General features: G+C 41.6%; 3 protein-coding genes across 4 annotated transcripts in view; 2 read left to right on the top strand and 1 right to left on the bottom strand.

Moving 5' to 3' along the window:
* Nucleotides 1-2,041: 2,041 nt before the first annotated feature.
* ca8 (carbonic anhydrase VIII) lies at nucleotides 2,042-22,731 on the bottom strand. Of its 2 annotated transcripts, XR_013936290.1 has the most exons (9): nucleotides 22,600-22,731; nucleotides 16,778-16,969; nucleotides 16,405-16,529; nucleotides 13,945-14,040; nucleotides 12,430-12,492; nucleotides 12,268-12,316; nucleotides 11,643-11,755; nucleotides 6,348-6,544; nucleotides 2,042-3,616 (listed from the first exon to the last, which is right to left on the bottom strand). XR_013936290.1 is itself a non-coding variant. In XM_080487331.1 (8 exons), the coding sequence occupies exons 1-8, from the start codon at nucleotides 22,673-22,675 to the stop codon at nucleotides 6,410-6,412; spliced, it is 849 nt and encodes a 282-aa protein (XP_080343457.1). In that variant the 5' UTR covers nucleotides 22,676-22,731; the 3' UTR covers nucleotides 6,290-6,409. The 2 variants fall into 2 exon arrangements, 1 of the variants encoding a protein (XP_080343457.1); XM_080487331.1 differs by lacking the exon at nucleotides 2,042-3,616 and having other exon boundaries at nucleotides 6,290-6,544.
* Nucleotides 22,732-29,546: 6,815 nt separating this feature from the next.
* On the top strand, nucleotides 29,547-54,029 carry rab2a (RAB2A, member RAS oncogene family). Its single transcript, XM_080485305.1, has 8 exons — nucleotides 29,547-29,758; nucleotides 36,739-36,810; nucleotides 38,261-38,328; nucleotides 41,098-41,180; nucleotides 42,864-42,956; nucleotides 43,787-43,898; nucleotides 48,864-48,932; nucleotides 52,869-54,029. Exons 1-8 carry the CDS (start codon nucleotides 29,713-29,715, stop codon nucleotides 52,962-52,964), a joined length of 639 nt encoding a protein of 212 aa, XP_080341431.1. The 5' UTR covers nucleotides 29,547-29,712; the 3' UTR covers nucleotides 52,965-54,029.
* Nucleotides 54,030-62,754: 8,725 nt separating this feature from the next.
* chd7 (chromodomain helicase DNA binding protein 7) overlaps nucleotides 62,755-72,089 on the top strand; it is a 78,960-nt gene continuing 69,625 nt past the window's right edge. Inside the window, exon 1 of the mRNA XM_080477641.1 lies at nucleotides 62,755-63,212. The gene's annotated coding sequence lies outside the window, so the exon portion shown is untranslated. The remainder of the gene's footprint in view (nucleotides 63,213-72,089) is intronic.

A 72,089-nucleotide genomic window follows, 5' to 3' on the forward strand; every position in this document is an offset into this window, starting at 1 on the left:
GTTTCCATTCAGCATCAAGGCTCTAATCTTAGAATACCAGAATAATGACAAGTAAAAGCATCTCATGTCTCCATTCCCCTCAGACATAAATAAAACAAAATCAATTCAAACGTATGCATAATAAAAATAAGTAATGTTTTGTATACGTGGAATTTGAGTAATGATGTTGAATTTAAAAAGAGAGACGAGGATGAGACTCTGAAGGGCAGACTGGAGCAAAACCAGATCTTTTGGTTTTCTCTAAATGCTCCTCACCTCTGACCTGGAAATACAAAAATGGACAAAATGATGGGAGAAAGAGTAAAAGACTTATTCCTGCTCAGTGTTTCATTTGTGTAGTCACTGCGCCCCCTGGTGGGTGGTAGAAGAACTGTCACCACTCACGATGAGAAGACCTTTTTTCCAGGGAAATCTCCCACACAGCTTTATTTTAGGGTTGTTTCATTTATCATCATTATCATTGTTGCATTGTTATTGTTGTTTTCCAAACAAAGAACAACATTAATGACACATGTTATGAATAGAAATTTGTATAGGCTTCATCAGTGCATTCAGGCGTTTTTGTATAAAACATTCTAATATGTATTTTCGTGTGTATTTTTGTACCTGATGCCCTTGTTATACACACTTTGAACAGCAGGCGGCAGCATTGTTAAACATCCAACATCCAACAGGAGCGCTCATATAGGCTTGAGTTCTGACCAGCTGTTTAAAAATACACACACATAATGAGACACACTTATATTAAAGAGGTTTGTATCACACATTGCTATATATGTATATAAATCCCTCTGTAGTTTTCTAACTTGTTTAGCTACTTTTCATTGTACTTATACATTACAATATACATTATTTTTTCTGACGATGCAGCCACACCAAACCAGTTTGTCAGTGGAAAAAGTGAAACTTTATTTACAAAATGGTCTTAGTGGCAAGGGTAAACAAATCAGAGGGTAAATGCATAAATCAAATAAGGACTTATTACTTATTTCCATAGTACATTGACACATCAAGGAGAAGCACACAGAAAAAAAACCCACCCACAGAATCTACATTTCATAGTTCTGTTCTGCTGATCAAATATCAATGTCAACTCATTCTGATGTTGTAACTTTCTTCTCCAGTCGAGCTTCTTGGAAGCAGGAGTCACATCAGCACACGTCCCCCTTGCCAGGCTTCACAGGTGGAGTCACACGGTGTCGGTGGTGCCAAGCCCAACACACTGGACTCTCTCTGACCTCTGATATCTGTTTCATCTAAACAGATACCGGCTACGTTTTCAGGTTTTGTTTCAAGTTTTTTGGCAAAAATGTTGTGAGAGTTTGTTTTCTGTTCAGATGCCCTTTGGGCCCATTCTTTTCAGTAACAGTCACTTCACCTCTCAATATCTGCTTTCTACTGCTTTCTCCACAGTGTAAATGGAAACAACCTATTTGGTTTTGGGGTTTTTCTGAGTTTCATGTTTTTGGTTGGAAAGAAAAATCAAAAAGGAGGCTGGATGCAATGACAGTGAGTCAAAATTGTTCTGATAAACTTTCAGTACTATTCTTTCGATGCTGACAGGACATGGCTGCATAATTCTCCAGAGTCATTACCCAATAGGGGTAGAGAATTCATCCACAATGAGCTAATACCTCTCGATTAAACAGATAAATTGATGTGCTGCTTATGAAACTACCACGCTCACTTTGAGTCAAACATTCAGTGGTCGGCTACGTCTACATAGTGGAATTTCCACGTCTTATATTAGGCAGAAAGCAAGACATTTGATGACAACACATGACTGCAGTAACAATCTGAGTGCTTAAAAGATTAAATAAATCAAATATCAGCTTTTATCATCTTGATACCTGAACAATCACATTTTAATAAATCTCACTGAATCTGGTTTCAACTATTTGAACAGAGTTTGATTTACTTGGACAAACCTCACTAAGGTGCACTAATATGTTAATTTTCAAACTCTACTCAATAAAAACTGATTTAAAAAAAAACAAAGGTCAAATAGCAAATAATGATGGATAACACCAGTACAGCAGCTCTGGGGTGTTTTAGTCAGTCAGCGTTGTAGTTTATTGTTGGTTTACAGTAACAGTCATCACAGTCACAGGTTGTCACACACAGAACTGTTAAAAATTGAACACATTCAAACTTACAAATAAAACCAGTGCTTGAAACTGTGCTGCTTTCTACAATGATGTAAAAGGCGTGGAGGGGGCAGAGTGGCTGTTCGTGGTTCGGTGGTGACGGTATTAAAGCTGCAGACTGCGGGAAAACATCGAGCATGAGATTCTATAGTGGGGAAAAAAGCATCCAGACTCATACTGTCTGGACGATAACTGTGAACATTAATTCAAATGATGATACAGATGAGAAAAAGATGCATCTTTAGTTCCTGCAGCTGCTCAGTTTGATTATTTGTAAATATTTGAGTGAGTTTAGTTTTCAGGCCGTTAACTATCTGCAGTACAGCCCAGGTTTTGACATTGTTCATGAGTACCTGGGCAGTGGAATAGATCCTGCTTCCCTCGGGGAAAAATAAAGGCGTCAAAAAGTTTCCCACCTGGAAACGTGGGAGTTCCAAGAAACAGGTCAAATATCTTTCAACACGGCAGCAGTTTACTGCACAAATATATCCTGTTCATTTCATTAGTGCTCATTCTCATAGACATGAATTTTGCACTCGTGACTTCGGGGAAACGGATATCGTATAAAGCGTCATTGCTAAATGTTAACACCCGAAAATAGAGTGCAGGCTGAAACACAGATGTGTACAAATGTGTGAAAAACACATTTTTCCATTACCTACGAGTGTGATGGGGAACTGGGGAATTTTTTTTTTTCTGTTCTTGTACAGCAGTAACGTCTGCTGGAGGCGGCCGCATGGCAGTAAACTGGAAAATGTCAGCATCCAAACTGATTATTATCCCAGTTCCCAGCTGTAGCAACTCAGAATTATCCTGTGTGTGTGCGTGTGTTAAATTATTATTATATATTTGCACGTCCTAGTGAATATACTTTCTACACATTTTTCCATATGATTGACTGGAAACATTCGAGATATTAGAGAGAAGTCCTTCTCAACACGTTGCTGGATTGATGTTATTGTGATTTTGTGCGTAATGTTTATGTGGATTTCTTTCGCCGGCGTCTTTGAACAATTGATTTTGAAATACTGAGTTGAAGAGAACGTTAGTGAAATGTTAGTGAGTGGTTGTGATGATTATCGGGAGAAGTCTTTTTTTTCAGTGTGTGTGTGTATGTGTGTGTGTGTGTGTGTGTGTGTGTGTGTGTGTGTGTGTATACATAAATTTACAGTCTAAATCTCATGATTTCAAAGCCTCAGGTGTACAAATATGTTGTGAAAACAGAATGTGTGTTTGAAGTTTTTCAGTGTTGTGGTTGTGGTTCACACTTCCTTTTGTTCTGACAGCAGAGATCAGCAACAGTGAGGCCTTGTACACACACACAAACACACACACACACACGCACACACGCACACACGCACACACAGGCGGTGAAGGTGTGCGATCAATAGCTTCTTTGTCGTCCACCTTCAGTCTGCCACCATCAACAGCTCCTCTCTCCATGTTCACTCTTTTCTCTTTCTTCTCTCCTGTGAAGAAAAAGAAATATGGATCCGATCAGGAGACAAGACAAAGTGAAACCAGATGTGCCCCCAGGACTGCCTGAATAAAAAAAACTGAAAGGTTGAGAGTATAGAGTTCTGCGCTTGATTCTGAATTCACAGTTTCACATCTCTAATACCAGCATCAGAATAAATAAAAAAATAATAATAATAAAATGTTACAAAACTGCTCAGGTTTCTGAGAAAAAAGGTTTTGGTGCTGCTTGATAAGATGAGATGAGGTTTTCCTCTCCAAACATATCTTTAATAGTAATGCTGACAACTTCACAATAACTGACACTTAAAGTTAAACAGAGAGAGAGAGAGAGAGAGAGAGAGAGAGAGAGAGAGAGAGAGAAACAACCACAGCAGTTGATATTATGTTGGCATGTGAGCAGAGAGTCCACCCTGGTTACAGGTTACCAGTCCATCACAGGCCAAACACAGAGAAAACCTCACACCAGCTCCAGCTCACCGGTGTTTGGACTGTGGGAGGAAACGTGGTGAGAAAAAATTCAAACCGGGGATCCTGTCGCTGTGATGCAAGAGCGTTTACTGCTACATCAGCTGGAGGGACTCGAGTGGATCTAAACCTCCATCACAGTGCTGATACAGAAAAAACAACCCGCGGAAGTCACCTCCCGAGCTTTTCTTTAGAATGTGGGTAGACAAAGGTACACACCTCCACACACAAAGTCCAGACAGAAAACCTCAGAACCTGGGGTTTAAGACTGATTTGATCTACGTCCATCTCAGTGGACCGTGAGACGTGTGGTGTACGCATGCAGTCTGGTCTAAAAGTTTAAAGTGTCCCGAGAAGAACATTACTACTATTGTCCATTCACAAAGAAGTCACCTTCAAAGGTCAAAGACAAGAGCACAGGTGAAGAGTGTTTTCATTCATGGGCTTTCCTTTCCTCTAGAGTTAACACTCCTGGCTTTGTCTGTTACACTGTTTTCTTCTTTTTACATCCAGCATGATTAAAATGTGCCGACGTGTGTTAATTATTGTATTCATTTAAGCAATAGTCGTTTATTGGTACATGATGAAACCTGGGCTCAGAATGTCAGCTGGTGCTGCTTCCTAGTTTGTGATTAAATTCCTGTACACCACCGTATCAATAGGATCTTCATTAAAAAAAAAAAATAAATAAATAAAAATAATGTTATTACAAGAGCTTTGGACGACATGGAACTTCTACTCTGCCTTTCTCTACCTCGTACCTCGCTCACAAGTCTTCTTCTCTCGGGTGTCCGTTTACACTCCGCACAATAGACCTCTGTTGTTTCTCCCCTCATCCCTCCCTCTCTGTCATCCCACTGGCATTCTCACCTCCCCTCAACACAGCACTCCTCCACCTCCATCTTTCAGCGGCCTTCTTTCATCGCTCTGTGCCTCCACTCTCATCTCGCTGGCCTTTAAACACAAACTAAGTGGGGAGTCAGTTCACAGGGTTATTAAAACGATGTCAGGAGAGACTTGAGCAACAACTACAAAAAAGAAACCTCTGTTCAGACGAGGTTCAGATGAAGTGTTCACAGTTTGGACGTTCACTGCTTGGTGTCCTCTTAAACGTTGGATTTATAGAAATGATTCATTTCAACGACAAATGATTCAGCTGACTGACTGCTTTAGCCATTACTGTTACATCCAGTTACACTCAACGTTTGAAGACACGCTGATGACAAATCCTTTATTACGGTGAAAAGTCTGACTAATCTTTTCTTCTTCTAATCACTTCCAAAACTCCTTCTTTGTTCTTGACTGCTGCGGAGCTAAATCTGGGATCCCTTCACACGCTTGTGCTGTATATAGGCTACTCTCTGAATAGCAGCTGAACTGGGTTAGTTCTTCCCGGGCCTGATCCGCTCCACTGTGGTTTCAGAGGACCCAAATACCACAGGGAAAGAGTGCCGACTTCCATTTAAAGCCGGTCCCCTGTGAGGAAAACTGCTGAAGTGACTAAAAATTCAGAGCACACGTGCTTGGAGCGAGTGCCAGCCAGTTTGTTTCACCTCTGTTTATACTTACCAGTGCTGCACAAATAGTATTCGGTTATTAAAAAAAAAAAAAAAAAAAAAAAAAAAAAAAGAGCTTCGAATGAATAATGTGCCAAGTCACAATCACAGACCGTAGGAGAGCCAGAGTCACCTCATCCTGCACTTTCCTCCAGCTTCACAGAGCACTTCAGTGATCTTCGGGCCATGGCTTTGGTGTTGTGGTGGCAGATTTAAAGTCTCACAACTGACAGCGAGCAGCTGTCTGCCGCACCCACTGTGCACCATGCAACTGTAGCCACGTCAGCTTTAAAAAGACCTTGAAAGTTTGCCTTGAGGGATTCTAGTGGGCGTGGGCTCCCACATTTTACTCCCTCAGTCATATCCTGTTAAAGGAGTGGGCAGAATTCAAAAGATGATAAAGAATGATGCTGCGGTGTGTAGCCAATGGTTTTACTGTGTCTATCATTCAGGACAAAAGTTCTGTGTATTTAAAATCTGTGTGGAACTGAGAATATGTGTGCGATTTTTGTTTCGTTTTGTTTTGAGTTCATCAGCAATATACTCCATGGTACCAAAATTGTTCTGTGTGTACGGGAAGGGTTTCAAAACTCCATCAAAAATATACAGAATATGTGTAGTTCATTGGTTTTCAGTCCTTTTTTTTCTAATAATCATCTTTCCACATAGGCAGGTTTTCATCCACCATTACCAGCCTTACCTCCTCTCATCGTAACTGTAGGTCCCAAAGTCTTTTTCTGACCGTGGACATGGAGGTGAGAGTCACTGGAACGCGGCGCGAACCGTCCGGTCACTGAGCGGCTGGGTGGGACGGAAGTTGTCCCCCAGTATGCCATCATTCCCTTCTGGCAGCTCTGCCCCTTTGACGTGGGACCGTAGCCTCCGAAACTCTTCGATCTGCAGAAATGGAAGAAGAAAGAGTCAACAGGAGACAGAACTCAGGTCTCAGGACTCCAAACAGTATGAGACTATTTTAGTTATTGATAATAGTAATGACAGGAAGAGCTGAGCTGGTCAAAGATTAATTTTACCAGGCAAGTGGCCATATTTGGGAATGTTTTTTTCTCTTTTTTTCTTTCACATTGATGATAATCCAACAAATTGAACGGTTTAAATATGTGTTGCTTCTGGTATGTTTTCTTTTCTTGCTTTAGAAAAGACACTTCACACGATCCATGCATTTAAACAAAAGAAAATATAATAAAAAAGACCATGAAAAGCTTTGAACAAATAAATCTTGACTAAAAACTGTTTAAAAAATAATACATTGTGTAACAAAGAAGGTATTTAATTGCTTTTCAACCAATTCGCTCCTCTGTGAATGGCATGTTAGAGTGATTTTTCGGACTTTAAAGTTTTGAAATGTAATTGGAAAACACCCTGGAGTGGGGTATTTTAATGAGTACCCAAACTGGCTTGTTGAGTGTGGAGTCTGCTGAGTTGTGACGATTTAATTTCTTTGAGGGTGTTACACAAATAGATTCTTTGTCCGAACTATCGATGTGCAACGTAATAGTAATACTTAGTAGTCTAGGAATAGTAATACCTAAAGTTAGTGCAAATTCTGCTGACTGCAAGCAAAAACGCTGTCACAAGGACAAGGTTTAAACCCTCTCCACCTACTGTTGATGAAGGGATAGACATCATAATACATGTGATGAAAAGACTGTTATTTCATTTGTACAGAATTTGAACAAAACAGACTGAGTAGGTAAAAACCTACGAAGCCATTTTACTTGATTTGAATGTCAAGACCTGTTTAAATATTGACTTTATCCTTTAGTCAGCTCTGTATCTTATTCATATTTTATGTAAAAACTTTTTTTTTTTCCTTTTTGCCTTTCCAGCGATCATCCCATGGTTGTTGTACACAGTTCACATTGATGTTCTTGATTCATGGAAGAGTTCAGTTGTAACCCACAGATGTACTGCAAACCACATCTCCATTAATGTTTTGCAATGAGCGCTCAAATGTACATGACATTGCAAAAAAGAGAGTATTGTATTTAAAACGATGCTTCTCCTAGATAAAGTTATAAAAGAAGAATAGAACTAGATAATAGTTATAACATAGTTAAAGAATCACATCAGAAGACAGATTACTGTGATATAAGTATCCAGAATCTTTTAAGACTTGAAACATTTGCATTACTCTGACAGTTTACGTAATAAAGTTTTAGTTGCAGAGAAAGAAAAACATGCCAGCAGAACTGGGCCCCATGTGGATTCCTTTGTTATTTTACAAGGTAAAGCCATACATTGACATAGTAACCAATCATGATTTTATTTCACAAGCACAATTAGTGACCTTCGAAATCATGGCAGATGGAAGAAGAAGAAAAAACAGCCGGTATTTACTCATCGCTGAACACGAGGTTATGAAAGATGTGGTTTGTTACGCAAAACAGCCTCAAGGATCCAAAACGAGACTTCCTGCTTGTGTATAAAATGCAGCCACTCCAGATGTTATCGCTTCTTCACACAGGTAGTGTACAGAGTCTGGCCACGCCGGCCAAAACAAACACAACAGTTCCTGTGCCGTCTTCTGCGTGATGCAGGATTTATAGCGCACTGTCAAAGTGCAGAGCCGGTCGGCATAGCAACCGTTGTTTGGCGTTTGCGTGCACATATTCGCTGTGCACACACATTTTCAATCTTGCACAGTCAATAACAGCCGGATGTTTGGAGTGTGTATTCAAGGTGAGCAGGACCTGCTGTTTTAACATACTTGCGCTGCTGCAGACAAAACCCCTGCAGTTCTCAGGGGTGGCTGGTGACATGCATGTTTTTGGATTGTGGAAGACAGGGTGATTAAATCCATTCACCTATTTTTTGTCTTGAAGTTGGTTTCCCACTGGAAGTCCGAGCGCTCTCTGACATGCTATGAGTGGGAAGCAGATTTTGACACTTGGAGCCTTCATACATTTTGCCTACCTTTGTCTTGATATACTTTATGATGGATACTGTGAAACTGCATGCCACTTGACCAAGTGTTTTTAATCAGTTTTGAAAAAGCTACTGTTTGCACATAATCGTACAAACAGTGTCCAACGCTAAAATAAGTGTTATATAAATGTTGATGAGATATTGTGGAGATTTATGGACTTCTACTTTTTGTCTTCTACTGTTAGATTCTTTACAGACTATCTACAGACCAATTGTGATGGAATGTATAGAATGATGCAGTTGAAGGTTACGCAATCTTCTGTCCATACTTTATTGTTCTGCTTCAGGGAAATTCAACTTCGTCTCGCATTTCAATCGGGTTTGAGATTTTAGAATTTGATGGGTCCGAGAAGATTTCATGATTTTTTTAGTGGATTGTGGTTTTCTTGAGTTTGAGGTTTAGCTGTTCAAAGGAAACGGTTCCAAACATCTTCTAACCTTTGAGACAGTGTCTATTACTTAAAGCGACAGTGAAAGTGATGTAAAGTGATCTAAAATAAATCATTTTACTGTGATGTAAACAACACACACACACACACACACACACACACACACACACACACACACACACACACACACACACACACACACACACACACACACACACTCACACACACACCAGTGGCGATTCAGCTGCCCTGTAAGGCACTCGACCTTGAGGTTCAGCATCTTTCCCAAGGACACGTTGACACATGAACAAGCACCACCGGCCACCTGGGCCACAGATTATTTGTCCGGGACTGAGTGTCCCAGCAAGTCCAGCACAAGGACGGATCATATAAGTCCAGGAGAAGTGCAAGTACCTCAAATATGTTCTGCCACAGGATCTGTAAGTGGCTTTATAACTGCTGGGGTCAAAGTGCATGCAATTACAGTGAGAAAGAGACTGCACACATGGGGCCTACATACAAAGTATGAGAGAAATGCACTAATTGCTTCAGTTTAACCCCTTCAATACTAGATTTGCTGACGTGTTTCTGCCACTTCAAGCCTTAAACTTCAGGGGGGTGTGGGTGACCATTATCATCGAAAGTCATGATAAAGTCTTCTGGTGCCCACAAAACATGAGTTCTGGCACTAAGTCCTGAGCCGGGTGTGTTTTTAATGGTCTTAAAGATGTTTGAGTGAAACTCCCTCTCAAGTGAATATAAAATATCATCACACCATTTTTCTTTTTCATTTTTCTGAGCGATGGTCAGAGAAACGTTTCTCCTTTGACTTCTACAATCTAATTGAACATATCCATCATTAAATCGTTATGAATCTTCAAACCAAATTTGAAAAAAATTTAAATAAATCCCTGAAGAAGTTAAATAAACTTTATGGCATTTATTGTGAATCTATCCTACTGTCACGCACTTTGCCAGATGAAATCAACAAACCTTTCAACAAACCGCCCTTTGCTTTATATCTTCCCTGTTTTGTCCTTTTGTAAGTCACTCCACCTTTTCCGGACGTTGCTCGCGGCAGCAGGACAAGCAGGAGTCATTCTTGGAGTTAACGTTTCAAAGGGTCAGCAGGTCAGACGGCAGCGAGCATGAAAGACTCCCATAAATGTCAAGCGGATGCCAACGTCAACTTTTACAACCGGCTGCTGGGGGAGAGCTGTGATTCAGGTGAGCACTGAATAAAAGTTTATATCTATAAAAGGCAGTGCATCAGACGTATTGATTGTAAGTGGGTGTAAATATCTTCTTGTAAGCGAAGCAGTCCTGCGTGATATAGAAGCTTTCTGACTGTATACATGACCAGGATGGGCTGCACAGCTTCAACGTGGACACAACGGTGTTGAAGTACGAGAAAGAAATTTGTGTTGTCGCCATGATTAGTAACTCACATCAGTTTTTTTGGTCTCTATTATTAAATTGAAGAGTCATAAGCTCTCTTGCACAAGAAAAACCATAAAGAAATAAGGTTGCGGCCATCGACTTTGGTCAAAATGGAAATGAATGACACTTCCAAAACTTCATGAAAGTGTAACTGACGTGTTAATGAACGTCAACATTTGTGAACTGAAAATCCCCTTCTCAGAGTTTCACCAGGCATTATTATTGCTTTCATTTCACGTAATATTGACTTTTCCTTCAACTCGACATGAAACACATTCCTCAAAGGTTTGCTTTTGTCAGGTAACTGTAAACTGTGATCACTCTAATCCAGAGAATCCTTTAAGCGACACGGAGGCCTTTAAACGATGCTGTTTAATCCTCGTCTGCATATTCTAAATGTTGCCCCACTTCAGTGCACCTGAACATAATGAATACTTCATCACAAAACTCTGCGTTAAGCCTGGTAATCACAATCAGATGTGTTGGAGAAGAGGGACGTTAGAAAACAGAAATGTGGCCCGTCAGGACCAAGATGCAGCAAGATACACCATCAATGACACGTCGCTGTGTTTGGTTGGATTAAGTTGGATTTGGTATTAAGTGTTAGGGAAACAATGTCTTTGTCTGAATGTTAGGCACTCAGAGAAATATATATGAGCATGCATGAGGAGACAAGTTGTTGACTTTATTTTCCTACTTTAAGCTCAATTAATTTACATAACCACTGATTGAGAGATCTGATTGACTAAATTGTGTGTGTTTTTATAACCGCAAAACATGTGATGAGCCTCTTGCTTTTTTTTTTTTTTTTGTGTGGTATCATTAGGTCCTGCCTCAACCAGCTGTGCTTCACTACTGCCCCCCCCCCCCCCCCCCCAAAAAAAACCCCCACTGTGCATGGAGCATCACATGGTGACTTTACATGGCAAACATGTCGAAATATTCTCTCCGATCTGATCATAATTTCAATTGGAAAGGGGCTGAACTGATTATACAGAAATGTTTAAATTGTCAAGTTCATTTTAAGGCTGAGGTAAATAAATGAAATATTATTTGACATTTTGAGTAATCCCAGAACATTTCATTCAAATTCGATCGTCATATCGTTAACAAGAGAAGAAAAGTTCATCTCAATGTTTGATAGCAGGTCAAATTAAAAAGGTCTTCATGAAAGAAGTCATCCACGAGGCTCGTTATAATAAATCAGGATTATTTCTTACCTGTAGCTGCGAGATAGTGAGAGGGTAGCGGTACAGAATCCAGGTCACATTTTCACTACAAGGCGGCGTGGTCAGAGATCCTTCATACACCCAGTAGTCTCTCAGTAAAGGGTCTGATGGCACAATTATCACCAAAAGAAATATCAAACCCCAAATATATCTCCATATAGTGAGACAGTGTTATTGTTTTATCATCATGGAAAAGGACACTTTCAATAAAATTTCACTTTGTTTGTGCTGTTTTTGATGGTGCGTGTGTGTGTGTGTGTGTGTGTGTGTGTGTGTGTGTGTGTGTGTGTGTGTGTGTGTGTGTGTGTGTGTGTGTGTGTGTGTGTGTGTGTGTGTGTATGTGTGCGTGTGTGCATGTGTATGTGTGTGTGTGTGTGTGTGCAGCCTTCTCGCATCTTTTCATAAATGCTTAAAGACAACACTGCTCTCTGGTGGTACTGATCATTAAGATAAAGGGAGGAGGTGGGGTGGAGAGATGGCTCAGGGAAGAAGGGGAAGATTCCCCGTCTCAGCCTAAAAGACGTTGTTGCTCTCTTTATCTGTGACTGGTGTGTAGTCATGACCATGCGCAAAGTGAAACGTTATTCTTTTACTAACCAGGCTGTTTTCTACCTACCAGGTAACAGAGTGTTGGGGTTGAAACAGGGGATTATCTTGTTCTTCCCCTGATAGAAATGCAGCAAGACAAAGACAATTAATCTCTTCAAGTATTCAGTTAATTCATCCATCATTTGAAACTCATGCCATCTGTTCTGAGCTTGAATGTTTTGGCTCTCACCTTGTATTGTAGGTCTTGTAGAACTTCAGTGATGGCCTTCAGACCCAAATGCTCTTTACCAACCTGAGGAAAACAGCAAAGGTGCTTTAGGTTTTCGAGAGGGATTTGTATGTGTTTCAGGCTTAAAACAAAATACCCCAATCACAAAGATTTATCCTTGATCTTGTACTTAGTGTTTATGGTGACCTGCCATTACAGTTACACCGTCTTTGTTTCACACGAACAGCATCATAAGATAATGTAATCTACAGTTATGTTCCTGTCTGTGTTACAGGATGTAAACAGGAAACAGAAACAAGACATGCTTCTGAAAACAGGACATATGACACAGACAGTGTTACCAAATCAGAAAGGTTTGGGGTCAAAATAAGAAAAAAAATTGGGCAAAAAACCCCTGTTTCATTGCTGGGCGTGTTTTCTTCAGCTGGTATGACTCAGATCTCATCAGAGCCAGGACATTTCTCTGAGGTGTGATTAAAAGAACAACATAAAAGTATAGCATTCAATAAGTTTACCAGTAGAAAATCTGACAATTATCTTTTTTAAGGTCATCAGGGGAATTTCACAGGAATGTATCAAAGCGTATTTTCCTGTATGTCTCATAATGAATACTCAAGTTGGTTCAAGATAATCAGGAATTAACCTGTTCATCCGTTTAGAAAAACAACTTGCACAATGAGAGGAAGGAAAACCTCACAAAGATTGATAAAGTGCTGAAACAGTGTTAAACATGTGGGCCATGAAGGAGACAGTACAGACATAGCCTATCAAAATATTACTCAACTCAAATTAACAATAAGGCTGTATGATAAACTGGTTTGATGTAACATTACTGAATGTTAGAATATATTGAATAGGTTTGATTTGTTGTCAGCTTGTAGTCAATTCTCGATAAAGACCAAATGATAAAATGCTGAAATATTAAAAAAAATGTTTTACTTGTGGTTGCATAATTGTATTAAACTTAGTCTTTTGGCCAGATTTACCCTATAATGTTACAACTGAAACACATTATCAGCACATTCACAGTCTTTTTTTTTTTTTTTTAAATCTCGCTCCAGTAAATATCCTTACTCTTTTATTTCCCCTGTACCATAATATTTCTGGATGAATTACTTTATGTAATTGTGTCTGTTTTCAGAAGCCACAATCTGCGTTCTGCATTGTGCATGTGTGTGTTTCCCTTGAGCCATGTCATTTATTTTACAAAGTAAATGAATTAAACAAAGACACATATAGTATGTTTAATATAATATATATATATTTATTTATTTTCGGGGGGGGGTTGTACCTTTTTACTTTTGTTACAGCTGCTGAAGACTTTTATTAGAACTATGCGTGTGCAGTTTTCAAAGACCGTATTGTAAATCCTCATAAAATATCAATATGAATTGGGAATTTGGGTCATGGATGCCAGTTCATATACATATAGTATGAATCTCAGTAGTCAAAATTGCGGGGGGAAAAAAAGCTATTTATATCTGGCTATTTTTCCAGCTTTTTGCGGATGCTCACCTGCACAAAAAGGGCTATTATGAGGACTCCATTCTTCTTGCCCAGAGCATCCTCCAGAGTGTTGAAGAGAGTGCTGTTCCAGTGAATCAGATGGAGCTGCACTCAGACAGACAAAGGCAATGCAAGCTGTGACTGAGAGGCCATTGTTGTAAACAGGTGTCAGGGAGCACTAGTAAGTCAGAGAGCGAGGGACCACCAGCTGGTCATGACTGAGGAGTTTCTAAAAAGGCACTTAGAAACCAAATGGGAAGAGTGCACAGCTTTTACATTTCTGTGAGTGTGTGTTTTATTTATGAAAACACACAAAATACTTCTGCAAATGAGCATTAGATTGTGAAAAATGTGAAATATCACCATATTTTCAAATGATGTCTTCTCAAGTCCACCATACTGATAAAAACCATGTTTGATGTTATTTATGCTATCATTTCCAGATTTCCCAAACAAATGGTTCAGTTATTAAAGAGACACAACTCAGTGATTTACAGAAAGATTTTTACATGATTAAAACGGATGCTGTTGGGTTGAAAACAGGAAGTGAACAGTCTGAAGCTTTGTGTACGCAACTACTGACCTTTTTCTTACCTTTTCTGGAGCATGCATAGCAAAGTAAATCAAGACTCTGCGGTCTTCCATCTACTAAAATAAAACCTCCCCGCACCAAAAAGAAAACAAAAAAAAAAACCTGACCATTGAGTGAAATTTTAGCTTTGACCTTAAAGGCTATCTAAATGTCAGATCTTTGGACATGCTGTCTTGGCCTTTAGAGTCACAGCATTTGGACGTAAGGACAGTTAGAGCTCTCTCATATCCGTAGGATGCCGGGATTAACTCAATAGTTCAGGTTAACAGGCCTTATCAGAAGCAAGTATATCTGTATCTTCATTTGCTTGTTTACACAAATATGTAACCATGCAAGATTGCCATTTGGTTTCATCAATCTGTAAGAATCCCCATGATAGGTTTAGATTATAGTTGGTTATATAATGGCTCTCATTATACTGTATCTACGTGCAGTGTTTAACCTTCATTTGTACACGCTGTAAAAACCATTGATAAGAGATATGAGTTGTGCTCATTGAGAAATCTTTATGACAAATAACATGAAACATACATTTAGCCATGATTCAGAATAGTTTCTCGCTGTATATTCTCAGTAAATGAAAGAAGATGCCAGATGAGGAAGATGATTTTTTTTTCCATGTTTGTTCTGGTTGATGAATTAAAGTTACAAAGGTGAATTTTTTTTTAGTTTAACTCTTTAAGAAGCATTTCAAATGTTCAATCCTTGAGGATTATGCAAGATTTTGTGTCAGTTTAAAGTCAATAGAAATTAAAATAGATATATCCTCTATTTATATGTAATGAAATATGTGAGAATGTGCAAAACTGATAAAAACAACAAAATACATATTTTGTAAATTACTTGCTTTCTAAATGGAATGCATTTGTATTGGCTCATACAATCCTGTTACTATACACTACAAAGTACTACTGCCACAATATAGTACAATATAATGTGTTACTTGCAGACTTTCAGTTGAATGCATTGTTGCAGATTGCACTGATTCTTAAGATGCTTCGCCGAAGAACAGGAATCATTATGTTACTATTGGAAGTGGGAAGTAAATCTATTATGTCTATTCTTAGGAAGCCACTTTCATCCAACAGACAGTGTAGCAAGTCACACTAGGACAGGGGTGTCAAACATGAGGCCCAGGGCACGGGTCAAAACAGACCGGCCAAAGTGTCCATTCCAGCCCATGGGATGACTTTGTAACGCGTAAAGGTTACAAAGAAAGCAAAATGTATTTCCTGGGGATTGCACTTGGTTAGTAAGAGTACCGGTCATAACAACACTGAGACCTGAGCTGAGAGACCAGCAGCATCACTGGTGAATTCACATTAACGCCAGAGCCATTCTATAGAGGTGAATAAGTGAAATCTGTATGCTGAAGCTGCGAAAAGGCAGGAAATGGAGGGCATGATTTTAAAATATATCACCGTGTTTTGTACCGGAAGAAATCATTAAATGGCATAATGTTGAAATTGCACACACTTTTCCTTAAAATGTCATATTGTTCAGGATTTCTATTTCATCAAATGCTGACTTTTTTATAATGCTCTCGTACCTCTTTGTACAAAAACTAAGGAACACATTCAGGGATATTGAAAAATAGTAGTGCCAATCATTTCAGTGGTCAACCATTCAACATCGCTGTTAGCTGTGTGTGGCCCTCGAACCAAAACCAGTGAGAGTGTTATTATAAAAACTATATTTTTCTGCACGCAGCTCGAAACGTCAACGGTGTTTTTTAAATTAAAGAGGAAAACCTAGTATTAAGCTACAGTGTTATTTGAAGAAGGGCAAATTACATTGCCAGCAGTCTGAACACATGAGTACTATCTGCTTTATGCTTTTTTTTTTTTTATGTGGGTGTACATGTTTGCAATATCTACCTCCATGGGAAACGCCTTGAAGTTGACAGTGTGTTCTGATCCCCTCTGGTTTTCTTTTCCCCAGTGGAATCGAACCTCGTGAAGCTCGTATTCATGATCGCTGGGCAACGGACCACCAGTGACGACTGGCAAAGTCACAGGGAATTGTTGTGAAGCACATCCAGAAAGCAGAAGATTACACTCACAGTAAAAGAGACAGTAAGATGCCTTCTGAAGAACGATTCATGGCGTCAATGTTTTTCACACCTTCGTCACTCATCACCAAAGCTTAATGACTGACATCAAAAAAGTAAACATCCGTGCTCTTATCTCAGCATGTCTTGAGTCAACACGTTGTATGTACTAACGGGACGACATGTGTGCCGGGAGTCACCTGACTTGGACTTGAGAAGGATGCGCACAGTGTGTCCCTCGTTGATGACCTCACAGTCTCGACACACCACGTAGTTTGGAGATAACCCCACATCCAGAAGTGACGGGTCGTACTGGGCCTCCCTGGAGTTTAGATTGATGGGGGACTGGTACTCCCCATTGGCTGCTGGGAAATGGAGTCCCCACTCTACGCCTGCATGAGAAAGCAGGCACAGAAGACACACGTTACATGAAGGATATTTTCAAGTCAGTGCTGTAGAATATAAGGTTGGACCTCTGGTGTTTGTCCAGTGCACATGTTTTGATCGGGCAGAGCAGAAAAAGCCCAGGTATAGGTATTATTAGTCTGCACATCACCTCAAGAGTTCAATCTACGGGTTTAAGTCTCATAGTTAAGATTGCGATGCTGAATTACCTTTGGTTACTGGCCAAGTCTAAGCGGCATATTCTAATGACTTCCTGTAGCAATCGCTTCCAGTAAAATGTCACCAGCTGACAAGACCATCATCAACACTGCAGGTCACACACACTAAATATCGCCGGTAATCTTCTGGTAACAAGTTGAACTGTTTTGTTTTGAACCGAAAGTCATAAGTAACATTGGATAACCTTCATTGTGAGGTAAATCTGTCATTATTTCTGCCAGTATAGCAGGAAAATGTTCTCTGATAATGTTTGTAAATACTTTCCTTCAATCCTCGAGAAACCTGTAACCATGTCACAATCAAAAATGTAAGAATTACCAGCATCGGAATAATTCTGGCAATTCTGAATGTAATAAAGCTGATAATGTAATAATTGCAAATAGTTAAAAAAAAATGTCAAACTTTACAACTGTGTTTGTGAATAAGAAGACTATCCCATCCAGTAAGGCTATTTTTTATTGGCAAACCGCACAAAACCTGCCAAAAAGAAGCTTTCACCTCCAAGAAATTCAACCCTATTTGGTGTATCATTACATTATTTGTTGCAGTATTGACATTTTGAAAGAATTCTTTTAAATCATCCTTCAATCATGTCAAACATGTAGCTTACAATATTGGATTTAATATCTTATTACAATGTTGGCAAGTTATTACATTATTGGTTCTCGTAAATTGAAAAAGGCCAGTATTGCAGTTTTGGTCATAATTACATTATTCCACACCTGATGCTGCACACTACATTCTTCATCACACAGGCTGCTAGTTAATAAAGTTAATGAAACTCCAAAATAATTCCGAATGCCGCGATGCCTCTGATTGAACCTGATGATATTGCATTTTTCACCCACTTTTATACACCTGCAATATTTTGGATATGGCACATCAAAATGTATACCGTGAGTAGGATTCGTTTAATTTCAGTGCGTTAGAAATCATGCATGCGAATCAGTATGCAACACATCAAGATAGTGAGGATATAAAAAAGCGTACAGTTTAATTTTGAAGTGTCACGCTGTGTCTCGTTTTAGGCTCTTGGACTTTCTCTCATCCTGTGTTTCACCTGCGCATGACTGATTGCCTTCCACCATTGCTTGTTCCACGCTTTCCGAGTTCCGCACGGAACGTTCTGCTCGGAACGTTCCGCCTGCGCTACTACACAGCTTCCACTTTTCCCTGTTCCTCAAAAAGAGAGCTCATCTCTCTGAATGAATGAATGAATGAATTAATGAATAAATGGTTTATTTATGGTTATAATTGATACCGTAGAAAATACGATCACCAACAAATACTGTTCATTTTAACTGACAAAGAAGCCAGAGGTTTAGTTATGCAGATCCGATTAATTCTGTGCAATAACCTAGAACCTGTGCAACTTATAAACAAAACCCAAAACAACAAAAACACAGAAGAAGAATCTAAAGGACATAAAACATTGTGATATTCCCTTTCCCTCGTCATCAGTCGGAATTGTAACCCTTAATTATTCTAGTGCATTCCACTGGTGCATTCCACAGTTATGTTATGTTATGTTATGTTATAGAATAGAATAGAATAGAATAGAATAGAATAGAATAGAAGTATATTTTATTAATCCCAGAGGGAAATTATTAGAAGCATTACTCCACACAAAATAGAACACAATAAATAGAATAGAAGGTAAATATCAATATGACAGAATTCAAATTTGATAAGTAATATTAAACCTTAATATATACATGGACATAAACACAACAAACACTATTTACAAGAGGAGTTATAGTCTTATTACAACAGGAAGGAACTATCTCCTGTGACGTTCTGTAGTGTACTTGGGTGATATTAGTCTGCTGCTGAAGGTGTTTAACTCCCAGGACAGAAACCAGAAACTGTTGTGATGGACCTGAGGTTTTCACAAAAGTCATTTATGTGATTTTACTCAATTAAAGAAATTCCCCACAAAACAAATGTGCCATGAATAACACCATAAATGTTGAGAAAGTTGTTTGCAATGAGAAATATATTTTCTAACACTACATTCATCAAATTCTAGGGGAACATTTTAAGTTTTAATATCTATAATCAGTATACAGCCATCCAGGAGTGACACACATGAAAAAACAGCCCTTTCAAAAAAAAAAAAAAAAGCTGTGTAAACTAAGATTTGGGTCAGCATTAGTTTTCATAAGAGTTGATGTAAGTTGGAAATAAATGCAAGTTGAAGTAACGTCTCTGAGGTAGTGGAAACAGGATTGTGTTGGGGGAAAAAAAACGTATGTCTTAGGAGGACAATAAAACTGGACTGGTTATAATTGCCTTGCAGTCTTTCCCTCCCTTTTCCATCCCTTCATCCCTTCATTGTTTGTGGAAAAGCCTGTGAACGAGGTTTCTTGCCTGATAGAGACAATGAGAGCGTTGCTGCTCGCAGGGAAAGCAGTTTAAAGAGCTTTCAAATTCAAGCGGGTTGTGGTCGCACAAAGAGGGTCAGTCAGCGCTAACTGGGACAGGTGATCCGTGAAGTCTTATGTACGCATGTGTGAGAAGGACTGAGATTCTAACAGGATGTATTCAGAGACAGAAACATGATTGTTATCGACTTCCTGCGTTGATAGAGAGTAAAAGGATATAGCAACTAGAAAGTCCAGATTCATTGAGTTTTCAGCTGAACTCACTCGTACTGCAAGAACAGTGCAGAATGTGCATTATCTTAATTTTGCATGAAAAAGAGGGGAAGAAACTTGCTTATGGAAAATCCAATACAGCTCAGTAGCTCCCACAAAAATGAACCCAGCTCCTCACAGTTCTTCACACTGGCAGACTATTCACTTCTTCCCCAAAAAAGGGTTGGGGGAGCCGTCACATTCCCTCTTTCCTCAGCAACTAAAACCCTGACAACAGTTTACTAAAAGCTGTGAGTGTCACCGCAGCGAGACAACCACGGTTGAAGAGACTGTGCAGAATTCTAATAGCGTACGTGCATGTGAGGGGGTGAGGACATCCGATTTGGTTGGTTCGATAGATTATAGTCAGGATTTGTTTGAACTGATGTTGTAATTGTTTTCAGTCGTGTTGTTTCAGCTATCTTGATCAAGTATTTGATTTTTCAAGTTGTTGCAGCTTCAAGACAAAAATTACTTTTGGTATAAAAGCTTGTTCACATTCTGGATGCAAAAATGGTTGTGTGAGAATATCCTTTGGCTCATCAGAGTGAAATGACCAACTATTGAAAAACACAATATGTTTTTTGGCTCAGATGTAAGTGTTCACTGCTTTCGAAGTACATCTTCTGGTATGAGAGCAGTACATGCTGGTACATCTGTGTTTATGATGCCTCAACTCAATGAAAATACGAGTAAAATTTAATAAAAGTTAGCTTTACCAAAGCTGTTCTAATCAAATCAATGTGTTGTACATGTCAAAGTGCTGAATATTGTAAGCGCACACTCTCTTAACTTGACTTACACGTCAAAAGTTCTTGAATCGAATGACGTAATTACACCTATAGAGGTCTAGACGTGTATTCTCACATCTTTATTCCCAAAATGCATCTGCTTTAGGAGCCTTGTCGCTTTTCTTGGGTTACAAGTTGAGATTTCCACATACAGTCACATGTCCTTTACTGAATTGTACAGAAGACCCATCGGTTTCGAAAGATTGATAGGTTCTGGTGCATTTTCTTCTGACAATTCCAGACTCTTTCATTTCGCTTCCACTCTTTATATCAGAGATAACCGAATGTTTACCAGCCTTGGGATTCTGTGTGGCGATTCTCGTCGTGTGTCATTGTCGTTGTTGTCCACAGAACATAAATCATGTAATACCATCGTTATGCATAGTGTCCAGTGTTTGTGTCTCATCACAAGTACTCCAATATGAAGTCTCATAAAAATAAAAAAAAATAAAAAAGATAGCATGACTGTTGTTACAGATTCTCATGCAGAACACATCAAAATTAAATGGAGATGCTGTTAGTAGGTTTTAAATGGTCTCTTTTTGAATTTGCTGATATTTAACAACTGATGTATTTTAATGCAAACATTTTTTACTTACCTGTCACTGCAAGATTGTAATATTGGAGGTGTCAGTATTCTCGTTATCATTGTGTATTTATATTGATGAATACTTTGAACTCTTCCAATATCACGAGTGTCCTGAATGAGATCATCTTATCTTACCTGTACATTTTTTTCTGAACACTTGAGTGTGTCAAGAGGTCAAATTTAAACATATTACCTCCATGTTCCAGTGTATCACGTCACTTTATGGTAAGATTAATCTTAAGACAAGAGGTTCCCATCGGACACTGATAGTACAAACAAGCCGTATACTAACTTTATAGTGATGCGTACAATGGGTTTCACACTCTTTATTATACTTACAGAAAGAATTGTACAGTTCAATATGACAGTGCATCCCTCGATGCTCAGTAAAGGCAGCATAAGCAAAAAAAGACAGAGAAAACATCACAACTCATCGTCACATGACCGTTTGTGCTCAATGCGTATATCATCTTAAAGGATTGACGAAAGCATGCGAGTGGCACCGAGGAAGAGTGGGCGTGGAAAACAAATGAAAAGCTTAATTTGGTTCGATGACAGTTGGCTCCAGGTGATCCTCATCACAAAGGGTGAACAGTGTCATGTTTCCCAACTTGTTTAGGTCAAAATGCAACGGCTGACTTCATGGTGGGTTTAAAGGGCGTCCTCACCACACAAAGATTATCTTCCCGGTCACTGGGAGTACCACAGTATCAGTGGCTTTGTTAGATCTGCGCTCAGGACAGAACAAATAGTTTCAAGACACTCACGGTGGAAGAAACATCAAGCAGTTTCATTTGAATTCCCCTGCTGACCTCTTTGTTCGCTCCTTTAATGCTTTCATTTGGAGGATCACCGGCTCACAAAGTGGCTTTGTCATGTTGCCCGTCAAAGAAAAGAAAGGTTCAGGATCGCACGCATTATTCACACAGATTTCTATTAGTATCCATCAGTTATTAACGGTACAAATTTTTTTTTTTAAATATTTAAAAAATAAAATATTTGCAAGTAAATGATCCAACTCAATGCATGAATTATATATCAAATTTGCACCAATGAATTTGTCCACCTTTGAGTATATATAGAAAGGTCACACAATCTGAACTAAAACAAGTTGGGTATGAACGTCGGGCCTCTGTTTGTTTTTCCGTTCTGTAAAGCAATCTGTAAGAGAGAAGGTTGTCACGCGCACCTTCACTTGTGCAGCTTGTTATGTTACTTTCTTACAGTGTACTGACACAAACAGGGTTTTGGAGTTCATGACAACACTGTGAAACTCTACACTCCGTGCGTAAAAGTTGAGGATTCAGACCCGTCTGGACCCTCCCATGACCACATCAGTAAATCATTGCATCCTTTAAACAAACCAATGAAAACCAGCCTACCTTCCTCGTAGCCCCAGTCCAGCTCATCTTTCCCCGGGATGTAATCCCCGGACTCTTCATTCACGTTGTCGGCCATGGTGTGTGTCAGCCTGCTCACTGTACAAAGAAGTCTGTCCTCTGGGTGCACTCCTAGTCACTCAGACACAAACTAAAGTCTGCTGAATGGATTCCCAGTCTGACAAACTCCTCTTTATATATATATATATATATATATATATATATCTTCCCCTTCTTTCTGTCTTCTCACCCTTCTTACCTTTCCTCCAGCTCTTATCTTCTTAGAGCAACTAAGTGATGTGTGAGCTGCCCACAACCTCTCTGTGTTTCTCCTTTCTGTTGCTCCACCTCTCTCTCTCTCTCTCTCTCTCTCTCTCTCTCTCTCTCTCTCTACTCTTATCTCTCCTTCCCTTCCTTTCCGTCTTCCTCTCTTTCTCGCTTTTATTTTTTCTGCAGACTGCAGGTGTGCTCCCTCACTCTGCTTTTCTCCCACATAATAACAGATCATATTTTCTCCTCCACCGCCCTTCCATCTGGACTCCCTGTGTCTGTAATTCAGCGTAAACTGTAGACTGTTTCAGATTTGATGTTTTTTTATTTGTGTTATAAGGTTAATGTCAGTCAATTGCAGTTTGAATTGTGTGTTTGTTCTTTGAACTCCTTTGCTGTTGTGGGTCCCTCGGAGGTGCTTTTGTGTTTGTGTGTGTTGGACTGCGAGCAGGAAGGTCATGCTGGTGTTTGTGCTGGAGGCCACAGATCCACCCTTGGGTGAAGGAAACAGCAGTGGTTGAGAAAATAGGCAGAGAGCAGCGGGACGGAGAAAGTGAAAGGCCAAACTGTTCTCAAACCTTGATGATTTCAAGATGGATGAAAAAAAAAAAAAAAGAGAGCGAACTATTAAACACAAAGAAGTTCCCTTACTGGCAGAACCTCGGTGTAGTCCCGGAGCAGTTTCAGGCATAACAGGCGACATATGAAGGACTTCTTTTATGTTCTTGGCTTTCCATCAATATGATGGTGCAAAATATAAAAATTAACTTCTTAAATGGAATCCATCCATATTCTACTGTTGCGGCTTCATTCGACAAAGAGTGCTGAAGCTGATCCCAGTTGACTATGGGCAAAGGCAGGTTGCATTCAGGACAAGTCCATCAACACCTACATGCTACTTAGAGTCACCAGATAACCTCAGTTGTATGTACTGAACTCGAAATGCCCCCAACAAACCCAAACATGCACAAGGAGAACATACAAACTCCACAAAGAAAGTCTTCTAAACTCTCAAAATGAGGATATTCCCAGGATAAGGCGAGAGTGTCCAATACAAAACCCTTACTTTTTACATTTCACATAATTATTGCTCCCATCAGATGAACAGTCATCCATGTTGCACCGCCTTGTTGAAATGTCTTCTACATGCCAGCTTGAAGAGCCTGAATGACGATCACATTTGCTGTGCATGCCACTGTGATCACGTTACACAGGTTAGTTTTTGTAACCTTGACCTGGACAGACAAGGATTCCTGAATCCCTGAACATCTTCTGAAGTTTTACTGTGAAACTGGGCTAAACCAGCTGCAACTTTGCATACAAACAGTCAGTCACCCTGGGTGCATACAGTATGTTGCTAGAAAGTAATAGTTGATATTTGGAACATTGCTTTTTCTTTGTTTTCTTTTAGTTTCAACTTTTGGCTTTTAATCATGATGCCTTTTCTATTTGACAGCAGAGAGTCTTTACATACTTGCAGATTTGTTATTGTTCACGTTTGGTTGGATGTGCAATAACATACTCTGATGTCTTAACATGTTTGGATAGGTAAACTAAAGTTGAGTTTTAAACAGATTTACTACTAGAAGTTTCATGCGAGAATAAAACAACTAATCCTCATCAAATAGACTGATAGGTAACAGCCAAATTTCAAACTGTGATACTTTCAGCTTGAAAATAGAGTTGCTGGTTGAACTGAGTAGGAAAATGAAATAGAGGAATAGAAATCTCATTAATTTTTTAAAGTGTTTGGATGGTAAATGTGTTAAATATTTAGGTTATCTGTAGAAAATCATGGAACAGGGACAAATATTGCACCTCCTTGTCCCGGCTGATCCTTCTTGATTTTTTTTTTTCTTTGTTAATCTATATCCTCCAGGCTGCCCGTGTTAATTGCCCTACATTCTTTATCAGGAAACTGTCCTCAGAGCGAGCCATCTAAATGAAGGCAAGCTCCCTAGTTTCCGCAACAGATCCAGAAACAGAACCTGCAGCCTCTTTCTGCCAGTGGTCCACAATGGCACCATGGCCAGGATCTGTGATTGGGATGTGTTTTGGGGCCCTTGGTGACCTTCATATCATTTCTTCTCTCATAATCAGACAGTAACTAGTGGCTATGCATTGTGTTGTATCACTCCAGACTCTTTGACCATTGGGCAGACATTACAATAAAATTTTCTGAATTTTTAAACTAAGCTTTCAAGAATGATGATTGACATTTTCATCTTTTATATATTTTTTGAATATGTCATATGCTTTTTGGGAAACCAGAACTACAAATCAATTTGTCCGTGAAGAAAATAAAATTATTGGATATGCCAATCGTGAAGATATCATGAAATCTCGATTTCCTACTAAAATGTCTGTTTACTAGGTGCACAAGATTATCGTCAGCTAATCTTCCTGGGCCTCCTAATTACATCAGATACTTTTTTATGGAAGACGTTTCCAGTATCTTCAGTTGTGAATGATATAACAGCAACCTTTTGGGCGATCTCACAGTTTCAAGAAATAATCTGCTACACAAGGTGAAAGAGTAATTTCCTTCAGGAGTATCAACGTATGTTTTCTTTCAACAACTTAGGTCTGACAAACAGCCTTAAAAACAGGTGGAAAACGGGGTCGACCATTGTGGAACTTCATACTGAGATACATTCAGACATACCTGAACCTTGAGCATGACTACTTCTGGTCCAGGTGTAACACATACCACATAACCATAACCTTTAACTTAGATGTTGGTTGACTGTTGGACTTCCTAATACTTGTCACATCATCAGATCCAATTGTTAGCAGCTGTGGAGATCCATAGTTAATTATAAAAAAGAAACATGAATCCTCTTGTGCTCGCTAGAGGTTTTTCCTTTGAGATGTTGCAGGTTTTTATTGTTCTGTTATTGTTGTGTTGTGTTGTTTCACACTGAAAATGTGATTCACTAAAAGGAGACCTTTATCTTGCACCATTTTACCATTCGATGTATTCTTGTGACTGTGATTATAGCTGCTATGAGAGAGTTGCCAAACAACATTTTATTTATTGATTATTTTTATATAATGACAATAAAGCTTTTTATAATTAATTTTTTTTCAAATCAGGTTTTCTCCTGTGAAATTAAAAGGAACCTCCCTTTGACCTTTGACCCAGAACTTAACCTAACCCTAATCACAGTCTGATTCAAAATGTACTGATTTCCCTAATTGAGACAATCATTCTTGTCCCCAAATTGATGTTGGTCCTCATGAGTTAGTATGCAATCAGGGTGAGGTCCTCAAAAGAATGGATTTAACTAGAACACACACTCATCATTTCCAAAATACAGCTCACTGCTTCTCCCTATAGGAAGCAACAGGCAACTGCAACTCACCTTCGGCTGTGGTTGATGATCCCTCGTTGTTTCTTTTTAACTCCTCGTTGCCCCATGTGTCTCTTGAGAGTATTTTCCCTTCTTATCACATGTATGTTGTGTCGATGATTGAAACCATAGAGCAGCTTTTCTTACTGAATGAGACTTTATATAGAAACACCTGCATTTGATTTGCAAAACAAAAACACTTTTCATGGGAGATTATTTCTTCTCTTTTTGGGAAACGAGAACAACATTTAGTGGTGTGCTTCGCACCTTCAATTTGAACCTAATGTTAAAAATGGTTCGAACCTTTTAAAGAGTTAAGTTAATTGATTATCAATAACTATATATTTTCTTCGCTCTATTCATCAAGTCTAAGTCGGGTATTGTTACGGCTGCCGTAGGTCTAACAGGGAAGCATTAGTTTGATTCCTGGAGCATTTCAGATGTGAGATCAATGCATGAAATGGCTGGATGGTGTCTAATTTGTTGACTGCTGTCACCATGACGACTCACTAAGACGAAGAGCCACCATGAAAATATAAGCCAAAGAAATCTTTCATACAGTGGCCGTGAGCATCATCAAATCACAAGTGAAATTACATGATGAAACTGTATCAGTGAAAAAATCATTTGGTAAAACACAATAAAAGGCATCACTGGAAGTGAGAGGAGAAATAAATGAGTCATCTCTGACCTTCTCAGACGGACCTGACGCGTGTTAGTGAAGCTGTAAAACGACCGTGCCCACCCTCACACACTCACCTCATCCAGCAAGGCTTTCTGACACAGCCAATCCACCTACATACTTCTCAAGCTTGTATCACAGCCACAACTCCTCTGTGCAGAAGCTGAGTCACGCTCACACTTTCAAACCTTCTTCTCATGGTTAAGCTGTTGCACCATCTATGTCTGGTTCAAGGATTACATCATATGACCACTTTACTTTTTACACATTTTTTGTCTGGTAACTAGTGTTAGAGAGTTTAAATCCATCTGAAATCTATTTTATAAGCACGTGGCATAGAGGTTGGCACTCTCGTCTCAGAGCAAGATGGTAATTCAATATAAGACTCTGCATGAAAAGCTTATGTAACAATTAACTATGATACTTTGCTTTGGTTTCTCCTACAAATTCCATCCATCCACACTTTTGCACTATGGAGCGCTGGAGTCAATCCCAGCTGGACTTTAAAGAACTTGAAGCATGTTCTCATTTACCCAAGTAAAAGGCATCTCAAGGCAAGGGAATAAGGTCAACTGGACTTAAATATAATTCTTGGAAGACAGTTTACATCCTGGTTTCATTACTTAATTGGCGAAAGCCCATCTTTCACATTTCTTTCAAAGGATGCTGGTAAAATTTTGTAATTGAACGTCACTGAAACAATTCTGGGATATAAAGCAAAATGTTTCCAATTTGGGACATTTATGTAGTTTCTCTTATCCAAATCATGGGTTTGTAGTCACTTTAGGTATAAGAACTAAAAATCCACATGGATGTAGCATTTGCATCTCCCCCAACAAACGTGGATGTTTATGATCATGTGTGTGCCACCGTGCCTAGTTTTTCTGACTCACTCAGCCTGTTTGATCTGTACCCACTAAGAGTGTTCAAACATCAGAATGAGAAGTTTAAATGTTACTGTAGCCTGGTCTTTATCAACGGACTGCATTCAGGTATCTTAGATTTGTGACAAGACTTTAACCTTCAAACACGAATCGATTGCTCATTCACACAGGCTTAAGGAAAAGTGTTTTTGCGGTGTCATAGACATTAACAGGAGTCATGGTAATGTTTTTTAAAACTTGTGAAAGTAAATGTGTGTAGTTGTCTGTCTCTCTGTGCTTGCCCTGTGACGGACTGGTGACCTGTCCAGGGTGTACCATGCCCTCGCCCAGAGTTAGCTGAGATTGGCTTCACTACTGTGAGCAGGATAAAGTGGTATAGGACATGGACAGATTTATTGTGAATCTTTCATCAGAATTGCAATTCTCATTATCTTACAATACAATTTCATAACATAATTTGATAGAATTTAATCAAAATATACAAGTAATGGGGAATTTTCTTTGGTTTTTGGATCTTAGAATTCTACTTTTCTAACATCATAATTTTGGGAAAAATGTTTACTGTGTTAAAATGTTAATTACTTAATAATTTATTTACTAACTTACTTACTAACTTACTTACTTGGGACTAAATGCCACATGTGGAATTTAATCATGCACTACATTTCTGCAGTAGTATTTTAGAACTTATTTTATCTCTGGTATTTTTTTTAAATTGTGTGTATTTTTAGTGCTCTTTGCAGTGCATCTTTGATGCAAATTGTCAGAATGACAATAAAATCTATCTATCTATCAGGCATGAAGGCAAAGGATGCTAACAGACTAAACAAACTGATCAAAAAGGCCGAATCTGTTGTAGGCTCGAAACTCGCCTCTCTGCAGGAGGTGGCTGAAGACAGAATGTACAATGTCTCCCATCCACTGCATGAAACAATGGACAACCTGAGGAGCAGCTTCAGCCACAGACTCCTCCAGCCTCACTGTCTAAAAGAACGCAACAGGAAATCGTTCCTTTCCCGTGCCATCAGACAAAATCTATCTACTTCTGCCGCCAGAATCCTAACTGAAACACAAGAACCTTTGCATCCTACACTGCAAAATATTTCTATGTCTATGATTATATGTGATGTGTTCATACTTATATCTGCACACTCAGTGTTTGGTTTTAACTTTTACCTTCCTAAAATATGTATTACTACCTGTAATTTCTAATGTGCTTTTATAGTATAATATTTGTGTATGTGTTCTTTATTTGGCTGCTGTGACATTTTAATTTCCCTCCGAGGATCAATAAAGTAAATCTATCAATCTATCTATCTATCTATCTATCTATCTGTCTGTCTGTTTGACTGACTGACAAACTATTTACACAGTAGATAGATAGATAGATAGATAGATAGATAGATAGATAGATAGATAGATAGATGGATAGATAGATAGATAGATAGATAGATAGCCTTTATTGTCATTATACAACATTGCACAATGACATTTACAGGTTCTCCTATATTAAGTGCAGGATCACAACTCACATAAAAACTTAAAATGGTTTGATTAATCAACAATATTGAATCAAAAGTACAATGATATAATAAAACATGTTCAATAAATGAAAGAAAAAAAGGGAAGAAGAAAAGAAAAACTCCTGAAACCGTTTTCCTAAAAACCTTGTATGTTTAGTCACGAAGTGCTCGGACGAGTTTTCCTGCGGACCTTGAACGCACCACTGGGTAGCGTGGCGAGGGCGGGCCGCGTGACGTCGTGCCGTGTGACGTCGTGCCGAAGCTCTCGCTGTTTATTGTTCCTTCCTTGAGCAGCGACTGAGAAAAACAGGCTAACAGGCTGTCAGCTACCTTCCTCGCACGGTTCACGGTCGGTTTCACGAAGGCGCAAGGGTCGAGACAGCTGACTGCACACACCAGGGGCCATGGCGTACGCGTACCTCTTCAAATACATCATCATCGGAGACACGGGTAAGCCGCAGCGGCGAAGCGCCAGATACGCTGGCAGTTAGCGCTGAGCTAGCTGCTAGCCGCTAGCCTAGCGGTGTATTTCCGCAGTGTTGGACGGTCCAATGACGTGGTTAAAAGCCGAGAGGCGAGGGGTGGGATGACAGCTCCAATTATTGCCTCTTAACGTACACGAACAATACATAAAACACGCCGGCAAGCGCCGTGAAGTCTCTTGCAGACGTTACCTATGCTGCTCCGGGGCAGCAGGTGTGACACCGACAGGTTTGTGTCGGGCCTTTTGTCCGTTCGAGGGTGGGGGAGCTAATGCTATCACACCCCCTGTAGCATTAGCTGCAGTTACATATACTCAGCAGAAAAGAAAAAAAAAAAAAAAGTCGTCACGACTTCATACAACAAAATATGTAACCCCCTTTCTTTTTCTAGTGTCCACATATTTATCACACAAGACCCAGGCAACAGTAGCTTAGCTTCTTGGCAGAGGAGGCCAAAAGCTAAAGCCTCTAATATTCCATGAAATGGCGTAGAGCAGCTCTAAGTTCTCATCACATTTCAGCTCACGATCTGCACACGGTAGTGTGATTTTTCTCGCTCACAACATTAAAAGATTTACATCCAGTACCCATCAAGATTTGAGGAAGCCCCGGTGAATAAGTAGGTAGTATGGTCATCTGTTTGCTGTCAGCTGGCTGCACCGATGAGGGGCCTGCCCAGGTTAGTTTGGATTGAGGCAGCAGGTGGATTTATGCTGCTCCTGTATTACAGTCATTAGAATCAACTTTAAAACATTAACGCCATTCTTTATTGGGTAGAGCTAGGATCATTTACCCCTAAACTACATTAAGCAATGAACAGTACAATTGATGTTTCCCAAGGAAGAAAATTAATGTATACGTTTTAAACAGGTATCCTGCATTCAGGTGAAAAGGCGTGAGTGTGTACTCCTTCAGTGCCTTGAAATTGGTTTGTAATTCAGATCAGGTGATTAGATGTACTCTGCAGCAGGCTGCATGCTTACCAGAGTCATCGCAGAACAGGTTTCTGTTTCTCCTGCTCTTGTTTATATCTTCAGGCGGGTGTTGAGGAGAACTACAGCCAAGGTCCCAGCTTGATTACATGTACGTCTACGCTAGAAATACTTTCTGTGCAGCACCTCCATAGCAGCATGCTTTTCTCTGAAACTGAATTCAGAGAGCACAGATATCTATGGCAATATCAAGTTTCATCTTCAGTGCAACCAAAAACATCTTGTATCGCAAAAAAAGATAAAAATGTGACATAGCTTTGTGCACTGTATTATAGCTATAACATCGTTATTACATGTTTTTAGGGGATGCAATGTAAGCTGCACTTTCGAATTGTCATTTTGTATACCTGTTAGAAAAACTGTTTCTTTTTCCTTGCCCAGTTTGTTCAAGGCAAAAAGTTGCTACGTAACTACCAGGAAATCCTGAAATGAAAGTTTCTCTAGCTGTAGAACCAGTGAGCAGAAAGAACAGACAGAAATGTCTTAGTATACAAAGTTCTAACCTGTGTGTCCCTTGTTTTGTTCCTTCTGTTAAAAACAAATTACTCTTTCATATTGATCCAGGAGACATATAAACAAAACATGATGGAAATAATATTTCATACCAATATTATAGCATTTTTGTAAGTCCTCCACATTTTAACAAATTACAGAATAGAAACTTTGCTGTTATGTATGCGTAATCTCATGTGGTCTTGTGAATCGAGACTTGTTAAGCTTCCTGTTCCCAGATGTGAGGAATCAAGCAATAGAGCAACACCCTGCAAAATAGTGACTGATTGCCCACTAGCTAAAGAGGCAGGTTTTGGATCAGGGGGTTGCAGGTTCAACCCCCATGGCAGTCAGGCCTCCACCGTGGCTCACTGTAGCACCATACTGTGGCCACACACTGATGGCTCACTTCAGTCAAGTAAATCCCCCAAGGGGATTGATATAGTAATTATTATTATTAAAATCAAGCAATCGTATTTAACTAAGAGGAAAATCCTTTATTGTCTGCTCAGTCTTGGTAATTCAGTTTATGGCACTGCTGTGATGCAGGTTGATTTATGTTGAACTGAGTTGTATTCCCTGAAGTGTTTGTTATTGGTAATTGAATACTGAACAAGCAGTCAGACAGGTTCTGTGAAACATGGGACTAATCCTTTAATTAGATGAGACCAAAATGAGTTTTTTCAAATGCAACCTGGATTAAGTCGAATTCTTTATTCTTATTTACAAGCTGGCTTATTTGAGTTAGAATTTACTCTTTCAACATTAAAGGGGGGATAATTTGACCAAAACTTTGACATAGATTTTGTCAACACTAACATTGTATTGATTAAAAAAAAAAAAAGATGTATATTTGAAAATAGAAAAGCATAGAATGTTTGGTCACATATGTTGTCTTCTTTGCAGTCCCATGGTGACATGACAGGGCATCCCACATACACTGTGATGACTTGATGGTGCGACCTCTGTAAATAAAAACGGAAAGAAAAGGAGCAGCCAAATAGACACTGTGTTGTCTAAATAGCCTCAAACCGCATTGTGCTTTAGGTGTTTGCAGAACTGTCACTATTTATATGTTTTTGAAATATAATGATGTTTGATCATTGTTTTTGCTTGTTTTCTTCATAATAATAGTCTGTGCGGTCCCTATCTTTCCCTCCTGTAGATTCATTTGCTAATTTTCCACAGCCATCTGCTTTTCATTATCTATGGCTCCTTATGGAGTACAGGAGTTTGACTTGGGTGTGTCTGTTTGTATCCTCATACCATGTTGAGTTAAAGCAAATAACCATATAGCCACAAGTCGAAAGACTCAAACCTAATGAGCGTCTGGGTCTTCATGGTGGTCTGCTCTGACATCTGGGGCTTTTTTTTTTTTTTTTTTGTAGAAAGTGACTGTAGGGTTGTTGGTCTCCCCTCTCCCCTCTCCCACCCTGCAGGTCACAGTCTAACCCTCACCTGCACGGCACCATCTGGGAGACACACTGGGTATCCATGTACACACTGGCTGTGGTGGGTGTAGCTAGTTAGTCAGCCAACAAGAGCTGCTGGAAAATAAATTGGACTCATCGTGTGGTTCTACTGTTAATTACTGTGTCCCCGTTCTGGAACGGAAGAAGAACAATCATCAGTTGATCAGTTATGAAACTCAATAAGCTTCCTAACCCAGTAAACAGGCTGCTTCTATTTTTCTTTTTCTTTTTGCTTGGGTACATACTGTTTTGCACCAAACAAAAGGTAGGAGTGTTGGTGAAGAGACTTTGCTTATTGATACAAGCCATGGAGCAGAACAACTATTGATTGACCTGTTGTGTTTAATAGAGAAAAATGAAGGTTGGACTTTCTCTCTGTCCGATGCTCTCCAGACAGGCTCTCTGGAGATCTGCTTGGCAGAAAGGCAAACTTGGTTAGACTCTGAGGAGAAAATTATAGTCCCTGTTAAAGTTACGAAAACCTCCAAAATAGTCTGTTCTACTGAGCAGTGCCTGTAGGTCTGCAAATTTCCAGAGACTTCTCTCTTTTCGTACAGTTTTGACCTCCTTCTGAAGATTTTGAGCTGCGTCGTGATACATCAGAACAGTTTAATCTCAATTGATGAAAGAAGTCAAGTGTTTTTTTGTTTTTGTTTTTTTTCCCCTCAGTACTTGTGGAGTAATGCTGGTAAACATCCATACTCCCGCTTCAATAAGCTCTATTTGGTCAGTGCCATTTTTCAAGAGGATCCTGGTTAAGCTGCCCTCTGTGTGTGTGTGTTATATCTTCCCTGACAAGTGTTTCACAACAGGGGCCCTCGGGAGCTCACAGTTCTGTGGTGCTGTGGTGGAATTGTGTAGGAAGCGGTCTTTTTTGTTTTAGACAGTGCTATCTTGAACAAATCGGTAACTCAAATCTGGAGAACTTTCTTAAACATATATCACTATAATCCATGTTTAATGCACATCACTTGCATGTGTATTGTAATTCAAGCGGTTGTGTAACTGCAACACATCTTCAACTAAAGTGTGTATATGTTTAAACTCTTTACTGAGACTGTCTCTAGAATAGGTTTTAAAAGCTGAGTAAAGTTTAAGGTCTGAATTTAAAAAAGATTTATACATGTCGTGATTGGAGTACAACTACACAACTAATGACCGCCAGGAATGCTGATGGAACCGTGAGTGTTGTTGGTATGTGAGGCTCAGAAGTCATATGACTGGTCTCTAACATGCTACTCCATAAACCGCGTTGCATTCTGATTAATGTATTTGTGATGGAGGGTTGTGATTGTGTCACGATGCATCTAAACAAGATGAATGGTCTGAGCAGGCCGTTTGCCCACGAGTCGCCTTAAAATGTGAAACTCTACATACCATCAAATTGAAAACATGATTAGTGACTAATCTGTTTCTATTGGACTACATGTCCGTTTGATAACCACCAACTACGTTCATATTCAAACATTTTTTGTTTGTGTATAAATGTATGTGATCTTAAATTCTGTTTTTTTTTTTTTTTGAGGGAGAAAAGCTTTGAAATAACTCAGAAACAGCTTTAATTTTTACGGTTGGTTTCAGCGCAGCAGCTTCAGATCTGCCATTAAACTTGAATTCAGCTCCTCAGTAATAACTGCGAGGAAAAGCTCCCTTGGACAAACCTTCCTGTCAGAGTCCTGAGCTGGGATTTTTGCTCTGTATGCTGACTAAGCAGTGATTCAGGTTACCGCGCCTCATTGGCATGCAGAACATTTTAAAAGCATCAAATGTACAATCTGTGGAGTTAATAGAAATGTCTCTTAAACCACTAACTTGTCACCTCTCTCTGTTATTGGCAAAGGTTAGATCGTTTGTCTCATTATTTTAGTTGCGAGTCAACAAATTGATGGATTGCCTTGAAAGTTAGTCCAGCTGCCACAAGTCTTACTAATCGTGGTGAAGTTATGTCACATATTAGTCACATTATGTCCAGTACTTTAGTTTCTAACTACCTTTCTGCAGCCTCTGTTGTTTTGTTTCACAGTTGTGAAAAATGTCATACCTACAGTAAAGATCAGTGAAAAATAGCAGTTAGAGTTGCAGATTAGTCCTCGTGGTGGGACAACTTGGACAGGGCTCTGTCGTGAAGGTCCTGTTGCTATGACAACAGCTTAGGTCAGTCTTCAGAAGGGAAATCACATTTCACAGGTTTCCTTCCACAGTTAATGACCAGAGCCCAGGTTTATATTCCACTTTGTCTTGTCTGTCCTCTTCCATGCTGTTTAAATGCAATCAATTCCTGCCTTGTGTGATGCTTTTAACTTGCAAGAGTTGCGCTGTAAAGGTTGATTGCATGTAGAATATTTGCTGTTGTCGAGCCGCCATATTTAATGGAGTAGAGAGAGGCTGAATGTTTTCCAACGCTGCTTATCGTGACTTCACATCTGTTTAGTCTGACTGGTGTTTGCTTTGACAGAACAACTTAATTATTGCACCTGTCAATGATCCAGTCGACTTGTTCCTTTTGTTGACTGACTGCCCAGTATGGCTGCTCCGATTCGGTGTTCCCCTGAGTGGTAACGTCCACTGAGGAGTTATTACCACAGCTAGAAGCTGGAGGAAAGAGCTCTCACGGAAACCTGTACCACAGTTCTCCGTTCATCATCACTGTGATTGTAGCTGCTTGCACCATTTGAAGGCACAGCAGGCTTTGATTATGGACCTCTGGAGACCGTTTGCTGCGTTAGAACAATCTGTTAATTGCTTTGTGGTTAAATTATCCAATTAAGAAATAAGTGTTTAGTTTTTTGCTGCTGGCTTTTTGAGTCTCGTAGACGATGTTGCACGCAAGGGTCGGTTGACTGCTAAGCCAAGTGCAATGGAGGCGACAATGACGTGATTGTTGCTTTTATATAGCTTTCCTCCCCGAGATCTCTCCATCCCCCGTCGTCGTCACACCAGTCCCTGCCTAGCAACGCACTGCCTGGCAATGGTGATCCTTGGAAACCACGGAGGCAGAAGACCATGTTGCTCTCTGTCACCTCCTTGAGTCCCTGTCGATTCTCCTTACCTCCTTTGCATCTCAATTTGTCCACCTCCTCATTCTAGTCATTGATTATTCTCTTATTCATATGCATATGTAAATACAGTCGACAGCGAACGCTCATCTTCTCTAAACGACAATTTGCATATATATAAAGCTTTTTGATCTCATGGAGATCTCCGACGTCTCACAACCTTTCGGGCTGTAGTGAAAATGGTTCACATTTTACCGTCCGGACAAACTCAGGTCTCGATATTCAAACATTGTCCCTCAAGCTTCGGTAAAGCAGTACATTGAACTTGCAGGTGAATACAGGACATACAAGCATTTAACACAATACACAAAGATGTATTTACAGGCCGAGTTTACTGCTGCTGGAATTTGTTTTTGGTTCTTTCTCTATCTCTTATAGTTTACATTCCTTCAAAACCGTTGTTATAATAAACATGTACAATATTAATTAAGTTACAACGATCCACCTTCTTGTCATATTCACATCTTAACTTTTTTGAGTTTGAAAAGAAAATCTATTGGTTTATGTGCACTTGTTTTATTTTGCTGATGAGAAAAAGTGGGTTTTGTGATTTGTGATCTTTTCAGTATGAAATGGAGAATCCAGCACCATCAGTCCTCCCTAAACTAAATGCTCCTCGTTAACAGGCCACTGTAGGAGCTGCTACACTGAACCTGTGTGTTTGGGTTTCACCATCTGTGAAGGAAATAACAGCATTTTTCTCAAAGACTCTTGAGTATTGTGGTTCTGATTACATTTGGAGTCATTTTACACAAAGTACATCTCTACCGAGTTCTTGTTTTTAGCCTAACACCTAAAAGCAGTAAAATCTCCTCATTGTACCTTAAGATGCTTCATGGTTGACTGTAGCTCAAGAGCCTTTTAGCAGATCTGTGGCAGGGTGCAACACTCATTCATTCCTCCAGTTGTTTAATGTTGTTTCTTCTTTTTTCGCAGGTGTTGGAAAGTCATGTCTATTACTACAGTTCACAGACAAGAGGTTTCAGCCAGTTCATGACCTCACCATCGGTAAGAGTGATTATGCAAACATTAGTATGTAGCTTTCAAAAAGGACACGCCTCTCTTGTTGGGAAGTTGTTTGAGATGCTTCAATAAGATTTAGAGCTGACTGACTAAAAGGTGGGAACATGTACCTGTGGTGGATCGCCCACATGCTGGCAACAAACTACTGGTATCATGAAGCTTTATTGCAGTGGGAGATAAAGGATGTGTCAGATAAGCAAAGTTGAGCTCACTACGGGCCTGCCGACATTCTGCAAGATTAAATCTGATTCAACTGAGCACAGCTCTGCGTCCTCTGATAAAACCACGTGTCTTAAGTTAAAATTACCCTCCTTATAGTAGATCACTTATTAATAATGGCTGTTTTCGTTCCAAGAAGAGAGGTGCAAGGATTAAAAGACGTTACTCAGTGAGCATCTCATCGTTATGATATACAGCATGATTCATAAAGCATCTGAATCAGACCACCACCACAAGTTTTTACAGACTCAAGGACCAATCCATAAATCACACAAGTCAGTATTCTCATCAGATTGGCAGCTTTTTGTTCGTGATTTCTGGTACCTATTTGATTCCTGGAAAATGATGTAAATGCTGTTCTTTGTCGGCCATTGTTGTGGTCTTTTGACAAAAAACAACCTGTGATCAAATTCAGACAGTGTCGGATATTTGGGGTGATCGTAGCTCCTGCGACCTGTTTGTTACGCTTACATGTGGTGTGTTTTGTTGGGAAATGAAAGACCATAACATTAAATGCTAACCTAAAATGCTAGTACATGCTAATAAGTACTTATTTCAAGCTCCCATTTCAATATTGGCCTCCCAAGTGTCTCTTTCTGAGCCACGATGGTGCACATTTTCGCCTCCATTTTTTGGGGGATTTCTCTCCAAACACATGAATCCCACAGTGGCGAGGGCTTCATCCATGTTTGTTATTCTTGCACAATAACATCGATCCTCGTCCTTGTAGGCTGCAATTCAGCTGCCATTCGGTGACTGTCTGAAACGAGAGTACATCACTCTCTTAATTTGTGTTGTGAAATGAATCAACTTTGTGTGAGCATGTTTACATGCACACGTGATCATGTCAACAGTATAATGTGAAATTCTCTGACTGATAACAGCAGTTACCTGATTTTGAGAAATTGGATTTATACATGTAGATTTCTCTGATGTTTCTGGACATTCCTGATAATCCGTTTTATTTAGATTATTTTACACTTACACTGCTTTAAAAAAAGACATTAGACAATGGAGGTGGGTAAACAAAAGTCCTAGAGGATATGGAAGCAGTCTTGGGATTTGAGGATCGCCGGTTTGAATCCCACACCACCACAAATAAATAATGTTATTTTAAAGTGTTTTTAATGTGATGAAATTTTGAAAATCATCTGAACACACTGGGGCTGTTGAATTAACACTATCTAATTGAAACCATTGTCTTGTGTTTGTGCAGGTGTGGAGTTCGGAGCACGGATGATCACTATAGATGGCAAACAGATCAAATTGCAGATCTGGGATACGGTAAATATATCTCCTGAAGTTTCACATTGTAGGCGCGCAGTCACGATTGTTTAAAACAACAAAACACTTTTAATCTTGTACTGATTTCTGAACTGTAACGCATTAATGTCCAATAGTCAAAATCTTTTTTTCATGTAGAGGTACTTACTTAATCTTAACATATATGGAAATTTAATGAATTCTGAAAACTCTTTGTTTTTTTTTTTTGGTTTTTTTTTTATTATAATAATGCAGAAGACACTATTGGTAAAGAATTACAAGTCCTGATAAACAAGACGTGTCGCATTTAAAGACCACATAAAAGCAGCATTTTTTTGTTAGTTAAACCAAAAACAAGTCATGGAAGTCATAAATGAATAAGTAATTTTTCCAGGTAAAAATGTGCTCACTGCGCCTGTTTGTCATATTCACAGCAGTGCTAAAAAGCCTGGACTGATTAATTATTGTTTCAGCGTCATCCTAAAACCAGTGTTGTATTTGTGTTTAATAAAGTGAAGTGAAGCACCATTTTACTAGTGAAACAAAAATGATTTCATTCAAAAGACGAAAGACTTTGGGGGGGGGTTCTGTGTCAACTCCAAAAACATGCATTTAGTGGTTCCAGACTGATGGTAAGTGTGAAGGTGGCTGATTATCTCACTGTGCTGGACGAAGAGTGTAGAAGAGTTTCGCAGCCCCGGGGTGAATATAGAGGAATAGACGATGGATTTCTGGGTGGATGATTAAGAGACGGGGAGGACGGGCAACACAAAAGTCCACCAATAAAAGTTTCTGGAAAAACACTGTAGGGGATGACCAGATTACCTTTGAATAACAGAAAGCAGTCTTAATCACATCAGTTCACACAGGGGAAAAAACAATAGTGTTTGAAGTCTCAAGTCATTGTTACCCTTTGCTGTCACTCTGGAGTATATTTCAATTCTATTGCAGTAGTATTTCATTTGTTTGAAGTGTTCACTACTTGCAACCCTCACTGAAAAAGTCCCTGTGATGATATTATAACCCACCATGCTGGGCCTCCCTTTAGACTCGGGTTTCTTTTTTTTAATTAAGGTTTGTCCTCCTTGGAGAAAGCTGCTGTGGTGAACTGCTCCTCTGAATTATAGGGAAAGTGTTCATTATGTGTTTCAGGCTCACGTGTTGCTATGTGTCATTATTTGGACAAAAGATGGCGCATGCCTTTGCCAGACTGTACAGCATATCTTTACATGTAGTTCTGAAGTTGCCCAGCAGGTGGAAGTAGAGCTCCATGGAAGAAACTGTCAATTTCTATTAAGAACTGTGGAAGGAAAAGCTCTTGAACATGTCAGTTTTGGTTCTCAAGTCCTGGACAACTACGTGTTTCTGTCGCTCCGGATTGCAACTTGTTTTTACCGGGTCATTCATGAATGTAATAATCCACGTTCAAGTGACCAGGACCCAGGACGGCGGCTGTTATAGTCCATTTCTGGATTTCCAATTCACCGACACCTAACAGCAAGAGGTGTGTGTGTGTGTGTGTGTGTGTGTGTGTGTGTGTGTGTGTGTGTGTGTGTGTGTGTGTGTGTGTGTGTGTGTGTGTGTGTGTGTGTGTGTGTGTGTGTGTGTGTGTGTGTGTGTGTGTGTGTGTGTGTGTGTGTGTGTGTGTGTGTGTGAGAGAGAGAGATCACACAAGCCTGTTGGGCAGATGGCAGACAGACACAGCGTTCCCTCTCTTTCACCCTTATTTATCATTTATTCACTAATAGCATTACTGGCAGCTGACTGCTCCCTGAATAAGTGACTGACTGTGCGAGTGACCAGCTAACCTGTTGTTTTGTTCGCTGACTGAGCGTCTGAACAGCCCTGAAAATGGTTACCTTCACCTGGTGACTGACGAGTTGTGTGGTGGTGACCCGCAGACCGGCTTCCCGGGTGACAAACTGGCATCCTGGCCCTTTGAGTTGCCGAGTGATTCACAGATTGACTCTGTTCTTGCCTGCCTGCCTGTCTGTCTGCCTGTCTGGTTTTTCAGATGAGGTCAGAGCAGTGCCGGGCTTGCAGCTGCTAGGATAGAGTGCCGTTTTGTTTTCGACTCCGGCCTAGAAGAACACAGACAACATTGTTACTGTATGTCGGACGGAGACAGAGGGTGAATAGACGAGGCAGGGAAGAGGGGGTGGTAAGAACGCTAGATGGTGAAAGCAGCGATGGAAAGAGGGGAGGCCCAGGGATTCATAAAGAATGGAAAGATGAGCAATGGAGGAAAGATGCAGTAAAGCTGAGACAATGAGGGGAAAAAAATAACAGAAGGGGGTGGGTGAATAAGCAAGGTGACCTGGTGTTCAAGGTAGGCTGTCAGGTATGACATAAATGCTGCAAGTCTAATCCATATTCTATCTGACACCCTATCAGACTGCACAGCTAATGGGACCCGTTCTGTTGGTCATAAACAGTGAAACCGGGAGGTTAGACACACAAGTAACGAGAAAGAAAAGAATTGTGATGGATAGATGGAGAACGAACTCCATTGTATCCCGTTACAAGCCGTGCTCTGTCCTTTCCCCTCGCCAGCTGATGAAAAAGCCAGAGCTGGAATCTATATGAGAATGAGGACCAATATTTAAAATGTGCAAAAACTAAACAGGACTATTAGAAAATGTGTTCTGGAACCGAACAAGCAGGCTTGATAAAGCGTTAGACTTTGGCTGCAGCAGGGTTAGAAAGCCAGAAAAAAAAAAAAAATGTCTGTGGACATTTCAATTATTCAGGTTTCCATTTCTGTTTATTAATATATGTATGTTTCTTCAGGCTGGTCAGGAGTCGTTCCGGTCCATCACCAGGTCTTACTACAGAGGAGCAGCCGGAGCACTGCTAGTCTATGACATCACAAGGTAACGCGGCCAATCACAAGCAACTCACGCTGCATGCAGGAAGGTTCCGGACACCCGGAGAGAGAGAGAACGGAGTACAGGAGAGTTACTCATAATGTTTGTGGCATACGGAGAGTGGGAGCATCTCAATGCAACAAAGACGGTCTTTAAAAAAGACTGCGGCAGCTTCCTGAACTGGAACAGGGAGCTGGCTCCACAAGACAGGAGCCTAAAAAAAATATATATATATATAATTATAAAAATATAACTTGATGATTTCTCTATAAATGTAAGGTGTGAATAAATCTACAGAGGACATGAATGTGAAATACATTTTTATTATGTTTCAGAGTGTGTGCTGTTGTGCTTCTGAGAAAGTCAGAATGACAGTATTTGGGACTATTAAATTGAATGTTTTTAGATGACTGAATGTGGTTGATTAAATCTAGATTAGATGCTAAATATTTATCAACCATGGAGGAAAGAAAGCCATTCAGAAGTCTACACGGGAAAGCTACAACTTCTCAGAAATCAATAGTTTTTTGTTTTTTTTTATATGTAGTGTATGTTCCTTCCCTACTTAACTTCCAGCAGATCATTTCAAGGTAATCTGTCTTCACAAACCCCGTCAGCAGCCTCCACATGTGCTCAGCAGTATTGGCCAGAGAAATTTGTATTGATGACCAGATTGACAGGAAATTTGTTATTGATCTTCATGATCCCCAGAGGAGGACTCCCAATTATTTGTTGACCTTGTGACCTTTTTTTTTTTTTTTTTATTCCTGGGCTCCCATTACTTCAGAATATCTACTTCACTGTGTTGTGAATAAATACACAAATGGCCTGGGGCTGAGATAGTTTCTCTGAGTTTCCATGTTCCTTCTGTGAATAATCCCGGATAATTGTTATCAGACGGGATCTGAGGAAGGGCCACTATGAAAGTAATAAATTGTGTTTGGTCTTTAGTCAGAGGAAGTACACAAAATATCAACTAAGGATCCTTCTTATGGGATGAGTTGTGTGGGAAACACTTCTTTACACAGCTGTCCCTCTTTTTAAATGCACACTGAGCTCTCGGTGTTTTCTGATGCTGCATGTGTTTCAGAACATAAGAGTGAAAACTCCTCGACAAACAACTTGAAGCAACATAAACAACTAGCTTTTGATTATACTCTGGCAAAACCTCTGTGTGCTACCAGCTGGATACACACACACAGTTTAAGAAAACTATCAAACTCTGCACTCCCTAATAAGATCGTGGAATCGACTGAATCTGGTTTGTAGTAGCGCTGCTTTATGCTACAGCTGGTTGATTTTCCTTGACGCTTTGCACAGGTTGCTTGCTTCAGCCTCCTATCTAATGCTGGTGCGAGTTCTCATCAACCTTTCTGATCTGTTGAAGGTGAAGCAGTGACTAAGCGCCATAATATAGTAGCCTGTGGTCTTCAATGCATCTGCACTGCGTTTAACTAATCTGTTTCTTCAAACCAAACCCCCGGGGATGTGCCGCTATAGACGGGGGGGAAAGGTGGATTGTTAAAATTGCTGTGAATATTGCGAGAGTAAATGACACACCTGTCAGTCAATGTTACGAGCGGGAGCGAAATGTGTGAAATCCACATGTGCGACAGATGTTTTAATTGTGACACCCGAGTTGCATCAAAGCGCCGAGACTGAAACCATCAATCTGTCCATTTCCAACAGAAGGGACACCTTCAACCACTTGACGACCTGGTTAGAGGACGCCCGCCAACATTCCAACTCCAATATGGTCATCATGCTTATTGGCAACAAGAGGTATGATCCTGTTTTTCCTCTCTCTCTCTCTCTCTCTCTCTCTCTCTCTCTCTCTCTCTCTCTCTCTCTCTCTCTCTCTTTCTCTTACGGGTACATACTGCCCTACATAATGCTGGACCGTCAACAATGTGTGGCAGTGGTGTTTAAGAACGTTGTGCTGTATAACAATGGCTTATTTAACTTTTGGCCAAGCAAGCTTTGATGCTTTTACAGCTGAACCGCCTCCAAAGTTTTTGCACTAATGTTCCAATTTAGCCAAAGCAAAGACTTTCACACTAATCCAAGTCAAATCTGCAAATTGGATTTAGTTAGTTTAGAGGAACTGACTTATTATTTCTTAGCCGTGGCTTACTGTATCTGGGCTTATATAATGCCCTGGTGTGTAAGATAAAGTCGTGACAAGAGAGCGCGGCCCGAGAGCAACGACTGCACTTTGGTAAACACGTCAAATTTGAAATGAGGAAGTTCACTTCTGCAACACACTTCAGCTGGTTATTGACAAAACTGCTTGCTCACAATGTTCTTGAGGTTACATAACAGCATTGCATTAGCTTTTTTTTTTCCTTTTTCTTTATAAACGCTGGTGTTGATGCAATTATAAACACTTTGAAACTGAGTTTGTTTTCTGTTTTTACAGCTGACACTAAAATGACTAATGTGTTCCATGAAGCCTTGGAATATTAGCCAACATTCCAAAGTGCAGATGATAGAATATGTTCGTTGTGATGAAATGGACAAATTCTTTTTCTTTCTTTGTTCCGGCTGAGTTTTCTTTGTTTGGTTTTTTTTGTCTCCCCATGTTGATGACATGCACTGTATGTCTCTTTAAGTGACTTGGAGTCGCGGAGAGAGGTGAAGAAAGAGGAAGGGGAAGCATTTGCCAGAGAACACGGCCTCATATTCATGGAGACCTCAGCCAAGACTGCCTCTAATGTGGAGGAGGTAATCATACACTGTCATGCACATGCATACACGGACGTCTTCTTATCGAGCTGTAAGACCAGCTTCCAAGTCTTGACGAAGGCTCACACGTCCTCAGACTGTGAAATATGTCATCGATGTCAACCTATAAACATTTTTTGGAGCGTTGCCTATGTACAGTGGAGAAGAAAAATAGCAATTTTAGTATCTATAGTAATATTTAGAAACTTGAACCAGTTCAATAATGGGCAGTAAAGCATGGCATTCTCACACTCTAAACAAGCTGATTAAATATAAACCAGTTATTCCCTCGAAGTATTAACACGGGTTAACGTTGTCATTCCGAGCATGTTGGTGTGCCAGTTATAGCATTGGCAGCCTGACTGAGCTCTGAGCACCACTCCAACCCAACGTGCCTCTCATGCATAAACATCCAGTCAGGTCTCAAAGATAAGGTGCTTGAAAATCCCCGAAGGCCCGTCAGGCAATCCATATGGAAAAAATGCTAAGTTCACTGAGTGATATAAAGATTTGTGACCAATTTCCACAAGTTGTGCCTCAGCATTGGAGTCACAACAGTAAGATTTACTCTTCCAGTTTTTATCTCTTGTCAAAATGAACTCCTGGATTCAGGTTGAATAAGGTGTTTAACAACCCAACCTCATTTCAAAAGCCTATAAAGAATTCATGGACTTCATGCTGTTTGCAGTGAGGATGCATTAATCAAGTACAATTCAATCTCATTTAGCTGATTTTTAGATCCCAAACCCTTCTTTTTTTTGTTAGTATTGTATTTATGAATTTATTTTTTACCTATTCAATACTTTCTCTTTCTTTTTAAATCTGTTTAAATGGGCAGATGTATAACAGGCTGATGGTGTGATGACTTCCTCAAAAGATTTATTTGTAATCTGGGTTTTGGTCTTCATTCTGAAGTTTGCATGTTCATCCTGTGCCTGCACACATTGTTCTGGCTATGAACTCCTAGTTAGCGGGGTCAATTGTGACTCTGAATGAGCTGTGAGTCTGAGTGCAGGTGTGGATGATTGATTGCTGCTATAAGCTTTTGCCCTCAGGAAGCTACTTTAAAAAAATAGACTGAATGGAAGAAAGAAAAATTCAGAAAGCATACTTTTATCAATCCTCTTAAGAATATTTTTCTCTACGCTGAGAACGCCGTCTTCATAGTTGACCTCAACCACACCTCGTCGGCGCTCTGCAGCGGCACGCGCCCTTTGAGCTGGTGGTGTTGAAGCGCCTGGACCCACAGCGGTCCACATTCATCTGGCCTCTCTGACCTCTAGGCTCCCACTGCTTTAAACTGCACTTCTAGTTATAATTCTAGGTTTATTGGAGAGACTATAAAAGTATTTCAGCATGTTTCACTATTTTCTCAACATTTACGAACAGTGGGCGATGACCACTGAAATGATCACACTGTGACATCTCTAGGTCAGTGCACGCACAGTGGGCATTCAATCCACACAGTTTTGATGAACGATACAAATCAAATTAAGTTTTCTGTCTCAATGCAGGTAAAAATGCCCCGCCGAACATATCCGACCCCCCCTCCCCGGTCGACCTGTAGCGCTATGGATCACCGCACTCTATCTTAACCTTGCCAGCTCCACATTAGCATCATGAAGCACAGTGAGCGCGCTGCTCCGCCTCCTCACAACGACACACCCCTGGTGTTGTTGTGCGTAATGAATGCATGGCGTTGTCCTGCGGGACCCCTTTCTCACTTATCCAATCACATAAATAATCCCATCCTACACTGCACAGCATGCCAGCTAGGGGCAGCGCCGCCTGGGTGCGTGCGTGCGTGCGTGCGTGCGTGCGTGCGTGCGTGCGTGCGTGCGTGCGTGCGTGCGTGCGTGCGTGCGTGTGTTTACATTGATTTTTTTCTAGCCTCTCCTGCCTGGCCTATATCATACAAACACACACCCACACTACTGTGGAGTAGAGCTCTCTCTGGGGTTAAGATGAGGGGGGAGGGGTGTGTGTGCGTGTGTGTGCGTGTGCGTGTGTGCGTGTGCGTGTGCGTGTGCGTGTGCGTGTGCGTGTGTGTGTGTGTGTGTGTGTGTGTGTGTGTGGTATGATTAATTTGTCTCATTAGTGTCCTCTGAATCCTCCTGATACCGCGCCTCTCCTCCCTTCCCTTCATCTCTCCTCGCTCCATCCCTCCTCATCCCTCGGCGTCCATCATTTGCTCTTTACCTCTCCTCCTTCACCTCCCCCCTTCCACTCACCATCCTTTTCTTCCTCCCCCACTCCTCCGATGTGCCTTCCACCCCCTTCTCCTCTGTGTCTTCCTGCCCTCCTCCATTCATTTCTTCCTCCCCCCACCTCTCTCAGTCCCTTCCTCCCATCATCTCCCTCCGTCTCCCTCGCAGTATATCAACCAGTTATAGTTCATACATATTCATAACCTCCACCCCGCCTCCCCTCAGCGACATCAAGCATCCAATCAGCACGCGGGGATTGTCGTCAGGGTCTGTGGGTGGACACTAGGGCTGATGGGATGGTCCTCAGAGACAGATAGGGAGAGATTCCTGTAAGCATCTTTTCATCGTCTCATCGCCTCTCCTTACTTCCTCCTCACATCCCTCTTTCATTGAGGTCCGATCTTCAACAACCACTCACTTCTGTCACCCCCCCCCCCCCCCCCCTTAACTCCCGTCCTGATTTTTTGGTGTACACTGTTTGACTTAACTTTAAATGATCTGTTATATTTATTCTGTAACCTTCAATTGCAATTGTTTTCCTTAAACCACTTGTCTCCTCTTTCCGTCCGCTTTTCTCCATTCCTCTTTTTCTTTTTATTCCCTAATATGCTCAGTTTTCTGTCTTTTAATGTTCTATTTTCCTCTTATCTTATGATCTGCACATATTTGAACCTCCATTAGCTGAAGTTCAGAACAGAAAGTGTAAGATGTGAAGGAACAAGGGGTGCAGTGATGCGTTGAGGGAAAGAGGACAGGAGTGAACAGGACAGAGCACACTAGAGAGCACCCCTGAGCTCCGAAGTCTATTTCTGACAGGGTGTCAGATAGAAGTTCAGGACATCTTTTCAGTTCCTGAAACACTTTGTCACAGGCTGACAGAGGTTTTTCTTTTTGTTTTTTGTTTTTTTGCACTCTGAGTGAAATGAGTCTGTGCTGTTACTTTGTTCCTTTATGGACAGAAGTGTCTGTGATCAGTGCTGATTTGAGATCTTTAGTTTTACTGGGTGCTCTTTAGTTTAGACCTTGGAGACACGCACACGCACACACACACCCACACACACACACACACACACACACACACACACACACACACACACACACACACACACACACACAAACACACACACACACGCACGCACTAAGAGAGCTTTCCTGGAGACAAATGCATGGATAGCATAGTCATAGACCAGCCGCTCAGGGAGCTCCAGTCGCATTTTATTCAATCGTCTTTGATCACTGCTCTGCTGTCTAAAAGCTGTGTGTGTGTGTGTGTGTGTGTGTGTGTGTGTGTGTGTGTGTGTGTGTGTGTGTGTGTGTGTGTGTGTGTGTGTGTGTGTGTGTGTGTGTGTGTGTGTGTGTGTGTGTGTGTGTGTGTGTGTGTGTGTGTGTGTGTGTGTGTGTGTGTGTGTGTGTGTGTGTGTGTGTGTGTGTGTGTGTGTGTGTGTGTGTGTGTGTGTGTGTGTGTGTGTGTGTGTGTGTTAGGCTCTGATCTTCTAGCTAATCAGCTCAAAAGAGCAACTGCCTCTTCTTATAGCGTCTTCAGTCGTATCTCCTCCGCTTCTGCGAGCCTTGGAAGGAGCTCTGAGGGTATCCTCTCAGGAATTATACCTTCTTAAAGTAATCTTGAATCTCAACAGAACAGCTTTCAGAGGATCCTCCAAATACTTAAGGACCCCCACGCTTTGTTTTTAGATAAATAATTCAAATGCGAATAAGCTGTGAACAACAATAACGCGGTGAGCTCATTTGTTGCTAACTTGGGATTGAATGCAGAAACCCCAAGCACATTGTGATGCTGCCTTCTGTCATTATTTTCATTATTGAAATATCTCATAAGTGTAATGTTTAAAAGCTTTTTTTTATTTCTTCTGTGAACTGTCAAGAGCCACACATTGGTGTAGTGGTTCGCCCTCTTGCATCACAGTGAGACTTCCCACAGTTTCCCACTCTGCGTGTGTAGTTTGTGTGTATTTGCTGTGTGTCCGTGACTTCATTCTGGATTCTTCTCACCATCAAAACCCAACTTCATGAAACCACCAAACATTTTCATCCATCTTATGTATGTTTTTAAGCATCCATTTTAAAGCACACGGGAAAGAAAATGTATGGCGTCAAATTAAAAACAAAACAAAACCCTTTGCCTTTATTTGTGTCCAATTCTGTGGTCTTGTGTTAAGTAGAGCATGGTGTAGTACGAAGGCCTTGACTTTTGTACCAAGCAGACTCCAGATTCACACGCTTTGTCTCATGGCGTCCATGTTTGGTTGTTTTGTCTCCAGGGTGTGTTTTTTCTGCCAACATGATACGTGGATGCATAGTTCCTGTGCAGCCAGCCCCTTTAAATGTGGAATGAGTGAGATTGGGATTTTTAGCGTTGCAAAATATTGAGCAAATGAATGCACGCGTTCCGTCGTCGCCACACGGAAGCATAAAAGCCGGCGCGGCAGTTCACTGTGTGATGGCAAGTTTGTTACGATTTTGAGAGCTTTTTCGAGTCTTGACAGGAATCTTGGAAGCCTGAGCGAGACGCGGAAAGTCAAATGTCTGCATGTGAAGGGCTGGTTGTGCTTCTGAAGTTTACATTGAATCCGTTTTGCATTCCCAATGATGTGAAGCTGTTTTGGTAAAAAACGTCGTCTTCTTTTTCTTCGTCTTCTGTTTTTGACAAGAGCAGCCTCATTTATGGGAGTGAACATACAAATATAAATTAAATCTCCTCCCCTCTCTCTGTCTGTCTCGCTTCCTGTCTCCGTCTCAGGCTTTCATCAACACAGCCAAGGAGATCTATGAGAAGATTCAGGAGGGAGTGTTTGATATCAACAACGAGGTGAGATCCGCTGCTCATCTGGGTTTTTTGGTGTTTTTTGTTTTTTTTCCCTCCTCCCCCAAATCTCTATATTCTGCTTGGTTGTTTTTTTTTTGCTTTCTTCCTCTCCTCTGGTCTTTGTTCTTCTCTTTCCCTCCCTTATTTTTTCCTCAGTGTGGTTTTCCAGCAGTGTGTGTGGTTTGCCACGCTCCCTCTAGCCTCAAAAAGAGGGGAAAAAAGTCCTCCTCTCTTCTTCCTTTGACTCCAGCCAAGCAAAACTCCCTGCGTTCCTCCTCTCCGCTGCTCTATTTTCCACTCCTGCTCTCTCTCTCTCCCTCTCTCTCTTTATCTGTCTCACTCTCTCGGCATCTTGCCAGCTCATAAATTCCTCACATCCCACAGGGTCTCAGTCATTCAGTAAGAAAACAAACACTCAGCCAGCCAGTCAGCCCGTAAGCTGCCTATCCAGCCAGTAAGTTTGTGAACCAGCCAGCCAGATTGTTGTCGTCTTGGCGAAACGGCCAACCAGACGGTCAAGACTCCACGGCCGGTCGGCACAGTCGAGAGTCAGTCGGGCTTTTTAACTCGCCACCTTTATGTAATCCAAAAACACAGTTCACATTAGATTATTGCTTAATGTATCTATGGGCGTCTACAAAGCCCCACCTGTTCAATTATTTTGCCATCCTCCAGCTTCTGCGGGAAGTGTTCCGAGTGCGTCGCCCCGTGTGCACACGTCTGACTCGACACAGTCCCTATTCAGTCGAACCTCCGACAGAGTTCACTTTTGTTCACATTTGACTTTGAGGATGTGCTCGTTCAGCTAGGAAAACATCTCTGCACTAAGGTTGATTCATCCTGTCAGTTTCATTGAACACGGGCCGACATCACCCTGATATTTAGCCCGGGTTTCCATCGTGCTTCACTTCATTCATTCAGACTGACACTCCGGTCATGTCAGTTGCTTTCTTGTAGGGAGGAAGCGGTTAGTTTGATTCATTAGTTTGTTTGCTCCCACTAAGCTGCAGATCTGTCATGAGGCGCTGCGTACAGTCCACGCAGAAACTACTATAGCAAAGATGTCATGTTGATCAATGGAAGGAGGTTCAGGTTGTGTTAACAGTCGTGATGCACATGTCTGGTCAGGAGGGGAAAAAACTGAGGATTTAGTTGGAGATGCAATCATGCAGCATTCCACACACTTTAAGTTGTGTGTTACACAATGGATGCGCTACAATGTGGGATTCTTGTAATTATTGGTCATAAGCTGAAGGCTCTCGGTTGCTTATACAAAGTTAGAAGGCGTCATAACATTGGCACGAATTCTCCAGCTGCACAGACTAACAAAGTTCTGCTGTAATAAAAGGCGTTCACATGCCCGTCACATCCCGTGTTCGGTCAAATGAGACTAAGACCGGGCTGAGAACTGACCTTGTTTCATATTTCTTCAGTTGTTCAACTGCGCCAAACCTGACAAGTGTGACACACCTCAGAGGTTGTTGTTTCTGTATGTGTGTACGCCCACACTGATGTTATCCACATTTGTTGGAAAGTTATCTGAACTTGATTAGCTGGTTAACAAGTTAAACTGTCTTCTATGCACAGCTTCGACCTTGATACGTTCCACAAAATCTACTTTATACAACTTAAGGGGCTGGAGTTGATCCCAGCTGACTATGGACGGATAGCCAGAGAGACGGATGACCATAAACATTCATATTCACACTTACGGGCAACTCTAGAGTCAATGATTAACCGTCAGTGTGTTTTTGTTATGAGGGAGAAAAGTCACGTGCACATAAGAGGAACAGCAAACCAACTGGATTTGAACGGAGAGTGTTCCCACAGTGATGATAATCGTTCTTCACCTCTTCCCAAAACAAGAGAGATTCTCGGATATGTTTCATATCACAAGCAAGCTTCAGTGTCAGATACTGGAGCTGAATCGTGGTAAATGGTTTCCAGATGGCACATATTTTAAAATGTTTGGGACTTTTATGGGGTTGCCTGTCACCACATCTTAGGTCCGCCATTGCTGTTGTGACGTGATTCCCGTTTCCCGACGTGCTTTTGCGCCATACATTCATCTAACGTTTCTTCATTCCAACACATAATCATGTTCTATTTGATGAAAGGTGGAAAACCTGCAGCGTGAAGGCCTGCTGTCTGCTGTCCCATCATCCAGATGGTTGTCTTCTCAGCCTGTTGAGCGCAAAATATGCTTCCCTGCCCGTGCAGTCACATGACGTAAATCACGTTACGGTCCTCTCAGACACGCACACAGTCCCCACCATCCAGTCCTGTGAGCGCCGGCGAACGTGTGAGAACACTTCTGTGTGTGTGTGCGCGCCGGTAGGCCGTGCAGCTTCTAAACGGAGTCCGCCGGTCTGCTCCACATCTGTTTCGCGGCATAGCCAAGGAGCTCAGGCGCTGGGCAGACAGGACTGGAGAGAGCCAGGCAGCCAGTGTTTTTGTTATTAGTAACAGTAAGACGGAGCGAAGGCAGGCTGGCCGGCCAAACCACATCAGCTGACTGGCTGCGAGAATGAGCGAGGGAAGCCCCACCAGAAATGTTGGCAGCCACTATGAGAAAACACTCGCTCGCACACACACACACACAGGCTCTCACACACACATGGCCTTTGCTCAATAAATGTGATTTAAAGGCATACAGTGTTTCCCAGAGGCACTACTGCTACTGAGTGTAGGAGGGGGAGTTACTCTGAGAGGGAGCGAGATAAATATATACAGAAGGAGAGAGCAAGCGAGGCTAGAAGTGTGCGCCGGCCACGGAGAGAGAGATGATGAAACACAGAGAGGGAAAGTGAGCACTACAGCACAGAGCGAGGGAGTCAGAGAGATGAAAGTGTCTCCCCACCACCCACCCACCCACCCACCTGCCTCCCTCTCCCTCTCATTCTCTCTTTTATATGTGCCATTCGGTTTTGTTTTGTTTTTTTTCTTTCCTCCCGGTGTCCTTGAGTGCTGCTGCTGTTTCCTTTGCCTTTGTGCAGCGCAGCAGCACCTGTTGCTTCGTCTGTGATGTGATCTAATAGGAACCCCTGCAGGCAGTGTGCAGTGTTAATCTCACCATGAAAGCAATAACACACACAGTCACTCTTGAGCCTCTTTTATTGAGTTCGAGTTCATAATTAGACATTTTTTTGGCCCGAGCGATAATTAAATTTCATCACTGTCATGGTTAATACGCTCTTGGTTCTACTTTCATTGAGATTATCTCCAATAACACGGGAAAGTAATGTGCAGTACGAGGAAACTGAAAATGGACGGCTTGTTTCAGCACTTTGACCACAAGATATCCTGCAGCCTGCATTAATGCTAAAGTATAAGAAGCAGCATGGTGATACTGCTGCCTCGACTTGTGGTTCATTCAGTTTAGGCTGTTTCACGTGTAAAGTTCAGCTTGTGTGACCCACAGTGAATGCTCGCTGCTGACCATTCCGACTGTGGAATAAAATGTATTGAGACCATCATTTCCAGTCTGGTTATGATGGAGGTTCCATGAATGGGTCAAATGTCTGTGAAGTATTGTCCAACGACTCTCAAAGTAGACTATAGCTTTATACTAAGATTTGCTTACAGAGCTCATATAAACACACGCTACCTTATTTACTTTCGTGCTCACCAGCTGTTCCGTTCCTTCTCCTCGATAGTCTCTGGACTCTCTGAGTTAGGGCCTCGGCATTTATGTGAAAAGGTTTTTTATGGAAACTTTCCAACACAAAAAGACACACACATTGATTTAGCCAGATTAGATTCGTCGCTCAACCTAACAAGTAAGTCTTTGGATAATGGAAATAAGCCAAAGTACACAAAGAGAACATGATAACTCTACACAAAGCTGAGCTGTCCCACAATCAAACCTGGTTTACCGCCACACCTGATCGGAGTGGTTCACATTCATCACTGTCTCTCTTTGTTTCTGTCCTCCTGCAGGCTAATGGTATTAAGATTGGACCCCAGCATCCTACCACCAACTCCACACTCTCCAGTAGCCAGGGAAGCCACCAGGCTGGAGGGGGCTGCTGCTGAAGCCCCAGAACACAACTCCTCCTCTTCCTCTTCCTCCTGCTCCTCCTCCTCCTCTCCGACCCTCCTTTGCGTTTCTACAGAACTGTCCAGGCTCACTAACAGTTTAACCTCTGTCTCTCTCCGTCTCCCACTCCTTCCCTTCATCCATTAATCCCTGTGTTCTTATCCCACTCTCTGTTTCATCTCTCCTGACTCTCTTGACCATCCTCGAGGGTCTCGGAGCTGCCCCCCCCCCCCCCCCCCCCCCCCAAAGGTCATTCTGACTTCCTACAGTCTTAGGGACAGAGTCAACTTCACTTGCATATTTATCAACGTAACCCGGACAATTTGTACTTTATTTGTTCGTTTCTTTTTTTGTTGTTGTTGGATGAACAGATTTTAAGCTTTTCTTTTTTGTAAAAAACAAAAAACAAAAACAAAACCCCCCAAAAACATCTCCTTCTGTCTCCATGTGGATGTTGTGGGATGTTTCAGCACCTCAGAATCACACACAGCCATTTTTGGCCATGGTGAGTTGACTTTGTCTGGATAGAGACGGGACCGGGGGGGGTTAGGAGTTTAGTGCTCTTAACAGCTGACAGTATGGAATAAACCCGGCGCCATGTTGTGTCTATACACACATCTGTGCATGTTTTTTACGGCAATGTCGATAGCGGGGACGTGTTTCTACTTGCTGAGTCAGTTTTCATGCTGTGCCTGTGTGTATAGGGACGATGCAAGTGTGCGAGGCCCTCGAGTCATTCTGTATTATCTGTTCATAAACAAAAAGTGCAAATCATGTCATTTTATGGTTCTTTCTTCCCCCCCCCGTTTTTTTGTTTTGGTTTGGTTTTTTTCTTCATCCTGCCGTTTTGATTCCTTTTAGTCTTTGTGCCCTTTTTTTTTCTTGCAGACGATCTGTATTTAATGAACACTACAAAAATGGTTGTGGCTTCAAGAGTGTCTTTAATTCGCCTGGGGAGAGAATAAAAGACCAAACTGTTGAGTGTGAAAAACCACAGAAAAGGAAAGCAGGAAAGCGGAAACGTGAAGGGATGTTGAGAGCAGTGGGCGCCATTATGAAGTAAAAAGAAAAATAGATTGGAAATTGACTTCTTTTTTTGTTTTCTTCTTTTTTTTTTTCGTTAAACTGTATTTATCAAGCTTATTTCTGTATATATGGCTCTTTAGGTTACTGTAGCTTTCTTGGCTGTTTAGGGTGAAGCTTGACACGTTGGTCGTGGGAAGTAACTTCTACACCGGGGGCTTTATTTAGAAAAACAAAAAGAAAAGCTCAGTTTGAACCCTCGAACGGCTTTTTAGCATTTTAAACACTTTAAGCCCAGAGGTACGGCTCTGCCCTGCTACATTAGGGTCGCTGGTGCCCTTTCTTTTAAATGACAAGTATGAATGATAACAGGCTGTTAACAGGACCGTACAGAGAGGCATTGAAAGTCCCTGGTGGAGAACCGACTCCAACTGAAAATGTCAGAGCGCCTCCCTTCTAAGCAAGTTAAGATTCCCGTCATGAATTAGCTGGCAGATATATAATGTATACTGTTTAGAGCTTGGTCCATCCACTGCTGCAATGTCTTTTTTTTTTTGCTTTGAGATCCGCCCCCAATGTAACAGCCACCATTTTACTGTTATGATTATATTTTACTGCTTCTGTTACTCATCGTTCACCCCCCCCCCCCCCCTTCTCCTTCTCAGACTGTGTGGTAACAATGGCTCTGTAATGACTCTTAATGCCAAAATATTGTGTTTACCTGTGTTTTGTCAAAGAAAAAGAAATGGGGAGAAACGTCACCGTGAAGCCCCTCCCCCCCCCCCCCCCCCCCCCCCCCCCTTTTAATGTGACCGGAGACCAGCTGTCTGCCTTAACTCCACCTCCCTGGGAGATTTGGACAGCTGCTAAAATGAATGACCTTTTACCTGCAGGAAGGCGTTTTACCACTAACTAGATAGTCGAGCGTGCATTACCCATGCATAGCTGCACACTTGGAGTTTAAAGTCTTTGAGGGGGTTAAAAAAAGAAGAAAAACAAGGCCTAGTTTGAATTTTGTGTCTCAATTCGGGCATTTGAATTGAATCTGAACCCGTGTTATTTTCTATCCATCCTCTTCTTGCGCGCGCACACACAACCCACCCCCACCCCCCTCCCCCTCCCCCTCCCCCTCCCAGCATACAGTGTATGTATGCGTACATATATTCCTGTCTATCTAACCCTAGCTGTGTTTATCTCTCCAGGCTAACTGTAACTGTTTTGGGTTTCACAGCAGCGTGAGTGAATCTGTTTCCCTCGGCAGTGTTCCTCTTATTTTATTTCTTTTCTTTCTTTTTTTTTTTTTAAACTCCTAGATATATTCCGACAGTTATTAATCTTATTCTGATGATGGTTATTCTTTGTAAAACATGTAGTGCGCGTGTGTGTGCGCGTGTGTGTGCGCGTGTGTGTGCGTGTGTGTGTGTATGGACCCAGAGGGGCTACAGGGGGCAGGATCACGCCAAACCTGATGCATCTATCTATCTACCTACCTACCTATCTATGGATTGATCTATCTATCTTATCAATGTGGCCCTCCTCTCTCGCTCTTCCCTCCTCTTCCTGCCTCTCCTCTTCCTCCTCCTCCTCCTCCTCCTCTTTCCCCCCTCAACGTTATTTGCTGTGTTTGTTCTTTGGAAAAAATAAAACCTAAAAAAAAGAAAAAATGAAAATGCTATCACAATAAACTATAATAAAACATTCTAAACTCTAAACATGTCATTTTGATGGTTGTGTGGAGATGGGGGGGGGAATACAGTATTTGAAAAGAAAAAGGCTGAAGTTCTGTTTTTGTTTCCTCCCCACGCCGGAGACGTCGCAGCGTATGAAGGAGTGAGTCACAACGCGTCCACATGATGTACTGGTTGTGCTTCAGCTATTAAAATGAGCAAAGACCAACTCGTGCTCTCTTGGATCGCTGCTGTTCGACCTTCAGACGCCATGAAGATTGCGTTACCTGATGTGGGTCGCCTAGGCTGGGAGACGACTTAATGAATTAAACATTATTTTTAACTAATATGTAGTCAGGGAAGGTCTGCGTGTCCAGTGGATGTGCGTGAGCCCAACACGGCAGCTCCTGCAGGATTCTAAAACGTCTTTGAAGCGGCCGTGTTGAGTTGTCTCGGGGGCAGAGAGACCGGTCCAACTCACTTGCATGTACGTGTCAATTTTGCATCAAGACGCGGATTGTGTGTCTCAGCCATTCCGCTCCAGGTGCACACGTTTTGTTCCTGATATAATGGGAGGTTAAGGGTCCTGCACAGGAATCCACAGCGGTGACCCTGCAACGGGATCACTGCTACTGCTACTGCTTCTGGGAGGGCAGCCGCTGATCCGGAACTCGCATTCTGCTACCTGAAGAGGTGTCCACCCAGCTGCAGGTCATTGCGACTTGGAGTCAGACCTGCATACTCAAGATGAAGACAATGTTTCCAAACATGATCCAGTCTGACGCTTACATGTAAAACACTGTTTCTATTCTGTATCCGTACCAGCCAACACCTAAAAGTGAAGAGATCTCGAACCCACGAGAGCTCATTCAAAGCGCAGTGAGTACATCTGAAGACGGTACGATGCATTGACCGAGATCTGTGAATGTCTGAAAAGCTTTTAAATCTCGACGAAACGCATTTACCGCACTGAACAGGTCCCCAGTCCATCACAGGGCAGACGGATGAAGAACGGTGGCAGAACATGCAAACTCCTCGCAGAAGAGCTTGGAAGCAAACAGAGTATTCTCACTTTTGGGCAGTAGTGCCGCCAGGCCGCCATTTATAAACTTGAATGTGTTCTAATATAGTTTATTGCAATATTGCATGGTGCCTCTCGTGTATGGAACATGCATTTGTGGGATGAGCAGCAGAGGTTTTGGTTTTGAGAATAACGCCAAACAGGAGTCGACAGCAAAGGAAAGATTTCGACAAGTGTAGAACCATATTAAGGGGGAATAAACAGATTTTCTAATAAATCACATTTATGAACAGCAAAACTAACCATTAATCATAAATGTCCTGATGTTTTGCTCTTCAGTTTGGCTCTGACCAAAAACTATTATCAGGATGGTTAAAATCTAAGGAGTATCACTTCTTAAATATGTCAGAGCAAAAAACAGTCACAATTCCCTTCTTCAAATTCTGTCTTCCAAAGATGCAGTATGAACCAGTTTTGTGTGTGATTTTTGCGGCACTACAGTACGGTATCTGTTTACAGAAGTGTTACTGTAGAAATGTAGGTATTTGGATTAGTCATCACTGGATCATCATTCACCTTGATAACATAGTGTGTTTCCTGTCAGCACACATGAGCACAACGACTGACAAGACGGGGAAAAACTTCTCCTCTGGTTTGTTCGACTCGCCAACAAAAAGCTGAGCATTTAATGGTTAGTGGGCCTTTCTGTTCTCCCTGTGTTGGTTCCCTGGTTTCCTCCAATAGTCCAAATAAAAAAAACAACCATGCATTTAGGGGATGACTGGTGACTCTAATAATGATTGAGAATGTGTGTGGTTGTCTGTTTGCTCTGTGATGGACGGTCCAGACCGTCCCCTTGCCTCCGCCCAGTGTTAGTGGGGATCCCCTCCAGCTACTCCGACTTGGACAAAGCAGTACAGAAGACGGACGGGAGCTGCAGGGGACTGGTCATCAGCCATCACAATTACCTTACCAATAAAAGTCATCGTTATATTGGCATTTAGAGCACATATTTTACTTCAGGAGCCACGATATAAATAACATCAACTCAAACTGTTTCCCTCACTTCCAGTGTGAAGACTTACATTCTGAAGACGTTCGTGTGCGTCTATGAAACCTGTCATTTTCCTGCCTCAGCGTTTCTTTCGTTCCAGACTGACGTTTGAAAAATCACATTGCTTTGTCAGAACGCAGAAAGTTCTGTACGCCCCTTGCATTTACACGAATGCGGCCTGATCTGATGGATTGGATGTGATTTTGCGTGCCGTCAGGTCGCGATCGCTTTCTGCAATCTGAAACAGCGCAACGCCCATTTGATGACTCGTCATCCTGCAGGCCTGCTTGGACCCTCTTTGCCCACATTGCGAAGGAATCGCTCATTGACTTGACCGCTTCAGCTTCGGCGTCCTGTCATGGTGCCCGACGGCTCGCTGTCGCACTGTCATGGCCGCCTCGGCCCCGCTTCAACTGAACACGGCCACGAACCCTTTTTCACCTGCCAAGGCAGGAAAGACACGGGTGCAATTAATAGCGTTGGCGGCGTCTGCGGGCCACTTAAGTGTAACTTTCAAGCGGTGACAGCGAGCCGGCACACAAAACTAAATGGAGGTCAGCACTTATTAATGTTACTAATTACGCCAGTGCTTTTCCTGCTGCGCCGTGTCAAAATGTCCGCCGTGGAAATGACCTCCACAAATGAAATGGAAATGGGAGTTTCATTTGCTCGCATCGCTGGAAAAGGCCACCAGCTGAAAGTCAACAGTAACATTTATTTCCAGAAAGCGAGTCCCCATTAGCACAGATTAGCCACACTAAACATTTCCCCCTGTTAAAGCTCACTGATAACGGGGCTTTTTTTGCCATTGAAGTTAAATGACCCCTTAATTTCCAATATGTATTTAACAATTGCACAATTAGCAGGTTAAAGTTCTTTATATCTTTTTTTTCAGTTTTAGCTGGAATTCATGAATGAGATGAGCGAGGATCAGACAAGAAACTGTTTTGAACGTTTGATTTGAATTGAAGAGGGAAGATACTCCTAAATTATGTAGACGCTAATACTTTTTACAGATTTTCTAAATCTACTGGAGATGTGTATGAACGTTTTTTATTGTGTTTATGAATTAGGCTTGTTCGAGAAAAAAAAATTAAAAAAAAGCATTAAGCGTCAAATGTGTTATCTTCCAACAAAATACTGCGCAGCTGGCTGCATTTCTCACACTGATGAAAAAGAACTCATACAATACATTTGGAATTCGATTAGGCTTGTCTAGTCAGCCTGTTTAACGGCAGTGCACTGCTGAAGAATAACCACTTGAGTGGTTGTATTAGAGTACGACATTTATCTTTAAATGGTTCACTTTAGACTAATGATGATGATGATGATGATGATGATGGTGGTTTAGCTGAACTGTTTGTTTGTTTTTACCAGTATTACAAGATTAAACTAAATATCAGAGATGTGGGCATAACAAATTCAATGTGTGAACTATTAGAGCGTCAGAACTAGCGTTTCTATTTAAAAAAACAAACTTTATTAAAACTACAATCTAGCCCATTTGAGCTTCAAATGTTCTATTTTTGTTTTACTTTTAATTAAAATCCATTTTAGTTTGTGTCTTCTTTTTTTTTATGAAGAATTTGGGTTTTTCTTTGCTTTTTTATTTATGTGGACATTAAAGGAATGAGCTTTGTAGCTATTACTCACCGGTTCTCTTAGGTTTTCCAAAATATAAAGAAAAAGTTGCATTAAAAAGCTTCTGATTGAAAGAGCTCATTATTTATAACCTGTTGTATTACTTATTTCTCCCTTTTTAGCTGGTTGCAATCATACTTTATATTTCACCGAGATTTAGTCATAGAAATTCTATTTAAAATCCTTATTTATTATACGGAACGTGATTTTTTTTTAGGGTATCATATCATGTACATGAGTATTATAGCTAGAATCACTGAAATGACTATACAGGTACTATACTGTACAGGTTATTGACTTCTCATTGGTTGAATCAGATGAATGCACTGCTGCATACAAACACTAAAAAAGGAAGTAGCCGAGTAAATCAGACCACAGTCAGCAGTACAGGACAGATGCTTGATGAGTTGCTCCGGAGAATTATGATCAGCCGGTTTTACTGTCAGATCGTTTCCTGGAAATCTTTTATTTCTGCAAGGAGGTCGTCCATGTGAGGTCAGAATCATTTGGTACAAACAAACAAGCGAGGGGATCTGGAAAGTTATCCCAACAAGATGTCTGGCAAAAATATAGTTGTTTATTTTTTTGTTAAAATTCCAAAAAGAAAACCCAACAAAGGCAAACTACTCGACAGCTAATAAACCAATCAGGACGTGAGCAGACCAAAGCGAATCAAGAAGGAAAACTGTCCGGTCTTTTCACTTTCAGGTTGACGGTGGCACCACGATAACGTAACGCTGAAGTGAAATAAAAGCAGACGCCACGTTCTCGGCGATCGGTTACCTAACTCCAGCAACCTTCAAGTCCCTGCATGTTGATTTTCAACACCTCCTGAAATGAGCTGAAACCGAGGGCTGTGCGAAAGGAAGGAAAAACACACTGTGTTCAAGTATCTCTGGAGATCAGCCAGCAGAAAGCAAAATATGTAGGATTTATAGTGACGACATGAGGCCGAGTGTCTTTTTCCAGTGCAAACACTCTGTGTGTCTTAACTCTGCACACCAGGAAACAAAACATAAAAATTGTGTGCAGATTTTATATCTAGGAAGCTGATGTGAAAAGGTTTTATTTTTTTTGCATTAAAGAAGGAAGTCAAAAAGTCAACAACGAATTGGAGTTAGGATAAAAACTGTGTGTGCGTGAGTGTGTGTGTGTGTGTGTGTGTGTGTGTGTGTGTGTGTGTGTGTGTGTGTGTGTGTGTGTGTGTGTGTGTGTGTGTGTGTGTGTGTGTGTGTGTGTGTGTGTGTGTGTGTGTGTGTGTGTGTGTGTGTGTGTGTGTGTGCGTGTGTGTGTGTGTGCGTGTGCAGGCCGTCCTCCTGAAGGCCAGATTGTCGCGATAAGCAAATCATCAGTGGTGTTGTCACATGCTGTTGGTCCCTTATGCTCCGGCAACATGCATCATCATTTCATCATTTCAGGTCAGTCCAAGTGATTTAAAAAAAATAAAAGTAATTATATAATTCACACGAGGTGTTATACTGAGTCCGCTGCCCTTCGGTCTGCGACGTTAGTTCACGTCCTTCTCATGGAAGTCTGCTGCAGCGCTGTGCCAAAACAGGAAAAAAAAGAAAAAGAAAATGTAAGGTCTGGGATTATTCCTGCTGGTCTTCATGATCTTGTGCAGTTTGTCCAATGGGAGTGTAATTTAATCAAATATTTCACTGTAAATATTTGGAAGATAGAACGAAGAAAGTTCCGGTTTCCAATCTACCGAGGACTCAGTTTAAAGGTTTTTCAACATTGTTTTAGTAAAAACGCAACTCGAGAAAAAAAAAGGAGAGAAAGAAAGACGTCTGGCACCGGACATGTAAATCCACAATTTTATTCAAATTTATGTCACAAAGTTGACGCCAACCGAGGGCGAGATGCTTAAAAACATCCCTCACTGACATAATGACGGAGATGTCAGACTTTCTTCAAGAGTTCGTCCCAAAGGAGCCCAAAATGTTCCTCCGTGCTCAGAGTTAAAGTCTTTCCTCTGGGCGCAGCTCAGACAGACGTTCTTGGTCACTTGTCCTGAAACATACAAACCGCTTTGGACTATTGTTACCGAGATCGGTAATCATCGTCCAACATTGTGTGTCAAACACGTCACTGTCTTTGCTTTTGAATGACGTTGGTGGTATTAAAGTCAAAATGTGTGGGTCCATTTTTTTTAATACTATATATTCCATTTATTTCTCAGTTTCAGAAGAGGCACGTCGTGTTTGGTCGAGAGGTTATTCCTTTTGACCACCGTCCAGAGAATCCATGGCCAGAGGCCGTTCGGGGGGGCCTTCCTGTGTGGAGTTTGCATGATCTCCCTGTTCATGTGTGCATCAGCGTGTGGGGTTTTCTCTGTGTATTTCAGTTTCACCTCAAACTCATGAGTTTGAGGTGAAGTGGTCACTATAAATTACTTGTGGTGTATGGCGGTGTATTTGCCCTGGGAAGGACATGTAGAAACTTTTCCAGAAATTCAGTAGGAATTGTCTCAGACTTTCAAGCTTCAAAGTGTAAATATGTGTATATAGTTACAAACCTTTCTTTCCTAATATTTCAATAAGTGGTCTAGAAAGTATTAAGGCCAAAACTGGAATCCATGCCAGTCAAAAAAACAAACAAACTGGCGGTGCAGCCGCATTGGGGTTCTTCTAGGAGCGGATGGGGGGGTCACGGACCCACAGCGGTCAGATGTGACCCGTCAGCTGTGAGAATCGAACCTGCAATCCAAAGTCCACTTCTCTAACCTCCAGGCTACCACTGCCAAACTGCCACTACTCCAAATATTAAGCTCCAATATCTGTACTGCTGCTGCATAGTTATTGATTTAGCCCATCAACAGTTTATTATAGATCCTAAGCATTCCCTAAAATAATATAATAGTAGAATCTTTACTTTCCTCAGCCTTCATTAGATTAGATAAACCCTTAATCGTCAAAAGATTTCATTGAAAGCTAAATAACAAGAACCAAATATTAAAAACATCCAGCTTCAAGCAAGTGGAAGGTTATAAAGGTCTTTACTGTCTTCAAATTTTGAACATTAAACTCTTTATTATACATGTGTTGACGTCTATGTCATATCAAACTGGATTCTTTACCAGAATTGTGAAACAATTTAAGATACTACACAAAAAAATACGAATATTTCGCATCCATTCATGTTAAGATGGATTCAAATGACAATTTAAAGATGAAAAACGTAAGGATGCTCTCACTAAACCGTTTTTTTTCCCCCTCTGGAAAGTTATTGGAGAAGAAAACGAGCCTCAAAAGGTTTCTGACATCCTGTTTTGAAAAATAATCACTTTTCAAAATGTGATTCTTGCCGTTTTGAACCGAAACCCTTCGCCTAATTGTACGCCCTTGTGTACTCGGAGATATTTTTCTTCCATCCTCAGATGAGAAGAACTCACAGCGAGCGTCGCACGGGCACGGCGAGGTCAGTGACCGCGCACGCCGCCTGTTTATCTATATGAGAGGTCCTCGGGAGCGCGCCCCCCCTGGCCGAGGAAGGTGAGCGAGTGTCTGGAGGGGAGGACTCGGGAGCGCGACCAGCCGAGGGATCGATCGGATTAAACTCGATTTGAGTGAAATTAACACAAAGGAGAGAAGAGCAACGCACACTAGTCGGCGAGGTCGCGGATGCGAGACGCGCCGGAGAATAATCTCATGAAAAACATAAAAACTTGAACTTTTTTTTCCTCTTTATTTATATTTCAAACTGAAAAAGGACCACGGTGGATTTTTTTTTCTTCTTCTTCTCCTCTTTCCTCTCGAGCGGAGATACTAAAGCGCACTAACGAGGAGTTGATGTGATAGAGAGAGAAAAACCCCGGAGTGAGCGAGCTTGCTGGGTAAGCGAACAAATACCCTCTTTCAATTACCCCATTTATTCTGTTTTTCGAGCACATTTAAGCGGGGCAAAGTGGTGGTTTCACGGTAGGCACCGGCTCTGAATTAAAACGGCTCAATTTTCTTCCTGAATAGTAAGTTTTCCATACTTTTTCTTGAGCGGACTCTTGAATCCACCGAGCGAGTTGTGGATTTCGAGTCGACTTTGTGTTTTTTTTTTTTTTTTCTGCTTTTTTTTTTTTTTAATCCATTCACGGGGAATAACTCGCTGGAAAAGCTCTCATTCTGGGCTCATTTCAGCTCGTTTTTTTTTCCCTCCCCTCTCTATTCTTCCCATTTGGCAGAAAGTCATTGAAGGTCCATGGAGCTGCCATGCCGACATGCTAACAATAGCAAGTTTAGCTTTGCCACCCGCTGCATCGCTCTCACACACACACACACACACACACACACACACAAACAGTCCCACTAGTGAGTTGAAAAGTGGAAGAAAAAAAAAAAGAATTCCCAGCGCGGCTCGGAACGGCTCCCCGTGTCCGTCTGTCCGCTCCCCGGACTACTTGCTGGGCTGGTTTTTTTTTCCCCCCTCCAGGAGTGAAATGTTGACTTAATTCAGTTTCAAAGTGGGGGGGTGCACTGTTAGCTGCGTTAGCTAATTGTGTCGGAGCCTGTGGGAGACACGAGGTGGCTCGAGCGTAGAGGTGAGTCACTAGCCGCCCGGAGCTCGCGAGCGCAGCTACGAGGGAGATTCCCAGCGGAGAATACTTGGCACATATCGCCTTCCGAAAAAACGCACCGCGCGGGCTGTGTTTTGGGGTTTTCATTCAAAAGTGTGCACGACAAGTGAATAGTTGTGTTGTTTTTTTTCTCTCCTTTCCACCAGAAAGGAGACAGTGTGAAGTGTGTGTAGTTTTATTGGACGGAGCAATGTGGAGGAGGAGGAGGAGGAGGAGGAGGAGGGTGGTGGTGGTGGTGGGGGCTGTGAGGCCAGGCGGGCATTCCATACAACCCTGGCTGTTTTTCTCCTCCACGTTTTATCTCGTTTAAATACTTTAAAACCCCCAGCGTGGTGGCTGTGGGAGCTGTAGTAGTAGGAGCGAAGGTGTGTGTAGGGGGGGGGGGGGGGGGGGCAGTTTTACTCTGAGCAGAAGAAGCCCGAGATGAGCGAGTCGCTCTCCGGTCCGGAACGACGTGCGAAGCGCCGCTGATAGGCTAATTAGCCGTGCTAGCCGCTGGAAGCTGGCCCAGCGCTAAAGGACGCAGAAGTTCAGCTAGCCTGCTAGCCCCCTATTCCCCCCTCCCCCCCAACATCCTCATTGTGTGCGGACCAGGACCACTTATTAGCCCCCGGAGCTAGCCACCATCCAGCCCGGTCCGTCTCCCCCCCCCCCCCCCAAAGAAAATCAACTTTTACGCGTCTCTCGCTACACTCTCATACAGGGTCGCTTCCTTGTTGTTGTTTAGTTTTTTTTAAACTCTTTTCCGCGTTTTTGTCTCTTCTTCATCTGCAGTTCGTAACGAGAGCTTGTTGGAGCTGTTATAATGTACCCGGTGACTGAAGTTTGGTAAAACCACTACAGCTACACTTGTTACTCGAAAAACGCAGCCGCACCAAAACACCTGCCGATGCCTCCATGCCCCCCCCCCCCCCCCGTTATTTTATTTATTTCTCCTATGGACACGCATCTCTGGGGTGGGGGTGGGGGGGTTGTTGCCGTGTGCTTCTTGCGCTATCCTGCCCTCTTTCTCCATTATGTGTTCTGTAATCGGTCAACTTGCATAATGGTCACCCTGTCGTTCTCACGCAACTCCCGACTGCTGCGCTACAACCCGGATAATAACAAAAGTATCGTCCACTTTTTTTTTTTTTTTTAAACACACAATGATCGCAGTTTATTCTCACGCGGTGTTTTTTTTATTTTTTATTCCGTCAAACACAGACAGTGTGCAATGTTTTTCCTTCTTCCTCCTCCTGTTTTGCCACAGAGCCAGGAGCTGCTACCCCCACCACCACCTTGTGTCTGTGAGCCAAGATGGCAGCTAGTTATGTTCAGCGGGCCACAGAGGGAGAGATAAGAGGCCCCGACCACACACACATGCACAGGCCCACAACAGATGTTCACCACTACTTGGTCTCTCTCTCTCTCTCTCTCCCTCTCTTGTTTGTCTCTCCGTCCTTTCTTGTGGTTAAAAGTTTACCCCCCCCCCCCTTTCAGCCACAAGGCTTGGTGAGTTGGTTTGTAACAGCAGCTGTCCAGGACCAAACTGGAACTCTAAACATAAAGTTGCATTTCTTCTTATTTCACTTGTGTGCAGCAACAAATCTTAACTTTTGTTGTATGGAACACATTCAGAAATGCTTATTTGCTTTGCTATTTGAGTTTTGTACTTGTAACAATAAGGAGCCTGTTGTTTTTTCTGTTATTTCTGGAAGTTTGTGATGCCGGAGTTGCTTGTATTTGCTTTGGCTGGCTTGCGTGGGAATTGTGCTTTTTATGCTCCCTGTTTGTCCTCTTAACATATGAAGGTCTGGAAATCACATAAACTGACCACCTCAAAAAGTCACTGGGACTTAAAATGTCTCCTATTAAAGATGCTGTTTTGCTTTTACTCTTCATGTTTCGTCCTTGCAACACGTGGTCTATGAGACGTGACTTTTGTGTCCTCCCCAACATGCAGGGGAATCCCCGGGGCCTTACACTGAGACTAGGTATGGGGATACACCACATGCAAAGCGGTGACTCGCGTCCCATGCAACAAAACATTAAGATACCCCAGTTAATTGAAATTTCGCAGCGTGACGCAATTAAATTTCCAGAGTAATATCCATGCGCTGATGCTCATTCTCCACATGTATACTCGATCCATTCTTATTTCTTTAACGATTCTAATGACCATGAAGATTTAGCCATGCAACTCTGCCTTTCACTTACTCACTGCAGTCACCGTAGTGTTTAGAGAAATTAAACCAACACTTAGTTTAGTGCAGGTTCTTCTCATGTTTGTCCCAAAGAGCTGCTCCCTGTTGTTTTGACCTATGAATCATTAGTGTGGTCAGTGTTGGTGATGCGAACATTTCACTATCGGTGTGGCATCATCTATTGACCTTTTCACCAACTCTCACTGTTTTCATGCAGCTCTGGGGTGGCTCAGATTAAAAGCGATAAACTTATTTGAGAGTTGGGAGAAGGGAGGCTTAGGGTGGTGTCGATGGTCTGTTTGAGAGGTCAGAAATCAGCTGTTGGCCTGTATTGGCATGCGATGAACACTACTACTTGTGCTTCACAACGGTGCCATTGTTCTACTCTGCTCGCAAAAATGAAAATGGCCATTGTTGTCTTGGCCCTTCCTTCTCTTTCTGCTCCTCCTGTGCCTGTTGTAGTTTGTATGCTTTGTAAATTCTAACGTTTCTGTTACGACTGAAGACGGTTGTTGCTCTGCGTCTGTCTGCTCACTGGTCACCCGCTGCAGATTGTCACCTGAACCAGTAGGACAATATTGAAGCTTCAACATTTGGACCTGTGGGTGCACATCGAACTCTGTCCTATCCGTGGCCTTGGGCTCTGACAAAAGGCATGACAATCCATCTGAGGAAGTGAACAGAAACCAGGTTGAATCATCCAAATCTGGACAAAATCAGATTTGGCAGTTGAGCTTTTTGCTCTCTGGAGATTCAGGAGGAAGTTTGCATGAGAAATACATTCACTTTCAGCATTGCACCCACCCTCCTAAAGTAATTTCTGTGGCAGACTTCATGCATTAGCACCCACTCACACTTTTCTAAGTCCACTTAGGTTTTGGGTTTTGACTTAGGAATTCAGATTTATTTGCAATATAGAAAGAAATGTGGTTTTACTTCTTGCTCAAGGTATTGCAAAGCAAAGACCTGTAAATATAGAGTGGTGTGGCTTATCCAGGTGCCGTTATTGCTTTGTCATAAGTATGACAAAAGTATTTTGGTTTGATTTATGATTGGATGTTGCAGAAACTGTTTTCATTGGAATATTGGTAGACAAAAATTCAAAACGTGTGATTTGTTGTTTTGTTTAGGAAGCCACAATTGAGGTCATCTTGCCACTACTACACTTATAGAACACATTTGGATTTATTTCATGCCCGAGCAGCATGTGGAGGTGCAATGAGCAGCAACAGCTCGTCATTTTGGAAGAAAAAAAAGCTTTAATTGCAGCTTTAACTCTGTAGCTCAACCCGACAGGAATATTTTTTTTTTTTACAAGAAGATAAATCCATGATGTTGATTTCCTCATTGAAATTGACAAAGATGTACACGCATTATGTTTTTGTTCTCTTCTTTGGTCAGTCGGGTTTTGAGATGAGTAGGAAAAGGGCATGGAGCAAGCAGCTTGAGCTCATTTATCAAGCAACAGCTGCTTGTTTTTTTTTTTTTTGAGAGACTCTTCAATGTGGTTCCAGGAAGCTGGTTTATCTAACCTGCTTTTCAATTTGCATACCTTGCAGGATTTTTTTTTTTTATGATATATTTATGAAGTCTGTGTGCAGGTTATGCCACCACTCCAAGCCTTATTTTTTTCTGTATCCCTTCACTGGCCAGAAATTAAACTTGAAAATCATCAGACAAACACTCAAGTCACTCCCAGTTGGGCAGAACGCTGTATTTTGAAGATGGATTACCCATATCGACAGGCTTGAAGACCAAGATCCGGCCGGTTGTGCTCATAGCTGGTCTGATAGCAGCGTGTAGTGGTTTAGTGGACAGTTTGGTGTTGAAAGGCCGGTGTTAGGTGTCTGAGCCAGAGTACTGGTGTTTGTTAGGGTGGCCATTTTGTCTGCTATCATCATGTGTCGTGGATGGCAGCCCTTTTAGCAGAGAAGAGAAGTGCTGCTGTTGTTTGCCTCCATCTCTTTCATCTTTGCCATCTATCGCTCCACCTCCACCCCTCAGCCACCCACCCACCCACTCACTCTCTGCCCATGCATGAGCCTCCCTCCTCTTCTTTCTGCTCTCCATTCTCACCCTTTCCATCTCTTTTCTCTATTCATCTTCCCCTGCCCGTCGCTTCCAGCCCTTCTCTTCCTCCCTCCCTACCTCCCCTCCAGCCCTCTCATTTCCAGCCAAAAGGTTAGCGGGGGTCTTTAGCACCGTGGTGACATTCAAAACTGAGTGTCATCACTGTCTCTCTTGCTCTCCCTCATCCCTCCCTCTCACCTGTCTCTCCCTCTGCCCCCTCCTCCTCTTCCTCTTCCAAGCTTGCCTCCCCCATCCCCCTATCCTCCTCCTGCAGCGAGGGCCTTCTGGACCAAGTGCTGTGCCTAGAAGAGAGGCTGGCATTAATACAGCTCTCAAGTATTTGTGTGTGGGCTGTACGTGTTTTCTGCGTGTGCTAGAGGAGACAGCATGTCAAGTATATCTCTGACCCATATGTGTGCTCGCCTTGTAATCTAGTGCTGACCTCTTCTATTGTGTCACATATCCTGTTTTTTTTCCTCTTCATCCTGCAATCTTCATGCTGCAAGAGGAACAAATAAGCAACGCTTAAACCCAAGGACTTTACACTTCAAATAAGTGACAGTTTTGTGTTTCAGCTGTTGATTAATCCCAATGCTGAAAAGCGGCGTCAACGCAGCGAAAGTCTCATCAGTTTGCACCCAATGCACGTCATGTATAATGGCACTGCCGTGGCATCAGTGCGTCTTCATACTGCTTTGCGTATTCCATCACCATTTTTCTCGGGTGATTCACATGGCCGATGAAAGGTTAAGTGCTGCAAAGCTTGTGGGACCAACATCCAGTATGAAAAATGGAGGTGGGTCAAAAAATAAGAATGGTTTGAGAAGAAAATGGCCTCTGGATGCAATGGAACAAATGACAAAACATTTTCCTGTCATATAATCTGTCTATAATCATATGCATTGCTTTTCCTTTATTTAATTTCTGGAATTGACTTCAGTGAACCAGAGTACCAGTAGCTGAATATTCATCCTGCTGACAAACCCACTCTACTGTACTTGTAGCTTCAAACCCGCAACGGAAGCACTTTTGATCCTGTGTGGAGCACACTGACTCTGGAAAAAGGTGTGCGAGTATCCCAGGGGAGAAGTTACCCCACAGCCTTATAGGAAGGGCTCTGGAAGTTAATTGGCTGTTAGTAGTAAAGCAGGCGGGGCAGGGAGGGAAACTGGCCAATCTCTGGGGACAAGCTCCAGACCTGCTTGTCCCATTGGTCTAAAAGAGCATGTCAATAGCAGTGATTGATTGGGTTGAGGTGGGGGAAGCATGCTATAGAGCCTGCTCTATAGTCTGTGTATGTGAGCTCTCCTGTTTGCTCTTGCATAAAAGGATTTTTAAGTGTTTTCAGTTTTCTGCAAAATTAATTGTAAAAACCCCCTCAGTGGAACTTCATATCAAGTTGATCATCGTCATGGAACTGAAAATCGAGATGGAGAATCAGAAAAGTACTGCATGTGATGCTTGCAAATGTTTCCAAAGCATCTTTTACTTTCACTGCAACGTGATGACAAATCCCACAAAAACCACTGGCTTTTTTTTTTTTTTTTTCAAGCTGAACAGACTTCCCAGTTAGTGACAAATCCTGTAATTTTTCAAAAGACTACCACCTTTGAACTTTTCTACCGATTGACAGGGTTTTCCCCCGAACCTGAAATTCTGGCAGCTTATGACTGCGATAAGTCATTTTCACTGGAGATAATTTCCCCTCACCTGCATTTGTTTGAGCTCAAATTTTCATTTAAGTTTACACTAAACGTTGGCGCATTGTGGCATGTGTCTTAGTGGTATATTGTAGTTATGAGTGATGCACACATTTGTGATGCTGCTTGTTTGTTTATTTTGTTTTGTTTTTTTGTGAGAAGAGGTGACAATGAAACAGAAGTCGGGAAAGCATGTTCGAAGACCAGCAGAGGTTTCCGCATTGGCTGCCATTGTGATCTTACCCTAAAGGCTGTATTATGCTTGACGCGTCCACGAGCTCCACATGGCTCCGTGCGTCCGAGTGGCCACGCCCCTCCGTGTGGCCCTGTTCACGCAGACGTCTAAGCTCCGTGCGCCTTAATATTTTTCTGACTACACGGACGTAGATGTGCGAAACAAGGCGGAGATGAAGTGGTGGAGGACTGAAGACTCGGTTTTGAAGACACAAAAAGCATAAAGTTGCACATCCTCACTGAAAACACAAGATTTGATTCATATATGCCAATTAGCTTCAGTGTCAGACTTAAACAGAGGGAAATTTAAATTTAAAACAATAGTTGCATGCTCCGGTCCCGCTCTAGACTTGCAGGATCACCTGCTGGAGAAGAGAAATCTACTTCTGCTCTAATTTAATACTGAGGTGGAAGTGTGTTTGCGATGCACTGCCCCCTGCCCCGTTCCCATATGAATGACCAGTGACTGCATGTTATGCCGCTACACTCTCTATTTTCAACTGTCTGAGACAAAAGAGAATCGTGGCGATATCATTGGTCTTGGCTCTAGGTCGGTGGTCCTACGTTGGTTCAAGGACGACCGTTTCCATGATCTTATGTCCAAAGATGAGCTGGGATAAAATTCTAACCGTGTCAGATATTGGGTGATTGTTCTGCTGCTGCGACCTACGTCAACTAACTAACCACCTGATCAGCGCGACACGGGCGCTAAACCCAAATAAGATGCTCCGTGGCCAAAACGTACTGAAAGTATTTGGGATGTAAACAAAAACTTTGGGGGCATTTCTCTCCCAACACAAAGACAACCTTCATGTTTTGTTACTTTCTTTTTCATGAGTGGACGGAGCATTATGACGTATTATTCTTGCATAATCACGTTGACTCGCGTACATTGAAGGCTACAATTCAGCTTGCCTTTTCATTGTGTAATCTGCACACGGCAAACTTCACGTCGTGCCCAAAGTTTATTGGGTTCATGTCGTATAGTGTGTGTAGCTGCAAACTTACAAGAAAATCCACATGAGTTAGTCAGCAGTGCCGCAGACTTTAAATAGTGATAAAACCTAGACTATGAAGGTTTTAAGTCTAAAGCTGAGAAATAAACCAAAGCTGTGTTGATCACATGACTCTAGTCTGAGCTGTAAAGTCGAGTCTCTGTTTTATAGGATGAGAAATTACAATTAACTTAAATACTATATGGGGCTGTCTGAATTGAAACCCATCTGTATAGAAGTCTTTTGCATAAGCCTGGTTACTGACCATATATTGACCCCTTAAGTAGATAAGTGGAGCAAACAGTCAATCTGAAAGTCTCACTCGTTGATTGGAATGAATTGTTCCCCTCATCAAAGCTTTTACTGCTGCACAAAGTTTGTTCACTGAATTGCCTGAAGTTTGTTTTTGTTCCTCATCTTCTGTCAGTTGACCTCCATGACACTGAACTCAATACTGGGTCCAGTACTGTTTGAAATCCCTAAGAGGACATTATTCCTATATTTTAATGCTGGTGTTACTGAAGTCACTGAGATTTTGAGTTTAAAAATTTTTGGTGTAGCAACGGAAAGGCTCCAAACTTCACAAAGCAAGTTTTGAAATGTATTTATACCCTTTTCAGAAGCTCTTACTTCTTGAAACATAACCACTGTAATTAATCATGTAATGATCAATGACGCCTTCTAGTGTTGTCGTAGCTTAGTTTTCGGACTCTCCCTTTCAGTAACTTCATTTACAGTCTCAGACAACATATTATCAACAAATGGCAATTTTATGTTTTGGAAAAAAGCCGTTTTGTGACACCCATCACGCTCATCCAATTTGCTGCATCTTTTCTCGAGAGTGATGCCTGCAGATCTCTTGATAAGATTTTGTTTGCATCAAATTATCAAGTGACTGGTGTTTTCACTGATCCGCTCAGTTTTTTGAGAAACTGGGAGTGATTAGATCTTTTTAAATTC

This window comes from Lipophrys pholis, assembly GCF_963383615.2.
Source record: "Lipophrys pholis genome assembly, chromosome: 1".
NCBI classification, from domain to species: domain Eukaryota; kingdom Metazoa; phylum Chordata; class Actinopteri; order Blenniiformes; family Blenniidae; genus Lipophrys; species Lipophrys pholis.

Coding starts and splice junctions, on each gene's coding strand:
- ca8 (XM_080487331.1), bottom strand. CDS start 22,675: ATGGCCGACAACGTGAATGAAGAGTCCGGGGATTACATCCCGGGGAAA. Junction 16,530..16,777: donor CCTTCTCAAGTCCAAGTCAG/GTGACTCCCGGC, acceptor TGACTTTGCCAG/TCGTCACTGGTGGTCCGTTG. Junction 12,317..12,429: donor TACAAGACCTACAATACAAG/GTGAGAGCCAAA, acceptor CATTTCTATCAG/GGGAAGAACAAGATAATCCC.
- rab2a (XM_080485305.1), top strand. CDS start 29,713: ATGGCGTACGCGTACCTCTTCAAATACATCATCATCGGAGACACGG. Junction 29,759..36,738: donor CATCATCATCGGAGACACGG/GTAAGCCGCAGC, acceptor CTTTTTTCGCAG/GTGTTGGAAAGTCATGTCTA. Junction 38,329..41,097: donor AATTGCAGATCTGGGATACG/GTAAATATATCT, acceptor ATGTTTCTTCAG/GCTGGTCAGGAGTCGTTCCG.